A 70,346-nucleotide genomic window follows, 5' to 3' on the forward strand; every position below is an offset into this window, starting at 1 on the left:
ATATACGTGTTCTATTTTCTAGGCAAGTGTGAGTGTAGGTTTAGAGCTAATAATCATGGTCCGAATCTTCATTTAGGCTTTGTTTAGATACTCTAGTTTTAAACCTAATCTACATGTATTAAGGGCTAATCCACATGGATTAAGGGCTTGTTCGTTTATTTGTAATCCACATGGATTGTAGGGGATTGATATAGATTGGAAGAGATTTTTAATTACTATGGATTTAAACCTACCTAATCCCTTTTGATCCATAGAGTAGGATAAAAACGAACATGCCTTGAGATGGATTAGGGGGTGTAAATTAAATTAATTTATATTTAATAGATCTCAATACATGTAGATTTGAGTAAATAATAGAGTGCCTAAACAAGGCCTTATGTATTGTACTAGTCGGTTGACCATGTTTTGCTACGTTTATTATGTATCATACAATAGGTATTGAGATATTTATTCAAATATAATTATTGTTTATTTCTAAACACTAAGTTATGTGTGGTCTGATGATTAGCCTTAAATTTTTGGAGCAAGGATCATGGATTCGAGTGCTTGTTCTGCACTATTTTTTGCATGATGTGGTAGTTGCGCGGACGAGATCGAGTGTTGTGGGTCTATAGGGCAATAGCTGAGAGAGCATTGCGCGAGCGCTGGACGTGGGGCCTATAAGCTATAGAGCATGGCGTCGAGGCGGGACGTGTTGGGCGGACCTAGAGTGTCAGCTTGGCCCAAGCGTCACACATTAAGGTATTGTTTGGTTCACATATTTGTAATGTAATGAGTAACAAATAACGTTAAATCATGTTTGTTTAAGTCCAACCGTAATCGGATACCACACTAGAAATTGATATCAGCCTATTTAAATTTGTTACCGCTGATTATCGAATGCAAACCATTACCGTTACCATTTACGTTACATTTTAGGAACCAAACGGCACCTAAGTTCTTATAATAGTTTAGATTAGATATAGATAATTCTAACATTTAAAATGTAACATGTTGCATTCTAAATTATTATCGTGTGAACGTGAACGGCGAACCTGCAGTCAGACTTACCACCAAGTGGACGCAGCAGCTTTAACCCCCCAAAGCCTCGACGCCGCGAGCACAGCTCCGCCGCCACCGCCCCCTTCTCATCCGCGGTCTCCTCCGCCTGCTGCATCTCTATCGATCTAGCGGGACTGGCTCCTTCCCGTGCTGGTTAGTAACCTTTGCTCGGATGAGTTCTTTCGTTCAAAGTGAGGATTCGGTAGTGGTGTTCTCAATCAAACCCAAATCGATGTTTTCGCCATTCCGATCCAGTTAACCGTCCATTTTTGTGCTGCGTGGTATTACCCAGCTAACGCAATCCAATCTATCCGGCCTTGGTTTGATAGGGTCCTTCGTCAATCGTCAGCGCGCAAGATCGGCACTTGTGTACATCTGAGCAGTTTCCGGTGCCCTAATTCAGGCGCGGGCGTTGTTGGGTTTTCGATAATTTTGGGGGTTCACCTGAACCCTCATGACCCAGGTGAAGCCCGCCCCTGGGGGAAGGATGCTGACCGTGCTGCGGGTGCACCTCCCGTCGGAGATCCCGATCGTCGGCTGTGAGATCACGCCGTATGTGCTCCTGCGGCGCCCCGACGGAGGCGTCTTCACCGACGACGTGTCTGAGACCGCGCCCGTGGATGGGTACTTCATGCGCTACAAGTGGTGAGCAGTCCATTCCGAGCCTCTTTTATTTCGTCAGTCACAATCAGGACAATTTATAGTCAACCAAGCATGGTTTCATCCATTCGAGTTGCTATTTGGACGCAAGCTGCTTCATTTATTTGTTTCACCATTTCAATACTGTGTCCAGACTCCAGAATAACCGAGTTATTAGCAATTTTAAGCACACACCACATTCTGGTTTGTTGAAGTGTTTTTTTTTGTGACACTGAATATTTTTACATCGCTAGTTTGAATACTTAATTGGGCTCTTGTCAGACAATTATGATTTCTGCCAAATCACGAGTTGTTTTTTTTCATAGTTTTTGACTGGTGTAGCAAGTTTTCTGATCCAGCATAATCTATGGGAACAGTATAGTCATTCGGAGTGGTGCATACTGATTGGTAGATATATGAATAGTTGGATGCTTAAGGTTCACTTTCTAGTTGCTATGTTTTCATGGTGCATTAGGGACCAGCAAAGTGTCATATGATGCTTGAATATTGTCTAGAAATGAATATACATGCTGAACATGTTAAAAACAACTGGTATAGGGTGTCAGATTCGAACTTTTTTAAGGCAAGAATACCGATGAAATCCTGAATATTGATCTTCCTTTCTTGAAGGTACCGCATACAAAGTGATCGTAGAGCTGCTATCTGCAGTGTACACCCAACAGAACAAGCAACACTTCAGTGCATAGGGTGTCTGAAGTCAAAAATACCTGTTGCTAAGAGCTACCATTGTTCTTCTAAGTGCTTCTCCGATGCTTGGCAACACCACAAGGTTTTGCATGACCGTGCTATAAGTGCTTTAAATGAAAACGGAACCGAAGATGATGAGTTGTTTGGCAGATTTGGTAGCGGCAGTTCGAGCTCAGGGGTTATTAGTGCTGCGTTGTCTGGTTCAACATCAAACCTTTCACTGAGCTCAGGTGTTAATAATGGACCTACACCTGTGTATCCAACAGGCACTGAGAAGAGTTCTGGTGAAACTTGGTTTGAAGTGGGATGGTCACGAACATATACGGCAACTACTGATGATATTGGACATGTGCTAAGATTTGAATGTATAGTTGTGGATGTGGAAACACGGGGGACTGTGAGAGCTCCTACTTCAGTCATGACATCCCGTGTAATCCCAGCACCGACCCCGACACCACGCCGCTTGATCCCTGTTAATGCAGCTGATGCAATGGTCCACTTCGATTTAGATAGCCGGACTTCTTCTTTTGGGACATTTACTGTGCTGTCCTACAATATTCTTGCTGATACATATGCAACAAGTGATACATACAGCTATTGTCCAACTTGGGCACTTACATGGGCTTATAGAAGGCAAAATTTGTTGCGTGAAATTATTGGTTACCATGCTGATATTATCTGCCTTCAGGAGGTATGAATGCTATTGTTTTTCATGTTTGAAGTTTAAGGCTCTGATTTGCATCTTTAATTGTTAATAAATTGCACTTATTATGTTCAGCATGATGAGTTTAAGAAATTACTATTGATGTTGTTATGTTCCTGTCAATCTGTGATACATTGAGATTGCTCCATTGCTTCATGACACCATCCTTTGGTCTTCTGTTAATTCTGAGTAACTAAATTGTAGTTATAAAAATAATGTTAATGTGATTTCTTCATTAGCCCGACTGCCCGAGGCAGGATAGTTTCCCAGCACCTTTCTGTTGAATGAGAAGTACTATCATAACTTTTTTATCTGCCTTCTGGAGTCCTTAAATTGTTTGATTGTTGTTTCTTGATTGTGCTGCATCCCCCCTTAAACTCATGAAGCATAAAACATAAGTGACACCTGAAATTATTCCCTTTCTCATATGATCAATGTCTCAGAGAGGAAGGAGTCTTTATTTTGTAAGAATCAGTATAAAAGAAAAACCATGCCATTTCTATGCTTCTAAAGGTGATCTATATGTTACTATTTGCAGGTACAAAGTAATCACTTTGAAGATTTTTTTTCACCGGAGCTTGATAAACATGGGTACCAACCTCTATATAAGAAAAGGACGACAGAGGTTTGTTTGGTTCTTTACTGCTTGCTGTAAAACCTTGGTATGGTGTAGTGCGTAATTTGGAATATTGCTGTCACAGGTGTACAGCGGAAGTCCTCAAGCAATTGATGGTTGCGCTACTTTCTTTCGTCGGGACAGATTTTCGCATGTCAAAAAATATGAGGTCAGTGCCTTCTTTTTCCTGCAGTGTTTGAGAGTTGACTTGATACTATCAGCATCTAATGCTTTCTGGACTTTGTTATATGCAGGTCGAGTTCAATAAGGCTGCACAGTCTTTAACTGATGCAATTATTCCTGCCGCTCAAAAAAAGTTAGCTCTAAATCGTTTGGTTAAGGTGCAACCAATATGGGAACTACAAATATACCATAAGTGCTACATGGTCGATCATTACCTTACATCTATTACAATCTCTATCTGCCATGCAGGATAATATTGCGCTAATTGCAGTTTTAGAAGCTAAATTTAGTAACCATGGAACTGAAAACCCTAGTAAAAGGCAACTTCTCTGTGTGGTAAGTGCTTCCTTACTATCGCATATTAGCATCGGTAATATCATCTCTGTGCTGTTTTTAATATAATCAAAATCACTTCCATGAGTCTGGTGAGAACAGCTATGCTGAAAACATGTGGCTAGAATAAGGATGTCATTTAATGCAACCTTTTCAGGTCCGGTTAATGAACACTAGAGCACTAATATGAGTCTCTCATGGTTAGAAAAATAAAATAGAACACCGGATCAGTCATTTTTTTTTAACTTGTGGTGCTCTTGCTATGTCAGGGATCTATTTGCATGTTATCTATATTCATAATAACCCATGGAAATGCTGAGTATCATTAGGTACAACTAGTTATTTGATATCTTTTGGTTTTGAGTTCTTTAGGTTTTGTTGTTATTTTTTGTTGTTGTGAGTACTTGATGGTATCTTTACCCATGAGAATGCTTTCTTTTTTCTCATCAAGGATTCACTCTCATGCCACATAAATTTGGCACTTCTATTTTTTTATCACTTGTTCATTTGGAATTTAGTGATATTGATGAAGATGTTAGCCATAGGATCAAAGCAGGGTGGACGAAATGGTGTCAAGCATCGAGAGTCCTATGTGATAAGAGAGTGCTACAAAAGCTGAAAGGCAAGTTATACAGGACACGATTAGGCCTGCTATGTTATATGGGGTTGAGTGTTGGGCTACTAAGTACTAAGGATGTCATATTTAACAACTATGTGTCGCAGAGAGCCAGAGATGCATATGTTGCGTTGGATATGTGGGCACACAAGATTGGACCGAGTGAGAAATGATGACATTCGCGATCGGCTATGAGTAGCGCCAATTGAAGAAAAACTTATTGAACACCGATTGAGATGGTTTGGGCATGTCCACCAGAGACCCACAAAGTCACCGGTGCACAGAGGCATCATAAGACATGACACTAATATGAAGAGAGGTATAGGGTGGCCAAACTTGACATGGGGGGAGGCAATCGAAAGGGACTTGAAGAAATGGAATATCGCAAAGGAGTTGTGTTTGGATAGAAGGGCTTGGAAATAAGCTATCCACGTGCCTGAACCGTGATTAGGCCTTTTCCATTTTAGTTCTCTCAAAAGCTTTCCCCCTCCCTTTCTCTTTCTTTCTTTTTGGTGACTTCTTGCTGGGTTTCAACTTTAGCCTACCCCAACTTGCTTGGGACTAAAAGGCTATGTTGATGTTGATGTTGATGTTCATTTGGAATTTATTATGGTTAGGCCAGTGTTCATTGGCCATAATTTGCTTGCCATCTTTTTAATAAGCTACCCTAGATGCGGGATCCTTAGAATGAATATAAATGACACGATTTAGCTAGATCCATGCAATGATCAGGTCAGACTGAACTGCTTTGCTAGACATGGGGATAATGGTAATAGTTAGGGGAATAAAAAAGATATTGGAACTTGGAAGACAGGTAAACTGGTCCTCTATGCTTTTTATTCTGGAAGGTGGCCAACCATGTTTTTACATGGCAGAAGTGACAAGAAAACGATTTCACTGAACAGTAGAGCTCTTTTGACTAGATCATGCCAATTGTCCCTCTAATTCTTTTTGTTGGGTTTTTGAATATAGCAATTGATCTTGTTTTATTGTGTGGGTCTTATACCACCTATGTTTATATTTACTTGTTGTATCGGATATAAATATGATCTCTGGTCAAAGTATGTGCTAGCGAAATTCAATAATTTTATTACGATAAAGAAGTAACTTCGATGGTGGTCTATTTGTATCAATTTTACGCTTTACGGATAATGGTGGTCAAAGTTTCTAAAGTTTGGCTATGTCTGCTGTAGGAGGCATCTGTTTTAGACTGGAGATAGTAATATGTTATTCCTTGTGGATCTCATGTTTCTTGATTTTTTGTGCAGGCTAATACACATATAAATATCCACCATGACCTTAAAGATGTGAAGCTATGGCAGGTTCAAATACTTCCCCCTCCCTCTGTATAATTTCATAACATTTTATAATTTCTTTAACTGATGAATCTCATGGCTTGCAAACTCTTGCAGATTCATACCCTCCTAAAAGGGTTGGAAAAAATAGCTGTTAGTGCAGACATTCCAATGTTGGTCTGTGGAGATTTTAATTCAACTCCTGGAAGGTTTGTTAGATTTAGCAGCCCTTCTTTTTTGTTTGTGTTAGAGATTTAGAGTTATTGTCTTTCAGTTTGAATATTTCTACCAAATGGTAAACAATCATGTGGTTCATGTAGTACGTCACATGGGCTTCTTGCAAGGGGCAAAGTTGATCATTTGCATCCAGATCTAGCAATAGATCCTCTTGGAATTTTGCGCCCACTAAGCAAGCTGACACACCAGCTTCCTCTGGTACGTTCAATTTATCATGGATATTACCTATCGGTTTCCTTTTTTTATTCTTGTTGTGGCTCTTAATAAAGTTTTTGCTTGTTCGTAGGTCAGTGCATACTCATCATTCGTGAGTATGGCTGGTGTTGGCTATGATTTGGATCACCAGCGAAGGAGGATGGACCCTGGGACAAATGAGCCATTGTTCACAAATTGCACAAGGGATTTTACCGGTACCCTAGATTACATATTTTACACAGGTTAGTGCTTAAATTCTTGGACTGGTTCAAGCGCTTGCTCTATCTCTTCCCTTTACTTTGGTTCAAGCGCTTGGCCGCTTGCGCTATCTCTTTTCCTTTTAGTTTGGCTATCTCTGTTGATCTGGAATAAGTAGATATTGTGTTAACATTGTCTTTTACAATGTGCTCTTCTATTTCAGCGGATTCATTGACTGTAGAGTCATTATTGGAGCTGTTGGATGAGGATAGCTTGAGAAAAGACACGGCTCTTCCTTCTCCTGAATGGTCATCGGATCATATAGCGCTCCTAGCAGAATTCCGGTGCAAGCTTAGAGTTAGACGATGATACTTTAGGTATGGGGAGAATATTACTATTACTCATTCAATACTGCCTTCGACTTTACTTCCTGTCCCCCATGTTAATGGTCTTTGTAGGGGTAAGTCTTGCCTCGATTATTCCTTCCCCAGACCCCACTCATTGTAGATAATATTAAGGTCTGTCTCTTATATTTTTAAGTTGTATGCTTGATTGTGGAACCCACTGAATGCATGATCTGCTAGAAATTGTGCTAGTATATGTGCCCATGTATTGACCCTGATGATGTTACCATCTATATCTCATATCATACTCGTTTGTGTTTGCCAGGAGGAGCTGTAGGGGAGGGATTCTTGACAATCGCATGAGATGATGAGAATGTACCCTGGCGAAGGCAGGAACGAGAAGCCTAAGGGAAAGAGGCTTGTTATGTTCCTCACCCTTTTACATTTCCGCCTCGATGTTCTCTAGTGGCACTAGTTGGAATGCGACTTCCAATAGAAGATATATTATCAATGCAAAGAGAAATGATTTAATAGATTCGTGTGCCGTTTTAGTTTTCCATCCTCACATTCTCGCCCCCCTCCCCCCCCCCCCCCCCCCCCCCCCCTCTTCAATGTGAGTTCATTGTCCACATTTTTGTTTCCTACCATGAATGTGCTCTAGTTCTTACAAACTAAAAATGGCCCCTTCCATAGTGTATGTATGTCTCTTGAGCAGGGATCAGCTTTGGCGTAGTTTACTGTGTTGAAGATGCTTAGTTGAAAAGTGATGTCGGGTTATCTATGATGGATATTGAACGAATACCTGGTGACTAGAGAGAGCTTCACATTGGGGAAGCTATACTGAATGAAAACTGTGAATTTTGATGTCTCTCTTGCAGTGGTTTCTGAAGCACCCATCTCAATCTATTGTTATATATATATATTTTTATTCCTGAACTTGTTATACAAAGTAATTTGTTTCACATGGCAATAACATGTTGGAACTGGTTTGGAAGAGATGGAAGCTGCTGGTGGGATAATGTAGCCTGGCAATGTTGGGTAATTTGCCTGTGTAAAAAAGACCGATGGATCGGAAAGACTAGCAATGCAGGCGGCGGCAGTCTTTGATGTCATGTGATCATGCCACCCGCTGCGCTGGCAGCATCTTGACGCCACTCCCTGCCTACAGTAACAGCAGCCTGTGCACTATGCTGCCTACTACTAGCACGATTCATTGCGGCTGTGCTGCTGCTTTCCCTGGTACGTGAAAGTTAAAGCCCGCATTTAGATGGCTGGTCCTGTCCGCGTACGGATTCTGAAACTAATTAACAGCTATGAGAATCGTGTTCCCTTTTACTGCTTCCTTCATGTGAAGGATTAGTTGAGTTGGTTCTTCTTTTGCCATGTCAATCTATCTGTTCAAGAAGTCCCGTGACAGGTTCCGGTGCGTCGCCGATGCAAGGCAATTCCGTGCCCGAGACGAGTTTGTTTGTGTGTGTGTGTAGTACATGAACATGGAGGAGTTTCCGGTGCGTCACCGACGCAATACAGTTGCCCTCTCTCTTTCCTGCTGTCAAGCCAAGCCAGTGTGTCCTGTCCACCCATGGCAGCACATGGAGTTTCCACTGCCGCCTGCGACAGTCGGCACGGCGAGGCGCCATAGCCAGAGAATCCGTGAACACGAGGGCGAGTTCGATTTGGCGTCCAGTGGAACGTCGTGTGGCCGGCCGGCGCTTGCATCAACAACACTGGAGCAGTGACCACACTCCAGGACGGAGACCGGACAGACAGCTGGGCCCCCTCCAGTCCCGTCCTCGGCAGGTCATGAAACAGTGTGCCATGCCACTGCGAACCCGCCTGTCCATACCAGACCAGCAGCAGCGCTGGCGCGGCCGGGCACGCCACGCCGCGCTTCCTCTCAACTTCTCTTGTGTGACGTCGACCTCGTCCGGATGCTATAATAACTGCCCCTCACCAAACATCCCAGCCAGCTCTCACTCACTCACTCACAAGTCACACAGCCACACTTGAACCGCTGCCCGCAGCGGAGGGAGCTTGCACGGGCCAACGCACACATAACACAAGCTCGTCGTCGATGGCGCGGTGGGCTGCGGTGCTGGCGCTGGCCGCGGCCACGGCCATCGCCGTGGCGTCCGTGGCGGGCGGCGACATGAGCGCGGACAAGACGGAGTGCGCGGACCAGCTGGTGGGCCTGGCGCCGTGCCTGCAGTACGTGCAGGGGCAGGCCCGCGCGCCGCCGCCCGACTGCTGCGGCGGCCTGCGCCAGGTGCTGGGGAAGAGCCCCAAGTGCCTGTGCGTGCTCGTCAAGGACAAGGACGACCCCAACCTGGGCATCAAGATCAACGCCACCCTCGCGCTCGCGCTCCCCAACGCCTGCGGCGCCACCCGCGCCAACGTCTCCCACTGCGCTCGTACGTCCTCGCTTTCTTCTTCCTTCAGCCGGCCAGCCAGTGCTAGCGAAGCCACAAGGCCGCCGCCCGGGCCCGGCGTTGCTTTTCTTACTGCTTCATTCTTTTCTCCCCAAGCCAAATCATGTCTGTGTCATTTTATTTTATTTTATTTTATTTTTGCTGCAGAGCTCCTGCATATTCCCCCGGGCTCCAAAGACGCCGCCGTCTTCAGCCCCGGCGGCGACAAGGGCTCCACTGCCGCTCCAGGTCAGCCTGCCTCTCTACCTCCACTGCCTCCTCGTTGCTCTTCGTTCATTTGACGTTTCCTTTTCGATCTGAGACCACTCTCTTGTCTGTCCTTTTGCAGCCAAGGACAACTCGACGGCGACGACCGACTCCCGCGCGCTGCAGGCGACCACCGGACGCGGCGTCTCCTCCTCGGCGGCGACCGCCGGTGCTGCACTCGCGGTGCTGCTCGCCGGCTACCTCCTCCTGCTCGTGCCAGAGCTGTCGCCTAGCTCGTTCTAGACCCTCTGTCAAGTTGTGCCACCAGTAGGATTTGATGTGTTGTTGTTCTTTCTAGTACGTGACGTGACAGACAATTTGCTGCTGGTGTCCTTGTTGTTGTAGTAGTTGCACTGTGTGTTCCTGTTATGCTATGGGTACGAGATGTTAGGGCATGGGTTAAGCTAAGCTAAGGCGATGGGGTATCAGCAGTACCTTACCTCTCATCTGGCTGCTGATCCTTTTTGTTCTTGGCACTGCTGTTTTATCTGAACATTTGATCAGCCAAGAGAACTTCCACTCGTGACACGGTTAATGGGATAGATCTTAGTAATGTACGAATGTCGATGTAAAATACATCTGCGGTTCTTAAACTTGGTAAGCCGTATCACATCTCTAGATTCTTAAAGCTAGGAAACGGTTACCGAGACTTAGTCCGTCCATTTAGGCGAGACTTAGTCCGTCCATTTAGGCCTTGTTCGTTTGTGCCGGATTGGTGGGTCGGAACGATTTCTAACCGAATTGCTTCTCTAATTTATATAAACTTTGATTAGTTGTAACGATTCCGGGTGCAATCCGACACAAACGAACAAGGCCGTAGGGATGCGTTTGGTTACGGGACAGCTAAGGTTTGGTTGTGGGACAGCTAAGGACAAACAGAATATAAACGTCCCTTGTCGTCTTTTCTCGTCCCTCCAATTGTGAGAAACAACACTAAGATAGTCTTATTCTAACTTCTGACTCTGAACAAACAACATTATTTATAAGATCGTCTTATCTTATTTCATTCTGTCATCCCAATCAAACACACCTGAATTCATGTTTTTTCTGGTTTTGATTAATTTGGTGCCACGTGAACTTTATGTCGAATTGTCGATAGTTCAGGACACAACATGCGACAGGCACTGCCATTGCGCTTGCACGCGCGCAATGACGCGAGCAGTCTCCGTGGGCCGTAACGGGCCGGCCTTTGGAAACTGCCAATCATGATTCATGTCACGCCTGAAACTCGGTCCGGCCCACACTGAATCCAACGCACGAGTTGGCTTTCGATGAGGCCCACGCCCACCCAGACGGTCTAGCGCAATGGCAGCCAGCGCGTCCCGTTCCCGTCCAGGGCAGCCTGGGGCCCTGGGCTCAGCTACAAAGTGCAAACCCCACTACTTTTGTTATATATAGGCCTAGGGTTTCCTTCCTCCTCCAGTGCTGTCATCGCCGCCGCCGCCCCGGTTTCCTTCGTAAGCCCGTCGTCCTCCGTCCGCGACTCTGCGCGAGAAGCGAGAGGTGATCATCTTATATCTCCAGTGTATCCATCCCTGTTATATGCCGTAGCTGCAGGCTTTATGCTGTGTCGCGTGTTTATTCATTTGTTACTGTAGTACCACTTTCATGTCTGCCAGACTTTTTTTATCAATTCGGGGGAGCAAAGCTTCACATTAGTTATTTTCATTGAGCGAAAAGGCTGACAGCGTACAGCGAATAAAATCTTTGACAGTTGGGGAGACTTGGTTGTTGTTGTATGAGCGCCCTGAATCTTCTGGTGTTAAGCTGTTTTTTTCTCTCTCGTGCCATGGCTACTACGTGATGGATGAGTAGGTAGCTCTGATTTTGTTCCTTCTGAATGTTGGATGCTGCGCTGTGTGACCAGGAATCTGTTCTTGCTTATTCATGTGATCTGTAGAGACTTTGTGGTAGAACTTTGAGGGGTCTCCAGGTTTAAATGTAGTCCGTGAATAAAGCTGATCAGTAGGTTTGTCTAATTAAGCATCGAACATCGTGAAGGACAGTTATTTCTTAGCGCATTGCCCACAACAGGCAAGCATTCTTGGAGAACCTACCGACTGCAAGGTGATGGTAATAGTTTGGACTGTGCCATAGCAAGAACCTGTGAACTTCACTTCTCTTTCATACTGCAAAGGCAATCTGCTGGACACCAGATGGAGCGTGTTCTTTTTCCTAGTTTGTTTTTTGTTTGTGTAATGTTGTTAATTTGTTTGCCAGTTTCTACTTCAAAGCTGTGATTTGAGGAACTTTGTGAACAAAGGGCCTGATTCACCTTGACAACTGACAAATGCTTTCTACAAGTGCAGTATGGACACCCAAGTGAAGCTTGCTGTTGTGGTGAAGGTGATGGGAAGGACCGGCTCCAGGGGTCAGGTTACCCAGGTCAGAGTGAAGTTCTTGGATGACCAGAACCGTCTCATCATGAGGAACGTCAAGGGACCGGTTCGCGAGGGAGACATCCTCACACTGCTCGAGTCTGAGAGGGAGGCTAGGAGGCTGCGTTGAGGCGGAATAGTGTATTGGTAGTTTTCGTATGGAGTTGGATGTCATCTAATTGTGCTATGTTTGTCAAACTTTGGTATGACCTTCAAAACACCTGCCTTGTATGATTATTTGTGAGCCTGGTGATAAGATTGCAGTTTGGTTTTTTATGATCCGGTTGAGGGTATGTTTGGCAACAGTATTTATCAAAATCATAGTTTTACAATACTATAATATGTAATTGTCGGCAACGACTGCTATGCAAGCAGTCCTTCTATGCAAGCGTGCAAGCAAACAATCTGATCCATTAGATCGTGATCCAACCGTAGGTCACATTTAACACTTAAACCCTTCCACCACCAGCTCAATAATCTTTATAAAAAAACCTCTGACAAACTATGGTTGTATCTGTGGTTGGATCGTAATCTAATGGATCAGATGGTTTGCTTGCACGCTTGCACAGAACGACTGCTTGCATAGCAGTCGTTGCCGTAATTGTCATGGCTCTAAAAATACCTTGGTTTTGAGAAATATTGTCTGGTATTGTATAAAAGCTAGCAATGCAATGAATCAGGTCTGATTGGTTGGGCTGTGGCTGTAGAAAAGTTGATGGGGGAATGTGATATAAAATAAAGTTGCTATGGGCTATGAGTTTTCAAAAAACTAAAAACTGTTTCGCAAACTTCTAAAGGCTGTTAAAAGTTATATATACATAGTTTCATAGTTTCATCCAAAAGATGTTAAAAGTAGGTGTAGAGGTGCTTTCAGTTTTATACTACAAAAATGTCGTCTTTTAGAAAAAACTCCTTTCCGATCTAACCCTATGGTTTGTCTTTTGGTTTTTAGGGGGCAAAACTAAAGTCAAACCAAAAACACTCGAAAGCTTCGGATTAGAGTGAAGTTTTTAATATTTCAAAAATACCTTGGTATCTAGAAACATGGTTTTGAAAACATTTAGGAATGCAACCAAACATATTATGGTCTGAAATACTATGATATTATTAAAAACCATGATATCGTCTAGAAAATGTAAAAATACTTTGATTTCAAGTAGGCCCTCATGAAATGCAGTTGTGTTGAGACATGGATATGCTTCGCCATATTAGCTCAATTGATGCATGGATTGAAAACTAGTTGAATCTCAGGTTTGATTCTGCTTTGTAGCATGGATTGAAAACTAGCTGAATCTCAGGGCTTGATTCTGCTCTGTAGTATGGTCGTCTATGTGTTTTTTAGTCATGGTGGTAGCTATCTTAGGGGGTGTTTGGTTTCTAGGGACTAATTTTTAGTCCCTACATTTTATTCCACTTTAGTTACAAAATTATCAAATATAGAAACTAAAACTTTATTTTAGTTTCTATATTTGTCAATTTATATACTAAAATGGAACAAAATGAAGGGACTAAACATTAGTCCCTAGAAACCAAACACCCCCTTAATCTCGACATCTGCTTGGTGAGGGTCCTAGTGCTTCACCAAAGCGTCTTGTTCACGTAGATGTTGGTTGGATCATATTGTCTTTATGTTTTCTCAGAACCATTTTTACGAGATTGAGGATGACTCTAGAGGGCGTCAATGAGACAATTGTATTTTTAGGACTACAAACAGTGTGCTTTGCAATAATACCATTCCAAACAATTAGCTCGCAGAAATGGGATTATAAAGATCTTATCTCTACTCTCTATTAAGACAATAATGTAGACCATGCCCCCGCTCGTCCCCTCTGTGCACGCGCCGCTCTCCCGACCGCGTTCTGCGCTCGTTCGCCCGCAACAACTGCCGCCCGACCCTCCCACTCGCGAAGGCCCGAGATCGCCCGCTCGCAACAACCGCCGCACCTCATTCTGATCCTCCTCGCTGTCGCACGTCCCACTCTTGGCTGCTCCCGCGGCGGCAGTGGCGGTGTTTCCAAAAGAAGCCCTCCCTACCAAATCTGGGTACCTCCCCATCCTGCCCGCCAACGCCTCCCTCTTCTTTGCCTTCTACCAGGCCACTGACCCTGTCACGTTGCCGGCCACCATGCCACTCCTCTGGCTGCAGGGCGGCCGGGGTGCTCCCGCCTCCTAGGCAACTTCTTCGAGCAACCCCTACTTTGTCAACCCTGGTGGCGAGACCCTCTCGCGCAACCCCTTCGCATGGAACCGCCACTTTGGTCTCCTCTTCGTCGACAGCCCGCTCAGCACCGGCTTCAGCACGGCATCGTCCCTGGCCGACATCCCCACCAACCAGCCCATCATCGCCGAGCACATCCTCACCGTGCTACAGTCTTTCTACGCCCTGAACCTGGCCCTCCGCACGGAGCCCTTCTTCCTAACGGGCGGGATCTACATGGGCAAGTACATCCCCACGGCGGGGGCGCACATCCTGGACACGAACCGGGAGCTGCCAGAGGTGCTGCGCGTGAACCTCCGTGGTGTGGCCATCGGCAATGGCTCACGCACCCGGTGGCGCAGGTGGCCACGCACGCGGACTCGGCCTACTTCCTGGGCCTCTTGAACGCGTGGCAGAAGCGGGACCTGGAGGAGCTGCGGTTGGAGGCGGTGGCGCTGACACGGGCCCAGCGGTGGGTCGCGGTGACGGACGCGCGGGGGCGGGTGTTGTCGTGGTTGCAGAACATGACGAGGCTGGCCGCGCTGTACAACTATGCAAAGCAGTGGGACTACGGACACCCCCGTTGAATCGCGTCGGGGGCAAGGCGGCTATGGGCGCGTGTGGGGACGTGGCATGGGAGGAGTGCAGCCACGAGGTGGGCACGGCGATGCAAGCGGACGTGATGTGCAGCGTGGTGCCACAGGTGGAGTCGCTGTTGTTGGAGCACGACATGCATGTTGCTATACCAGGGCGTCCGCGACCTTTGGGACGACGTCGTGCCACGGAGGCGTGGCCGGACGGGGTGCGCTGGGACGGCCTGTGAGCGTTCCTGGACGCCGAGCGCGCCGTGTCGCAGACAACGGGGAGCTCGCGAGCTACATGCAGCGGTCGGGCGCGTTGGCGCACGTGGTGGTGTACAACGCGAGGCACCTGGTGCCGGCGAACAACGGGCGTGCACGCGCAGGAGATGATTGAGAGATGGGTGCTGGGGATGGGGATGTTCGGTCGCAGTGGTGGTGGCGGCGTCAGGAGCGACGCCGCATGATGGCTGCCCGAGCACACCGGCAGGCACAACGAAATGCCGAATGTGTTCAAGCTACCTTACTGCGCGATATGGATACTTGTTGCATGGATTTGAATGGGCTCGATTCGATTCTGTATTTATCGAGTGATGAAACAGATCGGAATGGAAATAAAATAGAGATACTATTTGTTAATCTCTACTACCTATTAAGCCAAGTATAGCTACAAGATTCACAGAAGTATATTTTGTTGGGATCTTGTCCTCGTCGCGGTCTCCTGCTGCTCCATAAGAGGAGAAATGCAGAAAGGAAGAGGGAGTGCCGGTTGAGGTTGGCGGGGAGCCTGGATATGCATTCTGTAACTATCGTTTTGAACAACCAGTTGAGACTCAATGGGTTGGTGGGAAGCTATTTCAAGGGAAATTGAAGTAGCACCTGGTGCTCGAGATGATTTGAGAAGCAGCATCTGGGTGAGTATGTGTGGAAGTGTTATGCAGAGTGCAACAAAATCATTTGCAACATTTCATCTGGACTAATTGCCAGAAGGATGAATGTGTTGCTTTTTTTGCTGAGACACGGGCTAAGTGGCAGATTGGGTTGCAGGTATTCTTGTTCCCCGTATCATTTTACATATAGATTTACAGACCAATTTGTGGGCTTTGTTTCTCTTCACATGCGACTGCCACCTATTTCTTCAGTAAATTGAAGGCACTAGGCCACCAGCCACTTCATATCTGCAATGTATCTAATGCAGAAATGCATTGACTATGCAAATTCTAAGTTCCCTAGGTTACTAGGTTACATGCATCGCTAAGACTTGTCTTAAAATATCTATAGGCTGAATTGTTATTCAACTTATAGATGATTTCTTACACCGTACTCCTCTGCATGCAGAGATATGTTGTATTTTATTATGATATTTGAACCGCGCGTCGTACGGTATGCTTTAATCGATTTATTACTGTCCTGGACAAGCTTTATTAAGGATGTTGAAGCTTGATTGAGGCCCGTTGCAACACATGGACATTATACTATCATATATAGAAGTCTGCATGGTACTGATTATTGCAATGTAGTGGTGAAATAGCTATATTAAAATAACAAAATTTATGTATGGCTAGGATCACCAATGGATTGCGAAAATATTTGCTCATAACAGTATAACACATATTTGTACATAAGTTATTGTGTATTATATAATCATGTTGCAACGCATGGACACTTACTTAACTATACTACTATGAAGAAGGTAAGGGATAGGCTGACCCTCTCTGGTTCTACCTCTCCTATCTCCGACAGATGGATTCGACACTTGGTAGAACCACCCACACCCGACCTCCTCCACCTCTCCCCCGCCTCTCGCTTCAACCGCGCCGCGCTCTGCAAGTCACGGCCTCCAGCCACCTACAGCCACGAGCCTGCCTCCGGACACGATTTACGGTCACACACACCCGACGCCCCGCCCCCAAGCCCGCCTCCCGACTCCACCTCCCTCACATGTCGATCCGACGCGCGGAGTTCGGTTGATAACATCACTAAACAATGACCTATGCGTACACAATTGTCACCCGTCGGTTGATAACATCACTAAACAATAACCTATGCATGCACAAGTGTCACCCGTTGCAACGCACGGGCATATACCTAGTAATTGATTAAGATGCCATTTAGTGTATTATCTTCCTTATCTGATACAATCTCTTGTATTTTATGTCGTACGAGACACTTTTGCCCCTCAAGCCGTTCTGCAGGTTTCATCTCTTGTTTACGTGGCCTGAGCGTTTCATCTCGTGCGCCGCCATGAAGCTAAATCATCGCTGTCAGATCGGAGACGTCGGACAGCGACCACCACGCTGGGCACATCCGCCCCCGTTCCATCGAGCAGGCTGGAGGCACAGGGCATAACTGCACATTGCTACAGTACTATCTAATTGTTTACTGTACTTTTAAAAATGGTTTGTATTTTTTTTCCAAAATTTCATCACAGCTGGGGCATGCCGGAGCTCGTCCGTAGAGCAGTGCTGGCTACGGATGGATGGGCCTCGACATGACTCTAGCAGGAGCTCGAGAGTGCCTCCATGGTAGCACAATTCAAGTTTCTAGTACTGCTTGTCCGTTGCGTGACGGGTAAAAACGTCTCCTATACCACAAATACATGGAGATGAATTGGAAAACGGAAGCAAATACGTTAAATGGTAGTAGAATCAATTAAAAATATTTGTAGTCCCTTTTTTACGAAATAATTGTTTGGAATGGCATTATTGCGAAGCAGATTGTTTGTAGTCCCAATAATACAATTGTCTCGCGTACAAGGTATGAAAATATTATTGAAGGTTACAAAGATATAGAAACTGATTTTTACTTAAATAACTTCAAATAATGAAAGTGAGTAAATTTTAGAAGCTCTTGGAGATGCTTTTAGCCAGCCAGCCTAGTATTTCGTAAAAAAACATGTACATGACTTGTATAAGGGCAAGGGCACTGTGAGGGAGTAATATATGTTGCAAAACTATAAGAATCTTTAAAATAAATTGTCAAAGATACTAATATTTGATTTAGAACAAAGCTAACATGAGATGTAAAAAACAGGAATGTTATTTAACTATTTTAACATCACAATTTTTACTAATCTAATGCATCACTTTCGTGCAATTGCAAGTTTCATGCAAATTTCAATCTCATCAAATAACATTTAAGTGATCCAATTGCATGTCTATGTACATGTTAGAGCAAGATCAATAATAAGTTTTTGGATATAAGTCAAAACATTATAGAAGGCAACTTAAGAAACTCAACATCGTGAAAGTATTGGATACTTTTGTCTCCTCGTGGAAGTATTCCGTACGGTGGGGTGGGTGGGGATCGAGCCCCTCCTACCGCTCCTGAGTCCATGAAACCTCACTGAAGCCATTCCTCAATTTTAAAATATACAAAATATAATATAGAAGAGACTCATATAGTGTAGGTGACAACTAATGTGCAATCAAGTCTTATTGCATGTGTGCAAGCGAACATCCTGATCCGTTAGATCATGATCCAACCGTAGACATACTGTGGTTTGTTAGGGTTTTCTTATAAATCTACACGAAACAGTGGTGAAATGATTTAAGTGTTAAATGTGACATATGGTTGGATCTTGATCTAATGGATCAGAAGTCTTGTTTGCATGCTTTGCACATAACACCTGATTGCATATTAGTCGTTGCCTATAGTGTAGCGGTTTAGTTCAGTTCCTCCTAAGATTTTTTCTAGCTCCGTCCTTGAAAGTACTAAATACTTTTGGCTAATCTAAGAAACTCTAAAATGAAACTATGTATCGAGAAAGATTGTTTCATCTATCAACATAAACTTCCAAAGATAATGTGATACTCTTAGTCTCTTAGAAACCATGTAACAGAACTCTCTCTCTCTCTCAATGGCCCTAAATACATTGCCGAGCCAAAAACCATGATGTACACAACTAAAATAGGGCGTGTTCGGCTGGCTACAAGCCGACACTGTTGCAGCTGTTTGGATTGCTGCAGCTGCAATCCATAGAGAGAAAAATACTGTAGAAGCCGCAGCCGCAGCCGGATTGCAGCCGCAGCAAGCCGCAGCGAACAAGCTCATAGACTCAACTCCTTATATTGTCTTTTTTTCATTAGAACACTCCTGTTGGTCTTCTTATTTGAAATGTTGTCGATTTTCAAAATTAAAATGTTTCCAGTGTCATAATTACTTTTCCAAAAGAAAATCATTGAATCAATTAAAATACTTTTAAAATCATAGTTAAAATGTTGTTGATTTTATTGAAATTTAATATTAAATTAAATTTATTATCATCAATTTTGGAATATTTTAAAATCAAAGTTAAAGTATTGATTTTTAAAAATTTATGATCAGATTTGTGTTACAATTATATTCCAAACATTTATATCAAAGCAGAGACGAAATTGCAAACATTTGATGTAAGGAGGGGCAATTGTGTAAGGTATAAACATCTTTTTTATAAGCTATTTTAACGCCATTAAGTGCTGACATTCATTAAAAAAAAGACATACGTATAAATACAAAAAATCAGGGTAAAAACAGAGATAAATCCAACCATAGAATTCCCTATAAATTGACAACAGATGATCCAATACCTTACTTTAAACTCTTGAACAGTTCAAATTGATAGTTTTGTTTCACAAATGTGCTATATAAGCGTATGTAGTATAGTAAAATAATGAGCCGCCTTTTTATTTGTTTAATCATTCGTCCGTTTGTTTTATATTGAAACATTTGTTCTTGCTTCTCATCATCAGGAGAAAAAACTTCGCCCTACTTGTCCATCTGGCCGGCTGGCTGGTTCCGCCTCGTCACGGCTTCAAGCCTCATGGGTCATGGGTCATGACTCATGGTGAAGTGGCGTGCCACTAGATACGTTACCGTGCCTCTAGGCAGCACCGTGTTGCAGCCGCGGCGAAGGTGTCCCCGCCCCACCGTGACCGTACAGCGGCGACACGGGGCCTCCGGGCGTTGATGGCACCAGCGGTGCGCACGGGCTCTGGCGGGGAGGCGTGCCGCCGAACCTAGGGTGCTCGGCGCCACCGCGCGGCGACAGGCTGACCTGCTCCATCGACCGGAACTGCAGCTCCGGCGGGTAGTCCCGGACGCACCCGATCCTGGGCCCGGCGCCGGTGGTCCAGCGGAACGAGAGCTGGTTCCCGAGCTGGTAAGAGTGCAGGCTCATCTTGGAGTTGATGCGGTGCAGGATCTTCTCCTGCGGCACCACCACCATCTCCTCGCCCTCGCAGCCGCCCTCGCCGTCGCCCTCGCCGCCCCGGAACAGGTTCTCCTTGCAGAAGTTTAGGCAGTCCCCGAACGCGCCCGCGCCCTGCTCCCCGCTGCCCTTGCCCAGCCGGCTCTTGCTCACTGCCAGCCGTGGAGGCCTCTTGCGCTGCAGCTTGCTGCCCGACGAGGACCTCTTCATGGCCGGCGTGCCTGATGTCGCTGCGCTGGTCGTTGTTTTATCATGGCTCGTGGATGGTGGCGTGCCTGGTGTAGTGTCATTGCCTTTGTCAGCAGCGCCAGCGGGGTGGGAGTGGGACTTGGAGTCTTCTGCACTCGTGGGGTGGCTGCTCTCCGTGTTGTTAAGCTGGGAGAGGCTACTGGCCCTGTGCCTGAACCACTCGTCCTCCTCACCTTCTGACAGGCTCAGCTGTAGAAAAAACAGCAAACCAAAAGATGTTCTTGTTTCAGAGAGGAAGAAAAAAAAGGAGCAACGCAGTAGGTTTTTCTTCCTGGGATAGGATGCATGGGTATGTGTGTAGAAGTGTAGCAATCTGATCGATTTGCTTCTTCACCTTGACATTTGTAAGATCCACGTTCCTGTTCTTCAGATAGTTCATGAACTCACGAAAGTTTGCCTCCGTGGGGCGGTAGTGCCCACTATGTGGCCAGACAGCCTGAAAGATGATGAACGAATCAGACAGGTGACTTGGGCGCTGCACAAGTAAAACACTACGAGGCTGGAAGACAAGTGTTGATCTATATATGCACCTTTAGAATTCCATCCTCTACAATCAGTCTGCCAGCAGCAGATGTGGCTCCACCGGCGAGGAAGCTGGAGTGCTGAAATGTGCCCTTGCTCTTCTGCAACAACAATGAGATTATTACATTTCATCTGTTAGAGGCTATCTTCATGGTTCAGGTTCTTCTCTACTGCCTGCTTAAGGTTTCAAGGTGATGTGGTGGTTGCCTGGTTGGACGTACCGTACCGATGTATAGAGCTCTCGTTGTGCTCAGCACGAAGATCCATTTTGCATCCCTGGGGCCTTCAGATGTGTCGACGATTTTCTGGCTCAGTTTGTACATAAACTTTCCATCCTCAACCACGACCTCATAGGACTCCCTTTCTTTCTGCACAAATTAGCAAATCATCTACGGTTCAGATATGAAGCCTTTTCTGCTAGCTCTGAGATTTCGTATTCAGCTGCTGAGGGTTGAAGCACTAACCGGGCCAAGGTACCTGATGCATTGCTGCAGCAGCTTCCATCTTGGACAGTGCTCATCAATATTAACCTCCTTTCCTTCACCTATATCCAACCTATTGAGACGTGATTTCAGACAACTTTGAACTTCTCTTCTTCAGCTGGTTGGGAGATAGCTTTAAAAGTTTCACGTGAACAATACCAGTAAAAGAAAGGCTGTTTGCTCTCACAGTGTAGCCAGTATTGGTAGTAGTAGTGGAGGTTGTGACCATACCGATGTCGAGGATCAATCTGCCCATGAAACATGAATGTTCTGTGATGTTCTTTCACCAGTTAGTGTTTTAAAGAAATTGTTTTTATGCGTACTGCTTCAAGCCAGTGTTGCAGTGCGAGCTTCTGAGCCATTTCATCCTTGGAAAGACCTTTTCCTACCTGAGGCAAGAAAGAAAGAAAGAAAAGAACAGCAGATACCAACTCAATATTCAATCGTACTAGAACAAAGATATGGCAATAGCCCTTGTGGAAATCAGACTACACCGTTTCAGCACTTGAGCATAATTATCAGCTTCATAGCAGCAATGGGCTGTTGGCACGCTAATGACATGGTTCCGCAATAAAAAAGAACTACCAGACCAAATTTAACAGTAACAGCAGAATAAAATTAGTTTGACTTGTCCAGTTTATCAAATTCACAATATTATCAAAACAATTAATGACCCCAAAAGGATCACAATAATGCCAAGAACCAGTATAGTAGGACCATAATACTATAGCAGACAACTGCGCTAAGTTCTAAGCTCCATGCTCAAAATAATGGTTAAGTAGCATATAATGTGTAGACACATGAATTTACCTTGGCAGCTCTCATTCTGGCACGAGACCACCTCGAGAGGGCCGACTCAGGCTTTTGTACATCGAAAAATGACACTGAATTGCGCTTGAGCAATGCAAAATCAAGTAGTTTCCACCTGGATTTAGCATACAATTCACGAAATTCAGTAACTTTGCCCTAATATCAGAATCAGACTAGCACAATGAATTTTACAAACCAGCGTTGTTCAACAAGAACAGCACAATCACCAAGCTGCCGCCTTGTTCTGAAGCTCTTGTACACCTTCTGCACTCTTATTGCTGCAGCCTGGTGCACTGGGCTGACCATCCCAATTACCGGAGAATCTGGTGGTAGGTTCTCTGTGGACTTATATCTTGGCAGGACTATAGGCTTGTAGTTGTAACTCTTCTTTGCAGGTTTAGGACTCACCATTGATAACGTTGTTTCAACTTGAAATGGATCACCCTCCCTTCTTTCGAATCTTAAAGAGCCTCTCACCATGAGCCTCTTGGAGGTCAGTGCATCGAGCAATGCTGTTGGTGATTCAAGGGTATCATGTGTGTTGAGATTATCAAAGCTTAGAGACCGCACAAACAGCCTGTCAATACCATCATCATCATCATCATCATCATCCTCAGGCAAATAGTCATCTGGTGGATATGAGATTGACAAACCCATTTTCCTGATTAAACTGTAATATGTGACGGTTTTCTTTGTTCGCCCTTTGCCTAGCGTTTTCTCTGATACGCCTTGCTGCTTTTGTTGCTCATACGAATCTCTTCAGGAGTTGTGTGTTCTTTATGAGTGCGTTGACACCTTTTGCAAAGAAGGAAAATCGAAGGAAATAAAATGTAGGGCCTTTGAATTGGAAAACACATTAGAAACAGATTCATGAATTTCCTTAGCTATTCACAATTTTACCAAGGCATGGTAATTAGAATTGAAAGCCCCATGTAATATCTCTTGTGATAAAATGTATTCAGAGAGAAGCCAAGAACAGGGTAAGGAAAGTTCATTACAAAAAAAAGGGAAAAGAAAAGGCCAAGAAGTGAAAATCAAACAACAGTGAGCTTTATCTCTACCTTCAAATTTCTTGCGCTATCCATCCAATAGGACCTCTTCAGAAGAGGTCTGCGAGGCAGAAAGATGAAAAAAATAGCAAATTTTGCAGGGCAAATGGGAGCAGATTTAGGAACCAAGCATCGGCGGTGAATGGCTAATGGCCATGCAACAGGGGCAAGTAAAACACGGGCGATGGTGTCTTCGCCCCCAACACCGTCGCCCTAAAAATAACAAATCAAGGTTTGAGGTGCCTGGATGTTCTCAGCCAGTCAAGGAAAAAAAAGGGAAGATGGTATACTCTCTACATCCTAAATTCTAAGTCATTCTAACCTTTTTGGAGAACCAAAACATAAGCTTAACTAAATTTATATAATAAAACAATAACATTTATAATACCAAATAAGCATAATTAAATTCTACATTAATTATATTTTTACACTATATATATTTAATGTAAAAAATCTTTATAATCCTTTTTTTATAATTTAAGTCAAACTTGAGATGATTTGACTCTCAAAAAAAGTTGGAATAACTGATGATTTAGAGTGAGGGGGTACTACTTAGTGTAGTTAAAATTAGTCATCACTTAAGAAACACGGCATGTGTATAAATAGAAGCGTAGAACTGACATTGCCTAGTAATTATCACCACAGGAAGAACAATAATAGTAGTATTTGTTGCTAACTTGCTATCGCTAAGCATGGCTAGCACTAGAACAGTCCCAACACCGTGACCCCGATGATTGGCACTCACATCGTGAAACGAGCTACCGCAAAGTTATATTAGCAAGCTGTTTAGCTCATGGGCATTCCACCAAACACCCCACATGCGGTAGCAGCATTACCTGGTATCCATGCTTCCGAGTTTCCGACGGCTTACAGGTAACTGCTCTGCGTACGGAGATCGGGTCGCATTTTGAACTTTAGATTTAGACGAGATTCCACGCCTTCTTCTTGAGTCATCTTCTCCGCCTCCTGCACTTTGCAAAGCATTACCATGATCCTGATGCATGATGGTCCCTCCTTTTCCCCCTCGCAGCTGCGCTGAGGATTATAGCATACAAGCTGCATCCGCCACGTGTACGCAATGACGGCACCTAGCATCTAGCTATTTCGCACATCACGCATAGCGCTGCCGGTGCAATATTGCACAGTTTCCGGGTCCGGTGGGCGGTGGCCTGTCCGGGGAGGACTTGTTTCACTGCACTACAATCCACCCGGCCGTGAGTTATTTTTCACCTCAATCCTTGGCAATTCATTTTCCATGGTCAGTTGTACCGTCGAAATACCAACATGATTTGCTTCTTCGTCCTCGAACATAAAAAACCAGGCATCCTACTTTCTGAATTATAAAAAAATGTTCAAATTAGCTCTTAGCGCTGATTGGAAGTGGTCTTGAAGGCATCCTACTTTCTTAGCGCTGATTGGAAGTGGTCTTGAAGGCACGGGCACTTTTGTCCTTTTTAGATAATATGAAAATCTGGTAAATACTTTGATAAGGTTTTTAAATCATGGAAAACATTTTTTAAAGTTTCTAAATTTTTTGAGAAAAATCCTAAAGCTAGACTGGTTCACGAGAAACCTAACCCCAATATTCAGAGCTTGTAAAAAAATCTAAAATCTTAAAGGTAGATTGAGATAGGGAAAATAGAGAAAATGAAAAAAAAACTCTTGAAAGCTCTCAAAATAAATCAATGTGTGAACATATTTTAGAAACTTTGCACTGCGTAAATTCGAGGTGCAACTAGTAATAAACACATTCATGTTATGCATTCGTGTTGGTTGTGTCTTATGTATTCATTATGATAAAAGCATCTAGGCTCTTTGTGGTTTTAGTGGTTAATGACAACATAAGATTATGGTGACTCATGCATTTTACATATATAGTTTAAGTTAGGTCACACTATAGGAGATTGTTTTAAACAAACTATCATTTTCATGCTCCTAATTATTGATTTTGTTTCAATATTCAAATAATGAAGGATAAGATTATGGAAGGACTAGTTCTAAGTGTTGTTTGGAGTTGATAGACACTTATAATGGATTATGAATTTATTTTTTCTTTAACCATAGCATGACATAGTAAATTGACCTAGATAAACACTTTAGCTCTGTAACACCCGGCTTTAAGGAACAAAGCCAGGTGCATCTCATACATGCGCCAAGAAGACAACATATATAATAACAGAGTGTATAGAGATAAATGTCATAAAACATCAGAGTATTTATTACATAGCGGAAGACTTATTACAAAATAGAATAATAAAGATAAAGCGAACTAAGGATCGTCGGCGCCAATGTCGACTGGGAACGCCACCTAGATTAGATCGAACTCCTCAGTGTTAGGCGGCTCCTCCTGAACCACCTGATCTTCTCCTGTGGGGGGGTGTGAGACAGCAAGGGTGAGCTCACACATGATCATAGCTCAACAAGTTGTGGGGAACCAGTGGACATAAACTCACAAAGGTGTAAGATCATGTGATGTGTAAGGTTAATCAATGATAGGGGTTAAAGCTGAGCATTGCTTTTAAGTAGTTGGTCAAACTTTTATTAGCAGTTACTAAGTGTAAGTAAATACCAAACCATAAGTAAAGTAATAGAACAAAATTAATAACAAACCCATGCAATACAAATGACAAAATTGAATTTAAGTTCCATAATTTAAACATCAGAGAGTCCTGAGCTGCTCATGACCGCGAGCACGGCTAGTATACCAGTTTTACACTCTGCAGAGGTTGTACCCTTTACCCACAAGTCATGTTACCCATCTGCCAAGGGATCGCGACTTCCCATACACCTCTACCTAGGAAGCGCGGCAGGGCAACACTACGAGGCCTTTACAAAGTTCCACTAGCTTCCGAAAACCCGCTACAGTTTATAGGAAGTTCCAATGCAGGGTTCCTGGCTGACTGCCATCGCAGCAAAATCAACCAGGGACCTCCCTACACTGACCACTCCCCTACTGCCCTTGCCCCTTTCGGGTAAGGTAGTCTTCCACTAGCTTTCCTAATTAGTCAGCCAAGGGCGTCCCATTAAACCCTTGTGGTGGCACGTGGTTCTCAAGTTAAGCTCTATGTTCCAATTAACATTAATGATCTCAACATGAACATAAATAGAATAACAAAAAGAATTGGAACATAGAGGTAATAAATGATTATCCCAAAACCATGTAAAGCAATAGCAAACTACCCAAGTGATTCAGGGGTAAACAAGGTAATGAGATAAACAATCTAGGGTGACCTATTGGGTCCCATCAAAATTAACCTATGCATGGATAAATGATATTAAAGAACATTATTGGGTAAGATGTGGTCAAGGGCACAACTTGCCTTCAATGAGCTCCTGCTCAGCTACTTCAACCTGCTGCTCACCAGGATCCTCAGCAACGGGCTCTTCTACTCGCCACAATACAAACAAGCACAGGATACAGGGAAAATTAACATTACACCAAGCATGTAAACAAAATACACAGAGATATTCTACATAATAAAATAAAATTCTAGGAACAGGAATCATAATTTTTGGAGTTATAGAATTTAAGTTATGCATTTTCAAAGGTTTTATGTGTTTAAAATAGGATTAAGTGTGAAATAAATTTTCTTACTGTTTTCATGACATAACAGAGGTTCTAGGTGATAGAGAATAAAAATACAAAATTTTAGGAAGTGGAATGAAGTAATTTGGAGCTCATATGCATTTTCTATGATTTATTGAAGTTCTAGCAATTATTTTCCTATTAAAAATCTATTTAATAATCATTTTCTCTGGTTTTATTATGTTCTGGACTGGGCCTCATTTACCAGAAAGTGCAGGGGCTTCGGAGTAAATATTTCTAGACACAGAGAACAGTCCAGTGGACCGCGGGTTGATATGTTAAGAGCTCAGGGTTTCTTTTGTAACATGCACGGCGAAGGGGTACGGGCAGTCGCTGGCCGTCCGATCGGCATCAAGGGCTCGGATTACTCCCACAGGTGCACCAAACCGGTACACAACGTGGACCTACGGATTAAGATCTAACGGTAGATATTTTAAAGGGACGCGACGACCTCCGATCCGTCCGATGTCATCCAACGTCCCACGACTAACTTCAAAAGAGGTCTCACTCACATTTGACCAGGAACGTTCGCCCTTAATCTAACAGCTCAAATTTGGTGCGCCTCCGCTAGATCCTGACCGTCGGATGGAAATCCGACCACCGACACTCGCCAAGCACATCTAGCGGTCACCAGAGGTAGCGCCACCGCCCACAGTGGCGAGCTCGCCGGAGTCTCCCCCGGGACCATGCCAGGGCGCATGAATACTACGGATTTCTAGGGTATGACCTACTCTAAGCCTCTGCGAATCTAATGAGGGTAGTACCAGCGTGGGTGACACACTGGTATGCCCGGCCCCCGCACAACCGCGGCACCGCGGCGGAGCATAGCTCCGGTGAACGATTGCGGGGACACCAGTCTACTAATTTCACCATGTATCGATGTAACATGATGAGGATAAAGGCCTAGACGAGGGGTGGGATGATTACCACGGTTTCGCTGCGTCGTCTTCAACCACGGTGAAGTGCGGCCACGACAGTCACCCACCTCGTTGAAGAAATCTGCTTGATCCGCGCCTCGATTGGTTCTGCAGCGGCGTCAATCTCACTCCCTAGGGCGCGGCGAAGGTCATTGGCCAACCACGCGCCCCAATTTGCTTCACCGGTGAAGAACGGGTGCAGTAGCAGCCGCCTCCCTCCACGGTTCGCAGCGATGTTCCAACTGGTGTTTCACGGGGATGGTAGAACAGGTGAGGGCGCACACGTGGTCAGGGAAGGGAATGCGAGGATTTATCCTCAGGTAGCGCCATCGGGTGCAACAACCTCCACACCCGTGCCGCGAACTCCACGGCAATACCGCCATACGCGGTGTTCGTTGGAGAGGGAAGAGCTGCGACCCCCGGCCCACCAGTCAGCCAAACAAACACGGCCAGCGGAGGAATGAGCGATGGCCCACATGCCAGTGATAGTGATGTCCATGCCGTGGAGGATGGCGTAGGTGTTGAGTGGCCGACACGGTGGATCCCAAAGACCAGTGGTCGGACCCAGAATGGTACACGCGGATGGAAGATGGGCCGCGCGGGAGGAAAATGGAAGTGGGCCAAATTCGGTTGCTCAGGCCCAATTAGCTAGTTTTCTTTTTTTTTCTTTTTATTTTCTGTTTCATTTCGTTTTTAAATCTCCATTTTGAATTCAAACTTGTTTGTGAGCTTCATAACTGAGTTAAGTACCTAAATTAAAATATTAGTAGGAACAAAATGTATTCTTTCATATATTTATTTTCCTCTATTTTGTATAATCTCTCCCTTCTCTCTTTTCTTAATTCTAGGATTATTTTAGGATTTAAATCCCCATTTGGATATTTAACATATTTCTTTTTGCATTATTATAATATTGTCACAAAAATGCACACACAAATAAAATATTCAGCATGATGCAATGATTTAGTAGCATATCTCTTTATTAATTGTTTTTGGACATGGTGTTCACATATGATGATGCATAAAGATCAAACTCACATAAAGAGAAATTGTTTCTCTATTGGTATTATTCTTAGCAAACTACAAAGTGGGTGTTACAAATCCTACCCCCTTAAAAATAATCTCGTCCCCGAGATTAAGAAGATCTAGGGAAAATGTGGGGAAAATCTATACGAAGCTCTTCTTCTCTTTCCCAAGTTGCTTCATCTTCACCGTGGTGACTCCATTGGACTTTGCACATCTTTATCACCTTATTCCTCGTGACTCGAGTCAAAGTGTCCAAAATCTTGATCGGGTACTCCGTGTAAGTCAAATCACCCTGAACACTGAGCTCTTCCATCGGTAACTGTTCCTCGGGAACACGGAGACACTTCTTAAGTTGAGACACGTGGAACACATTATGCACATCTGATAGACTAGCAGGTAACTCAAGTTGGTATGCCATCTCTCCAACTCTCCTAAAGATCAAGAATGGTCCAATATAGCGAGGGGACAATTTGCCCTTAACTTTAAATCTCCTCATTCCACGCAGTGGTGACACCTTGAGGTACACATAATCTCCTTCTTCAAATTCCAGTGGTCTCCTTCTATTATCAGCATAGCTCTTTTGCCTGGTTTGAGCCACTCTCAAATTCTCTCGAATTATACGGACTTGTTCTTCTGCTTCTTGAATCAATTCAGGCCCAAAGAATTGTCTTTCTCCAGTCTGATCCCAATACAAAGGAGTTCTGCACTTCCTCCCATATAAAGCTTCAAAAGGTGACATCTTCAGACTGGCCTGATAGCTATTGTTATATGAGAATTCAGCATAAGGCAGACTTTTATCCCAACTTCCTCCATGCTGAAGGGCACATGCTCTCAACATATCCTCCAATACTTGATTAGTCCTTTCAGTCTGTCCGTCAGTCTGAGGGTGATAAGCTGTACTAAAATTCAACTTTGTACTCATATTCTCATGAAAGCTTCTCCAAAATCTTGAGGTAAACTGTGAACCTCGATCAGACACGATCTTCTTTGGTACTCCATGCAAACACACAATCCGAGCCATATACAATTCTGCTAGCTGAGAACCTTTATAAGTAGTCTTCACAGGAATAAAGAGAGCCACTTTAGTCAATCTATCCACAATCACCCATATAGCATCATATCCTTTCTAGGTGCGAGGCAATCCAGTAATAAAATCCATACCAATCTCTTCCCACTTCCACTCGGGTATCTTCAGTGGGTGCAATAGTCCAGCTGGCCTATGGTGTTCAGCCTTAACTCTTTGACATACATCGCACATAGCCACATGTGCAGCTACATCTCTTTTCAATCCATACCACCAATACTTCCACTTCAAATCCTGATACATCTTAGTACTACCAGGATGAATAGAATAATTCGTATCATGGGCCTCCTTTAAGATAGTCTCTCGAAGGCTTTTAATATCAGGAACACACATTCTGTCCTTGAACCATACAGTGCCTTGCTCATCTTCCGTAAATTTCGGAACTCGACCTTCAGTAATCAGATCCTTAATCTCTTTTATTTTAGCATCACAAATTTGTCCTTTGCGGATCTCTTGCTCCAAAGTAGGTTCCACATCAATAGTAACTCCTTCAGTATGAGTAACTATCCCCAGGTTAAGTCTCCTGAAATCCTCAACAATCTCATCAGGTAGCTGGGCAACAATAGCTGAATGAACATGCTCCTTGCGACTCAAGGCATCTGCAACCAAATTTGCCTTGCCCGGGTGATAGTGAATCTCCAAATCATAATCCTTAATAAGCTCCAACCAACGGCGTTGCCTAAGGTTGAGATCCTTCTGAGTGAATATATACTTCAAACTCTTATGATCCGTATATACTTGGCACTTGGTCCCCATGATATAATGTCTCCAAATCTTAAGCGCATGCACAACGGCTGCCAATTCCAAGTCATGCGTGGGGTAGTTCAGTTCATGTTTGCGTAACTGACGAGAAGCGTAGGCAATCACATGTCCTTCCTGCATGAGCACACATCCTAAGCCTTGGCCACATGCATCGCAATAGATATCAAATCCTTTCTGTAGGTCTGGCATAACCAATACCGGTGGCGACATCAACCTCTTCTTCAATAGATCAAAGCTGTCTTGACACTTCTCGTCCCACTTAAATTCTTTTCCTTTCTCCAAAAGCGAGGTCATAGGTTTGGCAATCTTAGAGAACCCTTCAATAAATCTCCGATAATATCCTGCTAATCCCAAGAAACTCTGAATCTCGGTAACTGTAGTGGGTGCTCTCCACTCCATTATCTCCTTAACCTTAGCGGGATCCACTGAAATTCCTCCATTAGAAATAATATGACCAAGAAATGGCACCTCGCCAATCCAAAACTCGCACTTGCTGAACTTGGCATATAGCTGGTTATCTCGTAGCTTCTGTAGCACCATCCTTAGATGTTCCTCGTGATCACTATCACTCTTAGAATAGATAAGAATATCGTCGATGAATACCACGACGAATCTGTCTAAATACTCCATAAACACCTTGTTCATTAAGTTCATAAAATAAGCTGGTGCATTGGTTAATCCAAACGACATAACAGTAAACTCATATAATCCATATCTAGTCGAAAAAGCCGTCTTGGGAATATCCGATGGTCTAATCCTCATCTGATGGTAACCGGATCGGAGATCAATCTTCGAGAATACTCTAGCACCTCGCATCTGATCAAATAAATCCTCAATACGGGGCAACGGATACTTGTTCTTCACTGTAACATCATTAAGAGACCTATAATCCACACACATCCGCTGCGATCCATCCTTCTTCTGTACAAACAAGATCGGTGCTCCCCAAGGTGAGGAACTCGGACGAATGTACCCAGCCTCTTGTAACTCAGTTAACTGCTTCTTAAGTTCCTTCAACTCCTCCACGGACATTCTATATGGCCATTTAGAAATAGGGGCGGTTCCAGGTAAGAGATCAATAACAAACTCAACTTCTCTATCAGGTGGCATCCCTGGTAACTCCTCTGGAAAGACATCCGGAAAATCTCTAACCACCCGGATGTTGTCACCAACAAACTCCTCCGGTATAAAGAACATTGCACACATGGGTGAGGAGGTTACTGCAATATTAACTTGAAACCTTTCTCCCTTAGTAGTAGTGAGTTCTACGGTACCTCTACCACATGCTATAACGACCTTTGCCTTTCTTAGCCATGACATCCCAAGGATCAAATCTATACTGCTTGACTCTAATATTATAGCAGTAGCTCCAAATTCTCTACCCATAATGGTCAATGTCAATCTACGTGTCATTTGATTCGCCTCAACAGGCCCTTTAGGTGTGATTACTATCATTGGTTTTCTCATATTTAGCAGTGGTATTTCATTAGTGTTGGCATATCGAGCAGACATGAATGAATGTGTAGCACCAGAATCAAATAATATGGTTGCAGGAATTGCATTAACATAAAACATACCAATTACGAGGTCCCCTCCATCCGGAGTAGCATCAACGCTGACTTGATTAACCTTGGCAATAGAATATCCCTTGCCAGAACTTGGAGTTTGCTGCCTATTCTGAACTGGAGTAGTTGCCATCCTCTGTGGGCAGACATTTGCATAATGACCAGTCTTCCCACACTTGAAACATGTGGTGCCTGGACTCTGTCCTGAAAACTTCGTCGGGGTGCTAGTAGGGGTAGCCCGTCGAGGAGGTGGAGTCCTCAGTGGTGATTGCTGAACTGGGCGTGGTCCTCCTGGTCGAGTCGGTGTACCCTGTGGTGAACTGTAGCGAGGACGAACTCTGCTGCTTCCTTGTCCTTGAGATATTGCCTTTCTCTTCAAATCTCCCAGCTGAACACGCTTGTGTTCAATAGCAAGAGCCTTATCCAGCAGTCTCTGAAATGATGGAAAAGTGTGTGCAACCAGTGCATACTGCAAGGGTCCATTAAGTCCTTCAATAAAGTGCTCCTGCTTCCTCTCGTCTTCAGCAACTTCTTCAGGGGCATATCTGGATAACTGAATAAACTTGTCGCGGTACTCGCTGACTGACATACTTCCTTGCTTCAGCGACAGAAATTCCTTCTTCTTGATCTTTATCATACCAGCTGGAATATGGTAGTTCCTGAATTGTGTACTGAACTCCCAAGTAATAGTATCAGCAGCATCGTGGGCAGCAGTATAAGAATCCCACCAGTCAGCAGCAGGACCTGTCAGACGTCCAGAAGCATATAAAACCTTCTCCCGGTCAGTGCATTGTGCAATATTCAGCATCTTCTCAACGGACTTCAGCCAATCATCCGCGTCCAGTGGATCAGGTGAGCTAGCGAATGTAGGTGGCTTATGACTCATGAACTCTCTATGCTTGTCTCGGGGTGGAACTGGTGGTGGTGGTGGAGGCAGTGGCACTTGTTGCTGTGCCCTCCTTTCCTGGCGTATCTCATCTCGCTCCTGGCGCAACTCTTGGCGTATATCTTCTCTTTCCTGACGCATCTCCTGGCGTTCTTGCTGCATCTGGGCACGCATATCAGCCATAGTGTCTGCCATTTGCTGCATCACCGCCATCTGAGCAGCAACCAGTGGGTCAACTCCGTCTGGTGGAGGATTAGGAGGATTCATCTCTGCAGGCTGTGGCTGGGGTTGTCTGTATATTCTCCGACTGTGTCGATTAGGAGGCAAATCAATTCCACCACCCCGCCTGGTATTGACCATCTGAGTTAGATACATGTAGTAAGAGAACAGTAGACAAGGCAGGTATTTACAAAGCAGGTTACTTTGGGGAATTTTTATTAGCTAAGCAGATTAATATTTTACCTACCAAAGCTAATTCAACACCTTATGGTGGTACATACTAAGATGTCCATCTATATTTCAATCAGTCAAAGAAGCAAATCAGACATTTAGCACCAGCACAATCAAGCAACATTTTTAAAGAAAATAGTTTTAAATTTTTGTCTTGGGTTCCCTATCTCTTAAAAAGATCACAGTGGTAGGATTCCAAGGTGTGAAATCCATCTTGTCTTAGAGTAGAAAAGATAAGATTAACCAGAGTAGAATAGCAAAAGGTGAGACAAGATCAAGATGTGATAAGTATAGAATGAGTCAGAGTAAGGTAAGTAGGAAAGGGTTTGTCCATTTCTATCTAGGTCTCATCCTACGGTCAACATTTCCTCTTATACCACTTCTGTAACACCCGGCTTTAAGGAACAAAGCCAGGTGCATCTCATACATGCGCCAAGAAGACAACATATATAATAACAGAGTGTATAGAGATAAATGTCATAAAACATCAGAGTATTTATTACATAGCGGAAGACTTATTACAAAATAGAATAATAAAGATAAAGCGAACTAAGGATCGTCGGCGCCAATGTCGACTGGGAACGCCACCTAGATTAGATCGAACTTCTCAGTGTTAGGCGGCTCCTCCTGAACCACCTGATCTTCTCCTGTGGGGGGGTGTGAGACAGCAAGGGTGAGCTCACACATGATCATAGCTCAACAAGTTGTGGGGAACCAGTGGACATAAACTCACAAAGGTGTGAGATCATGTGATGTGTAAGGTTAATCAATGATAGGGGTTAAAGTTGAGCATTGCTTTTAAGTAGTTGGTCAAACTTTTATTAGCAGTTACTAAGTGTAAGTAAATACCAAACCATAAGTAAAGTAATAGAACAAAATTAATAACAAACCCATGCAATACAAATGACAAAATTGAATTTAAGTTCCATAATTTAAACATCAGAGAGTCCTGAGCTGCTCATGACCGCGAGCACGGCTAGTATACCAGTTTTACACTCTGCAGAGGTTGTACCCTTTACCCACAAGTCATGTTACCCATCTGCCAAGGGATCGCGACTTCCCATACACCTCTACCTAGGAAGCGCGGCAGGGCAACACTACGAGGCCTTTACAAAGTTCCACTAGCTTCCGAAAACCCGCTACAGTTTATAGGAAGTTCCAATGCAGGGTTCCTGGCTGACTGCCATCGCAACAAAATCAACCAGGGACCTCCCTACACTGACCACTCCCCTACTGCCCTTGCCCCTTTCGGGTAAGGTAGTCTTCCACTAGCTTTCCTAATTAGTCAGCCAAGGGCGTCCCATTAAACCCTTGTGGTGGCACGTGGTTCTCAAGTTAAGCTCTATGTTCCAATTAACATTAATGATCTCAACATGAACATAAATAGAATAACAAAAAGAATTGGAACATAGAGGTAATAAATGATTATCCCAAAACCATGTAAAGCAATAGCAAACTACCCAAGTGATTCAGGGGTAAACAAGGTAATGAGATAAACAATCTAGGGTGACCTATTGGGTCCCATCAAAATTAACCTATGCATGGATAAATGATATTAAAGAACATTATTGGGTAAGATGTGGTCAAGGGCACAACTTGCCTTCAATGAGCTCCTGCTCAGCTACTTCAACCTGCTGCTCACCAGGATCCTCAGCAACGGGCTCTTCTACTCGCCACAATACAAACAAGCACAGGATACAGGGAAAATTAACATTACACCAAGCATGTAAACAAAATACACAGAGATATTCTACATAATAAAATAAAATTCTAGGAACAGGAATCATAATTTTTGGAGTTATAGAATTTAAGTTATGCATTTTCAAAGGTTTTATGTGTTTAAAATAGGATTAAGTGTGAAATAATATTTATTACTGTTTTCATGACATAACAGAGGTTCTAGGTGATAGAGAATTGATAGTCGCCTAGAGGGGGGGTGAATAGGGCGAAACTGAAATTTACAAATAAACACAACTACAAGCCGGGGTTAGCGTTAGTAATAAGAGATGAGTCCGCGAGAGAGGGCGCAAAACAAATCCCAAGCGAATAAGCAAGTGAGACACGGAGATTTGTTTTACCGAGGTTCGGTTCTTGCAAACCTACTCCCTGTTGAGGAGGCCACAAAGGCCGGGTCTCTCTCAACCCTTCCCTCTCTCAAACGATCCACGGATCGAGTGAGCTTTCTCTTCTCAATCACTTGGAACACAAAGTTCCTACAAGGACCACCACAAGTTTGGTGTCTCTTGCCTCAATTACAAGTGAGTTTGATTGCAAAGAAAAGATCAAGAAAGTAGAAAGCAATCCAAGCGCAAGAGCTCGAAAGAACACAAGCAAATCACTCTCTCTAGTCACTATGGCGTTGTGTGGAATTTGGAGAGGATTTGATCTCTTTGGTGTGTCTAGAATTGAATGCTAGAGCTCTTGTAGTAGTTGGGAAGTGGAAAACTTGGATCCAATGAATGGTGGGGTGGTTGGGGTATTTATAGCCCCAACCACTAAAAGTGGCCGTTGGGAGGCTGTCTGCTCGATGGCGCACCGGACAGTCCGGTGCACACCGGACAGTCCGGTGCCCCCTGCCACGTCATCACTGCCGTTGGATTCTGACCGTTGGAGCTTCTGACTTGTGGGCCCGCCTGGGTGTCCGGTGCACACCGGACAGGTACTGTTTGCTGTCCGGTGTGCCAGCATGGGCGCGCCTGACTTCTGCGCGCGCAGAGCGCGCATTTATTGCGCAGCAGGTATCCGTTGGCGCGGAGACGACCGTTGCTCCGGAGTCGCACCGGACAGTCCGGTGCACACCGGACAGTCCGGTGAATTATAGTGGACGAGCCGTTGGCTTTTCCCGAAGCTGGCGAGTTTCGGAGGCCGACCTCCCTTGGCGCACCGGACAGTCCGGTGAATTATAGCCGAGTCGCCTCCGGAAATTCCCGAAGGTGGAGAGTTTGAGTCTGAGTCCCCTGGTGCACCGGACATGTCCGGTGACACACCGGACAGTCCGGTGCGCCAGACCAGTGGTGCCTTCGGTTGCCCCTTTGCTCCTTTGTTGAATCCAAAACTTGGTCTTTTTATTGGCTGAGTGTGAACCTTTTACACCTGTATCATCTATACACTTGGGTAAACAAGTTAGTCCAAAGATTTGTGTTGGGCACTTCAACCACCAAAATTATACAGGAACTAGGTGTAAGCCTAATTCCCTTTCAATCTCCCCCTTTTTGGTGATTGATGCCAACACAAACCAAAGCAAATATAGAAGTGCATAATTGAACTAGTTTACATAATGTAAGTGTAAAGGTTGCTTGGAATTGAGCCAATATAACTACTTACAAGATATGCATGGATTGTTTCTTTCTTATTTAACATTTTGGACCACGCTTGCACCACGAGTTTTGTTTTTGCAAATTCTTTTGTAAATCCATTTCAAAGATCTTTTGCAAATAGTCAAAGGTAAATGGATAAGAGTTTGCAAAGCATTTTCAAGATTTGAAATTTTCTCCCCCTGTTTCAAATGCCTTTTCTTTGACTTAAACAAAACTCCCCCTAAAGGAAATCATCCTCTTAGTGTTCAAGAGGGTTTTGATGATTCAATTTGAAAAACTATTTTCTCCCTCTTTTGAACTTGATAAGATACCAATTGAAAAAATACTCTTGGAAAACACTGAGTTTTTTGAAATTGGTGGTGATGCGGTCCTTTTGCTTTGGGCTCATAATTTCTCCCCCTTTGGCATGAATCGCCAAAAACGGAATCATTAGAGCCCTTTCAGTACTATCTTCCCCTTTGGTCTTAATTAAGTGAGTTAAGATTATACCAAAGACGAAGTCCGGTCCTTTTCTTGGAGCGATGGCGAAGGATGAGTTACGGAGTGGAAGCCTTTTGTCTTCGCCGAAGACTCCAATTCCCTTTCAATACACCTATGACTTGGTTTGAAATAAACTTGGAAACACATTAGTCATAGCATATGAAAGAGACATGATCAAAGGTATATTTATGAGCTATGTGTGCAAGTTTAGCAAAAGAAATTTCTAGAATCAAGAATATTGAGCTCATGCCTAAGTTTGGTAAAAGATTGTTCATCAAGTGGCTTGGTAAAGATATCGGCTAATTGATCTTTAGTGTTAATATAAGAAATCTCGATATCTCCCTTTTGTTGGTGATCCCTAAGAAAATGATACCGAATGGCTATGTGCTTAGTGCGGCTATGCTCGACGGGATTGTCGGCCATTTTGATTGCACTCTCATTATCACATAGCAAAGGGACTTTGGTTAATTTGTAACCGTAGTCCCGCAGGGTTTGCCTCATCCAAAGTAGTTGCGCGCAACAATGACCTGCGGCAATGTACTCGGCTTCGGCGGTAGAAAGAGCGACCGAATTTTGCTTCTTTGAAGCCCATGACACCAAGGATCTTCCCAAGAACTGGCAAGTCCCCGATGTGCTCTTCCTATTAATCTTACACCCCGCCCAATCGGCATCCGAATAACCAATCAAATCAAATGTGGATCCCCGAGGGTACCAAAGTCCAAACTTAGGAGTATAAGCCAAATATCTCAAGATTCGTTTTACGGCCGTAAGGTGTGATTCCTTAGGGTCGGCTTGGAATCTTGCACACATGCAGACGGAAAGCATAATGTCCGGTCGAGATGCACATAGATAAAGCAATGAACCAATCATCGACCGGTATACCTTTTGATCCACGGACTTACCTCCCGTGTCGAGGTCGAGATGCCCATTGGTTCCCATGGGTGTCTTGATGGGCTTGGCATCCTTCATTCCAAACTTGGTTAGAATGTCTTGAGTGTACTTCGTTTGGCTAATGAAGGTGCCTTCTTGGAGTTGCTTGACTTGAAATCCTAGAAAATACTTCAACTCCCCCATCATAGACATCTCGAATTTTTGTGTCATGATCCTACTAAATTCCTCACAAGTAGATTCGTTAGTAGACCCAAATATGATATCATCAACATAAATTTGGCATACAAACAAATCATTGTCAAGAGTTTTAGTGAATAGAGTAGGATCGGCCTTGCCGACTTTGAAGCCATTAGCAATAAGGAAATCTCTTAGGCATTCATACCATGCTCTTGGGGCTTGCTTGAGCCCATAAAGCGCCTTAGAGAGCCTATAGACATGGTTAGGGTACTCACTTTCTTCAAAGCCGGGAGGTTGCTCAACATAGACCTCTTCCTTGATTGGTCCGTTGAGGAAGGCACTTTTCACGTCCATTTGATAAAGCTTAAAGCCATGGTAAGTAGCATAGGCTAATAATATGCGAATTGACTCAAGCCTAGCTACGGGTGCATAGGTTTCACCGAAATCCAAACCTTCGACTTGGGAGTATCCCTTGGCCACAAGTCGAGCTTTGTTCCTTGTCACCACACCATGCTCATCTTGCTTGTTGCGGAAGACCCATTTGGTTCCTACAACATTTTGGTTAGGACGTGGAACTAAATGCCATACCTCATTTCTAGTGAAGTTGTTGAGCTCCTCTTGCATCGCCACCACCCAATCTGAATCTTGTAGTGCTTCCTCTACCCTGTGTGGCTCAATAGAGGAAACAAACGAGTAATGTTCACAAAAATGTGCAACACGAGATCTAGTTGTTACCCCCTTATGAATGTCGCCGAGGATGGTGTCGACGGGGTGATCTCGTTGTATTGCTTGGTGGACTCTTGGGTGTGGCGGCCTTGGTTGTTCATCCTCCTTGTTTTCATCATTTGCATCTCCCCCTTGATCGTTGCCATCATTTTGAGGTGGCTCATCTTCTTGATCTTCTTGTTCAACATCTTGAGCCTCATCCTCAATTTGAGTTGGTGGAGATGCTTGCATGGAGGAGGATGGTTGATCTTGTGCATGTGGAGGCTCTTCGGATTCCTTAGGACACACATCCCCAATGGACATGTTCCTTAGCGCTATGCATGGAGCCTGTTCTTCACCTATCTCATCAAGATCAACTTGCTCCACTTGAGAGCCGTTAGTTTCGTCAAACACAACGTCACAAGAAACTTCAACAAGTCCTGAGGACTTGTTAAAGACTCTATATGCCTTTGTGTTTGAGTCATAACCTAGTAAAAAGCCTTCTACAGTTTTAGGTGCAAATTTAGATTTTCTACCTCTCTTAACAAGAATAAAGCATTTGCTACCAAAAACTCTAAAATATGAAATATTGGGCTTTTTACCGGTTAGGAGTTCATAGGATGTCTTCTTGAGGATTCGGTGAAGATATAACCGGTTGATGGCGTAGCAGGCGGTGTTGACCGCCTCGGCCCAAAACCGATCCGGTGTCTTGTACTCATCAAGCATGGTTCTTGCCATGTCCAATAGAGTTCGATTCTTCCTCTCCACTACTCCATTTTGTTGTGGCGTATAGGGAGAGGAGAACTCGTGCTTGATGCCCTCCTCCTCAAGGAAACCTTCGATTTGAGAGTTCTTGAACTCCGTCCCGTTGTCGCTTCTAATTTTCTTGATCCTTAAGCCGAACTCATTTTGAGCCCGTCTCAAGAATCCCTTTAAGGTCTCTTGGGTTTGAGATTTTTCCTGTAAAAAGAATACCCAAGTGAAGCGAGAATAATCATCCACTATTACAAGACAATACTTACTCCCGCCGATGCTTATGTAGGCAATCGGGCCGAATAGATCCATGTGGAGTAGCTCAAGCGGCCTGTCGGTCGTCATGATGTTCTTGTGTGGATGATGGGCTCCAACTTGCTTTCCCGCCTGGCATGCGCTACAAACCCTGTCTTTCTCAAAATGAACATTTGTTAATCCTAAAATGTGTTCTCCCTTTAGAAGCTTGTGAAGATTCTTCATCCCAACATGGGCTAGTCGGTGGTGCCAGAGCCAACCCATGTTAGTCTTAGCAATTAAGCAAGTGTCGAGTTCAGCTCTATCAAAATCTACCAAGTATAGCTGACCCTCTAACACTCCCTTAAATGCTATTGAATCATCACTTCTTCTAAAGACAGTGACACCTACATCAGTGAATAGACAGTTGTAGCCCATTTGACATAATTGGGATACGGAAAGCAAATTATAATCTAAAGAATCTACAAGAAAAACATTGGAAATAGTATGGTCAGGTGATATAGCAATTTTACCCAGTCCTTTGACCAAACCTTGATTTCCATCCCCGAATGTGATAGCTCGTTGGGGATCTTGGTTTTTCTCATATGAGGAGAACATCTTTTTCTCCCCTGTCATGTGGTTTGTGCACCCGCTGTCGAGTATCCAACTTGAGCCCCCGGATGCATAAACCTACAAAACAAGTTTAGTTCTTGACTTTAGGTACCCAAATGGTTTTGGGTCCTTTGGCATTAGACACAAGAACTTTGGGTACCCAAACACAAGTCTTGGAGCCCTTGTGCTTGCCCCCAACATATTTGGCAACTATCTTACCGGATTTGTTAGTCAACACATAAGATGCATCAAAAGTCTTAAATGAAATGTTATGCTCATTTGATGCAATAGGAGTTTTCTTAGGCAACTTAGCACGGGTTGGTTGCCTAGAGCTAGATGTCTCACCCTTATACATAAAAGCATGATTAGGGCCAGAGTGAGACTTCCTAGAATGAATTTTCTTAATTTTGTCCTCGGGATAACCGACAGGGTATAAAATGTAACCCTCGTTATCCTGAGGCATGGGAGCCTTGCCCTTAACAAAATTTGACAATCTTTTAGGAGTGGTACTAAGTTTGACATTGTCTCCCCTTTGGTAGCCAATGCCATCCTTAATGCCAGGGCGTCTCCCATTATAAAGCATGCTACGAGCAAATTTAAATTTCTCATTCTCTAGGTTGTGCTCGGCAATTTTAGCATCTAATTTAGCTATATGATCATTTTGTTGTTTAATTAAAGACATGTGATCATGAATAGCATTAATATCAACATCTCTACATCTAACACAAATAGAAGTGTGCTCAACGGTAGATGTAGAGGGTTTGCAAGATTTTAGTTCTACAACCTTAGCATGCAATATTTCATTCTTACTTCTAAGGTCGGAAATAGTAACATCAAAATCATTAGTCTTAGCAATCAAATTTTCATTTTCTAATCTAAGACTAGCAAGAGAAATGTTCAATTCTTCAATCCTAGCAAGCAAATCATCATTATCATTTCTAGGGTTGGGAATTGAAACATTGCAAACATGAGAATCAACCCTAGCTAACAAATTAGCATTTTCATTTCTAAGGTTGTCTATTGTTTCATGGCAAGTACTTAGCTCACTAGATAATTTTTCACATTTTTCAACTTGTAGAGCGTAAGTATTTTTAACCTTAACATGTTTTTTATTTTCCTTGATTAGGAAGTCCTCTTGGGAGTCCAAGAGATCATCCTTCTCATGGATGGCACTAATTAGTTCATTTAATTTCTCTTTTTGTTCCATGTTAAGGTTGGCAAAAAGAGTACGCAAATTATCTTCCTCACCACTAGCATTATCATCACTGGAAGACTCATATTTAGTGGAGGAGTTGGATTTAACCTTCTTCTTTTTGCCGTCCTTTGCCATGAGGCACTTGTGGCCGACGTTGGGGAAGAGAAGTCCCTTGGTGACGGCGATGTTGGCGGCGTCCTCGTCGTCGGAGGAGTCGCTTGAGCTTTCGTCGGAGTCCCACTCCCGACAAACATGGGCATCGCCGCCCTTCTTCTTGTAGTATCTCTTCTTCTCCTTTCGCCTCCCCTTCTTGTCGTCACCTCGGTCACTGTCACTAGATATAGGACATTTAGCAATGAAATGACCGGGCTTACCACACTTGTAGCAAACCTTCTTGGAGCGGGACTTGTAATCCTTCCCCCTCCTTTGCTTGAGGATTTGGCGGAAGCTCTTGATGACGAGCGCCATTTCCTCATTATCGAGCTTGGAGGCGTCTATTGGTTGTCGACTTGGTGTAGATTCCTCCTTCTTCTCTTCCGTTGCCTTGAATGCAACGGGTTGAGCTTCGGATGTGGTGGCATCATCAAGCTCGTTGATCTTCCTCGAGCCTTCGATCATGCACTCAAAACTCACAAAATTCCCGATAACTTCCTCGGGGGTCATTTTAGTATATCTAGGATTACCACGGATTAATTGAACTTGAGTAGGGTTAAGGAAAATAAGAGATCTTAGAATAGCCTTAACCATCTCGTGGTCATCCCACTTTACGCTCCCGAGGTTGCGTACTTGATTCACCAAGGTCTTGAGCCGGTTGTACATGTGTTGTGGCTCTTCCCCTTTGCGAAGCCGGAACCGACCGAGCTCCCCCTCGATCGTTTCCCGCTTGGTGATCTTGGTGAGCTCGTCTCCCTCGTGCGCGGTTTTGAGCACATCCCAAATCTCCTTGGCGCTCTTCAACCCTTGTACTTTGTTATACTCCTCTCTACTTAGAGAGGCGAGGAGTATTGTTGTTGCTTGAGAGTTGAAGTGCTCGATTTGGGCCACCTCATCCTCATCATAGTCCTCATCCCCTACTGACGGTACCTGTGCACCAAACTCAACAACATCCCATATGCTTTTGTGGAGCGAGGTTAGATGAAATCGCATTAAATCGCTCCACCTAGCGTAATCTTCACCATCAAAAGTTGGTGGTTTGCCTAATGGGACAGAAAGTAAAGGTGTATGTTTGGAAATGCGAGGGTAGCGTAGGGGGATCTTACTGTACTTCTTGCGCTCTTGGCGCTTAGAAGTGACGGAGGGCGCATCGGAGTCGGAGGTCGATGTTGATGAAGTGTCGGTCTCGTAGTAGACCACCTTCCTCATCCTTTTGTGCTTGTCGCCTTTCCGATGCGGCTTGTGGGAAGAAGACTTTTCCTTCTTCTCTTTGTGGTGAGAAGAGGAAGACTTTTTCTCCTTCCGTTTGGAGGAGTCCTTTTTCTTCTCCTTTCTCTTGGTGCGGGACTCTTCCGATGAAGTGCTCCCGTGGCTTGTAGTGGGCTTTTCGCCGGTCTCCATCTCCTTCTTGGCGTGATCTCCCGACATCACTTCGAGCGGTTAGGCTCTAATGAAGCACCGGGCTCTGATACCAATTGATAGTCGCCTAGAGGGGGGGTGAATAGGGCGAAACTGAAATTTACAAATAAACACAACTACAAGCCGGGGTTAGCGTTAGTAATAAGAGATGAGTCCGCGAGAGAGGGCGCAAAACAAATCCCAAGCGAATAAGCAAGTGAGACACGGAGATTTGTTTTACCGAGGTTCGGTTCTTGCAAACCTACTCCCCGTTGAGGAGGCCACAAAGGCCGGGTCTCTCTCAACCCTTCCCTCTCTCAAACGATCCACGGATCGAGTGAGCTTTCTCTTCTCAATCACTTGGAACACAAAGTTCCTACAAGGACCACCACAAGTTTGGTGTCTCTTGCCTCAATTACAAGTGAGTTTGATTGCAAAGAAAAGATCAAGAAAGTAGAAAGCAATCCAAGCGCAAGAGCTCGAAAGAACACAAGCAAATCACTCTCTCTAGTCACTATGGCGTTGTGTGGAATTTGGAGAGGATTTGATCTCTTTGGTGTGTCTAGAATTGAATGCTAGAGCTCTTGTAGTAGTTGGGAAGTGGAAAACTTGGATCCAATGAATGGTGGGGTGGTTGGGGTATTTATAGCCCCAACCACTAAAAGTGGCCGTTGGGAGGCTGTCTGCTCGATGGCGCACCGGACAGTCCGGTGCACACCGGACAGTCCGGTGCCCCCTGCCACGTCATCACTGCCGTTGGATTCTGACCGTTGGAGCTTCTGACTTGTGGGCCCGCCTGGGTGTCCGGTGCACACCGGACAGGTACTGTTTGCTGTCCGGTGTGCCAGCATGGGCGCGCCTGACTTCTGCGCGCGCAGAGCGCGCATTTATTGCGCAGCAGGTATCCGTTGGCGCGGAGACGACCGTTGCTCCGGAGTCGCACCGGACAGTCCGGTGCACACCGGACAGTCCGGTGAATTATAGTGGACGAGCCGTTGGCTTTTCCCGAAGCTGGCGAGTTTCGGAGGCCGACCTCCCTTGGCGCACCGGACACTGTCCGGTGTACACCGGACAGTCCGGTGAATTATAGCCGAGTCGCCTCCGGAAATTCCCGAAGGTGGAGAGTTTGAGTCTGAGTCCCCTGGTGCACCGGACATGTCCGGTGACACACCGGACAGTCCGGTGCGCCAGACCAGTGGTGCCTTCGGTTGCCCCTTTGCTCCTTTGTTGAATCCAAAACTTGGTCTTTTTATTGGCTGAGTGTGAACCTTTTACACCTGTATCATCTATACACTTGGGTAAACAAGTTAGTCCAAAGATTTGTGTTGGGCACTTCAACCACCAAAATTATACAGGAACTAGGTGTAAGCCTAATTCCCTTTCAAGAATAAAAATACAAAATTTTAGGAAGTGGAATGAAGTAATTTGGAGCTCATATGCATTTTCTATGATTTATTGAAGTTCTAGCAATTATTTTCCTATTAAAAATCTATTTAATAATCATTTTCTCTGGTTTTATTATGTTCTGGACTGGGCCTCATTTACCAGAAAGTGCAGGGGCTTCGGAGTAAATATTTCTAGACACAGAGAACAGTCCAGTGGACCGCGGGTTGATATGTTAAGAGCTCAGGGTTTCTTTTGTAACATGCACGGCGAAGGGGTACGGGCAGTCGCTGGCCGTCCGATCGGCATCAAGGGCTCGGATTACTCCCACAGGTGCACCAAACCGGTACACAACGTGGACCTACGGATTAAGATCTAACGGTAGATATTTTAAAGGGACGCGACGACCTCCGATCCGTCCGATGTCATCCAACGTCCCACGACTAACTTCAAAAGAGGTCTCACTCGCATTTGACCAGGAACGTTCGCCCTTAATCTAACAGCTCAAATTTGGTGCGCCTCCGCTAGATCCTGACCGTCGGATGGAAATCCGACCACCGACACTCGCCAAGCACATCTAGCGGTCACCAGAGGTAGCGCCGCCGCCCACAGTGGCGAGCTCGCCGGAGTCTCCCCCGGGACCATGCCAGGGCGCATGAATACTACGGATTTCTAGGGTATGACCTACTCTAAGCCTCTGCGAATCTAATGAGGGTAGTACCAGCGTGGGTGACACACTGGTATGCCCGGCCCCCGCACAACCGCGGCACCTCGGCGGAGCATAGCTCCGGTGAACGATTGCGGGGACACCAGTCTACTAATTTCACCATGTATCGATGTAACATGATGAGGATAAAGCCTAGACGAGGGGTGGGATGATTACCACGGTTTCGCTGCGTCGTCTTCAACCACGGTGAAGTGCGGCCACGACAGTCACCCACCTCGTTGAAGAAATCTGCTTGATCCGCGCCTCGATTGGTTCTGCAGCGGCGTCAATCTCACTCCCTAGGGCGCGGCGAAGGTCATTGGCCAACCACGCGCCCCAATTTGCTTCACCGGTGAAGAACGGGTGCAGTAGCAGCCGCCTCCCTCCACGGTTCGCAGCGATGTTCCAACTGGTGTTTCACGGGGATGGTAGAACAGGGTGAGGGCGCACACGTGGTCAGGGAAGGGAATGCGAGGATTTATCCTCAGGTAGCGCCATCGGGTGCAACAACCTCCACACCCGTGCCGCGAACTCCGCGGCAATACCGCCATACGCGGTGTTCGTTGGAGAGGGAAGAGCTGCGACCCCCGGCCCACCAGTCAGCCAAACAAACACGGCCAGCGGAGGAATGAGCGATGGCCCACATGCCAGTGATAGTGATGTCCATGCCGTGGAGGATGGCGTAGGTGTTGAGTGGCCGACACGGTGGATCCCAAAGACCAGTGGTCGGACCCAGAATGGTACACGCGGATGGAAGATGGGCTGCGCGGGAGCAAAATGGAAGTGGGCCAAATTCGGTTGCTCAGGCCCAATTAGCTAGTTTTCTTTTTTTTTTCTTTTTATTTTCTGTTTCATTTCGTTTTTAAATCTCCATTTTGAATTCAAACTTGTTTGTGAGCTTCATAACTGAGTTAAGTACCTAAATTAAAATATTAGTAGGAACAAAATGTATTCTTTCATATATTTATTTTCCTCTATTTTGTATAATCTCTCCCTTCTCTCTTTTCTTAATTCTAGGATTATTTTAGGATTTAAATCCCCATTTGGATATTTAACATATTTCTTTTTGCATTATTATAATATTGTCACAAAAATGCACACACAAATAAAATATTCAGCATGATGCAATGATTTAGTAGCATATCTCTTTATTAATTGTTTTTGGACTTCACATATGATGATGCATAAAGATCAAACTCACATAAAGAGAAATTGTTTCTCTATTGGTATTATTCTTAGCAAACTACAAAGTGGGTGTTACAAGCTCTAGGTGGCTTAGGTGAGGCCAACAAGAAGTATAGATCGAAACTCATTTTCAAACTTTCAATTTTTTTGACAAGTTTGGAGAGTTTTCGAGGTGTCGAACCTTGTGTTTCAGGTTCATCGTATCATAGAGGATTGGTCTGATGCCTTTACATAGACAATCAAAGAGTGCATATTGTTGGACCCTATGAACCGTCGAGTGTCGGACAAATGTGTTGGATCTGATGGTTTGTGAAATTAGACTCGAGAGTTATAATACACGTCGGTCTGGTCCGCCGGTATTGTGTCACACCATACACCACAACTATGGGAGTTAAGGTTTCATCGTAGGATTGTCAGACCTTGTGAACAGTGGCTACATTGGACTAATGTGGATGAGTTCGATAGCCCCTATTCAGTTACTAGAGATGTTTTCTTGGCGTTGTACTTGCCCGATGATGAGCATCGAACCATACAATATATGCAGTAATTCAAACGAATAATTCTGACATAGTAGTGCAAGATTTTCTTTATTTACAAGATATCAATTTTATTGCCTAATCTCATGGGATCTTTACCATCTTGATGTCCTGGGAACTTCCTTTCATATGGGAATCTCTATCGTGAGCCGAGCCCTCAGGCACCTTGGCCAAGCTCTCGGACCAACCTATCGTTATCCTCCTAGTTAATTGGCTGCAGGATGCCTCTGGTATATCCTTAACAAGCATAGGGTTGATAATTAGGGTGCAAAACTTTCGATTTCATAGGTTTGCAATTAGAACTTAATTATCATAAGAACTCTTAGAGAAGCCCAATTCATCCTTCTCTTAGGCATCATGATCATTTAATGTAAACAGTTTCAAAATGTATTATAAAATCTAAGAACTATTTAGATTTTTTTGAATATTTTTTATATTACTGTAGGCAAATGTATTTTTAAGTCTATAGAGATATTTTCACGATATTTAAATATTTAATTTACTTTTACAATGTAATAATATTTTTATCTGGATTCTTAGAAGCTTCGACACATTTTTTATGGTTTAAAAAACTTATTTGATACTTACCAGAACTGAAAAAAAGGATGAAACAGCCCTCGGAACCACCTTAACCTTAAGCCAATTAGAATGATTTTGAGAGTATACGGGATATGATGTCTGGTTTGGAAACTCAAGTAGAAAAAAATAGACCACATTGATATTCCATAGAGCTGGGGTTTTTTCTTCTTCTTCTGAGTTTTACTGGGCTTGGCCCTATCTAAACTGGGACAGATATGAATGTTCTCCGTCTGACCACATAGATCACACAGAACGGCCCGGATACTGGCTATCCCTTTCTTGTTTCCAAAAAATGTCTTTCCTGCGCACCACATGTATCACTACAATTTTAATATATCATATATGGTTTCTGTGTATAACACAAACCAATATAAGTTATAGTGGTTGGAGAAGAGTTTTTATTCTTAGAGACTATGGTTCGAATCCCAATGGACGCACCTTGAGCGTGCGGGAAACTCTGGCGACACTCGCTACGCATGGAGAGTTTGACGACACACGATGAAACTCTCAGTTTTAAAGGTGTAGTGAAATGGGACATGATTTGTCCAATTCCATCCCCCTATCTCTATCAGCTTTGTGACGGCAAATGTGACGGTGGGTTTTCCCCCATCCGAACCAGATAGCTTAATTAGTTGCTTAAAACGGTGACGACAAGGAAAGTGTGCCACCACAACGGTACAACTTAACCAACATGTATATATTTTTTTTTTAAAAAAGAAGAAGCTGCCATCACACACTAGAAATTACTAAAGACCATCCTGGTCTCAAACTATAGCAAAGATCACCAGAATATATCAAATATCTCTTCTTCTTCTTCTTCTTTTTTCTCAAGGGCATGTTTTGACATCCGTATATCCACGTTAATCCATTCGTGTTGGTATGGAACTTGCTCTAAAATCATACGTATTCAACAGCATCAAGTTGCAATAATGCACGAAAGGAAACAGGCTCTACATCCTTAAACATCGAAACAAATGCGCGGTCTTCTCTTCTCCGGCTTGTGCCAAGCCAAGCGGCGCTCAAGTTGCAATAATGCAGGAAAGGGACACGTCCTCCTCCCGTGTCACGGTGTCAGTTTTGCGACGGACTCGTGTTGAGCTCGCACGAATGGTGGCCCGGCCGATCGACGTCGCCGGCCGCCTCCTAGGAGCAGGCACGCCGTGCCCATTGGCTATTGCGATGTCCTCATGTCACTTCAGTGGTTGATCGCGGCAGCAGCAGCAGCTACCGGCGTCATCATTCTGACAGTAACGCGGAAGCTGATATTCTGCGTCCACTACCGACTTGCTTGGTGCACAATGCAAGTAGCTGAATACAACGTCCATTCCCTTGTAGTAGCAGCTGCCGTATAGCAGCCAGCAGGAGTGAGTCTGAAGCAGGTCTATCACGGGACCCCTACATTAGGATCTTAATCAAATATACTTACGAGTCCATCATTTTGGGTAATAGCTGAATCTGGTCGCCAACAGACACGGGAAAGTATAGTTTTCTTTTTCTCTACGAATATTGACCTGCTATCAGCCCACATTCAAATGGTCAGTGCCAAGAACAACGATGCTGCAAGTAATTGAATAAATTCTGCTGCCTGGCCTGGGCAATGGGCGGCACCTGATCGGCCAGCAATAAAACGCGCGACCATCATCTCAGGCCTGGAGCAATGGCCCCCCCGCTCCTGTAAAACAGCGGAGTACGTCGGCCTGAATTCGTACACTTGTCATTGCTGGCTGGAATTCAGGGAAATCATCGGGGGGCTCAGGCGGAGGAGGCAGCGGGATTTAAAGCGAGAGATATGACTCGTCAGCGAGGTAGGGAGAGGAGAGACCCCCCACACGCCGCACAGGATCATTCAATGCCCCGCTGAACATGACAGACATGTTTTCATCAGTTCTTGTCTCTGATTCTGACAGTGACAGGAACGGATTGGTATACATAAACACAAGTTAAAATTATTTTTTATTCAGAGATGCGGACCATTCATACGGAGTACTGCTACCAAAAAAGGCACAAGGAACTGGGAAAAAAAATCACACAGAGATCAATCACCCTAGAGGCTTGGATCGCAGCCTAGCTAGCATTGATGAAGAAGGCAAGGCAAAGCCCAGAGGAAGCCGTCTCGTCTGCCGGTTTGTTGCCGCGTCGCCGTCGCTGCGTCGTTGCAGCGGCCGCCCCATCAAATGCGTCTCAGCACTTCAGCAGAGTGCCAAGGATCCGAGTCCGACCGATCAGTTCCCCCCCGCGTGCGTTTGCGTTTGCTTGCACGGGTTGCCGAGTCGCCGTCGCGTCCCGCCGCCGCCGCCGGTGCAGCCGAAAGCGCCTCGCCCCACCACCGATGCTTGCGGCCGCCGGCTAACGGCAACTGCACGTACCCATCGACTGGCGCGAGGCGCCATGCAAGAACATGGCCATGGGCCATGGCCCGTTCCCATCGAGGCCCAGGGGCCGAGCGAGACGAGACGGCCACGTCAACGGAACCGAATTCCCCCCTGTCCCCAGAACGGAAAGCTCCCCCCGCTAACCTCGGCCTCAGATCAAACGTGCGCGCTACTCCACCACCGCAAATGTTATGTAAGCGCTCACAGTCTGACGGAACGTTCTGCTTGGAACGGAGCGGAGCGGAACAACTTCCACAGCACAGCGAACGCGCGGTTCAGTTCTGCTGGTAAGAATTTCGTCAGGCGGCACAGGCTCAGGCGTCCTCAGCTGCAGCAGTGATTCGTCGATGGAACGTAACGATGCAGGGTTAGCTGGGCGCCCGGCGGTCGCTGAGCTCAGCTCAGCTGCCACGCACGCCGCCACCAACAACGCCACCACCACCGGTCCACCGGCGTGCGTGAGCGCGCGAGATTTTGACCGCTCCCCCAACCTCTCCACGCCCGTTTCGTTTCCTTCCTCCCTTCCCTTGGACGCTTACACGCTGCCCCTGCCTTTCGCGGCACTCCACACGCGCGCCACGGCCGAGCGCTCCCAGCCTCCCACTGAGACGCGGACCCTACCGGCGTGGGGGCCCCGCGTGTCAGTCAAGCCTACCGTTAGGCGACTCGTACGTCCTCCATCGAGGCGGGCTGCCGAGCTGCGTCTACGTCTCCGTCTGCGTGCGCGTCCGTGTCCTCCTCCGCCCCTCCGCTTAGTTATAACGAGAAGAAGCAACAGCTGAGCTGCCTCGAGCAGCAGCAACAAACACGCGCGGCACGGCACGGCAGCCTGACTCGGAAGCTACACGCAGGCCGGCCGTAGCGAGATGAAGTCGAGGGTGGCGCTGGAGCCGCTGGCGGAGGAGCCCGGCTGCGGGGAGGAGGACGCGGCGCGCCGGCGCTCGGGCCTCCACGCGGCGCTGCACCGGTGGGCGCGCCTCCTCTCCGGTGGCGTGGCAGGGGACGACGCCCGACCGGCCGCCGACCTGCGCGTGCTCCTCTCCGTGCTCGCCTGCCCGCTCTCCCCCGTGCCCCTCCTCCCGCGCCTTCCACGCCACGTACGTACGTGCGCGCGCCGCAGCCGCAGCCGCAGCCGCCGCGCCAACACTCTAAAACCTTCCTCCTCCGGGTCCCTCCCGCACCCCACCATATATGCGGGCGTTTGCTTCGCTTAGAATGACGGCACGCCGTACGTGCAGGTCGCGTCGTCGGCGCAGTACATCATCGAGCAGTTCAGGGCCACGACGGGGTGCGGGAAGCTGGAGGACGGCGCCGTCAAGAGCATGTACGCGTCCGGCCGGGTGCGCCTCTCCATGCTGCAGGAGCCCGGCGGTGGGGGAGGCGGCGGGCGCGGCCACGAGGGGAGCTTCGTGCTGTGGCAGCTCGCGCCCAGCATGTGGCTCGTCGAGATGTCCGTGGCCGGGCAGAGCGTCGCCGCGGGCAGCGACGGCCGCGTCGCCTGGCGCCGCACGCCCTGGCTCGGCGCCCACGCCGCGCGCGGCGGCTCCCGCCCGCTCCGACGCGCGCTCCAGGTTGGCACGCCCGCTCCCCCCCACTCTCACTGCCACTTGTTTGTTTTTGCATCGTGATGCCATGTTCCTTTGTTTTCCCCCCATCCGTGCGCCTTTTTCACCCCCGCCGCCTCGTCGCTTTGCCGATCGCCATGGCATGCCTCGCATGCACAGCGTTACTGCTGCTGCTGCTGTGCCTATGACAGGCGGGCTCCACTTGCGCCATTGCTAGCTTTCCCTCTGCTTTCGCATGCCAATCCATCGAATAGCCTCCTGCTTTTGCGCACGCCCTTTCGCTTTGCAGTCCATGAGAGAGAGAGGGAGAGAGAAAAGAAGAGTAGAAGATCCCTTAAAACAACTCGATGCGAATGCGAACGCGATGAAGAATCTTTGTTAAGCAAAAAAGCGCTTGGATGTGCATGGCCTCTGCACTGCACAGTTGTTATCTTGGGATCTGCAGCGCATGCCACACTGTTGATGTCATGATTGCCTGACGGCTCATTGCTCTGCTCTCATTTGAGCTCTGCAGGAGAGTCCCAGGTCCTAACTGGCTTTGTTTGACCTACATTAGCGGCAGTAGGTGGCGTGAGATTAGGCTGCCTTTATTTTTTGCATCCATCACATGGTGCTAGAATAAGAATATCTCTGTCTGTGGGCTGCTCTTTTTATAAAGAGCTTCATCAGATCAGTGTGAGATGTCTGAATGTTTGTTGGTTGGTTTCATCACTCAGGCCTCCGGGCCTCAGTTCATCATTATCTCAGATTGGATGCTTTTGTTTACGCTTATCCCGATCAACTTGGCAAGTGGAGCCCTTGTTGTTGTATATAGGTTCATCCTGCGCCTACACCATCAGTACACATATGTTAGTGTGATTCTGAGAGTTGACGAAAATACTTTTATGTTTTGGCTGATGAAAAGCTTGGCATGGGGAATATACAAGTCCCCTGCCTACGAAATTGCATTACTATGTTTAATCTTGGGAATGTCATGAACAGTGCTCCTAATCCTATGAAAGGAAATAAATTATAGGCTTGTTTGCTTGGGTCGTTAATCCGGCTGTGGCTGCGGCTGCGGTTTATATAGTATATTGTCTTTATAGATTGCAGCTGCAGCAGTCCGAACTAGCGGCTGCTGCCGGAGAGCAGCCTGAACAAGCTGTAAGACTCTGTAATGCTGCTGTCAGTAGGTGTCTTTCGGCAAAGCTATAGCAGTAGGAAAATTGGGGGCCGATGTCATGCTCTGATCCTCAAGATCTTCATGCTCACTGGATCAGACGTTTTTAATTCTTCGGAGCAGGTTATATCTGACTGGCCTACACTCTAGTTTATTGTCCGAGTCGGGGGTTTTTTTAGGACACACTATTTGGCCAATTTAATAATGAGTACAGCTCAAGTGAGCATATGACTTTTGGTGGGCTACTCTGATGAAGCACAGGCACATAATACAGTTTTGGTCATTTACTTCTTGATGAGTAGTACCATTAAGTTTCGCTAGGTCCCTTCAGAAATGGATAACAAATGTAAGAAGTGTCCTAGCTACTTGAAAAAAATGCAGTACTCATGCTGGAGGAGTGTACGGATGCAGCACATATGTTCGAGGCGCTTAGCTGTTTGTACCATCGCAAAGAATTCTAAACAAGGGTGCTTTGTTTAGCACAGTACCGCATCATTATATCAGCAGTGTCCTCTGTCCCATGGCAATAAATTATGGTGTACTGACATGTTCTTACCGAAACACTGACGCTGGGAACGCACTAGACTGCCGGTTCCCACTTGCTAGCTGTTGCATGTTCCACTGTCCTCTATGAGAGTAGCTGAATGTTCTGAAATTTTTTCTCGAGGTGGAACTAATTATATCTGATACGTATAAAATTTCAGAGCGAGAGCGTATGCACTTGGGCTGACTTAGATTACCATTTTTGTTGGAGAATCTGATCCGCCCATCTGATTTTTTTTTTTTTTTTGCTCGCATTGGTGGTCCTAAAGGCACCGAACACATGCGTGCCAACAAGTCAAGGAGGTTTTCATCTGCTCAGCTTTGCTGACATATGCATCTTTTTTTTTATTTCATTTGTGGTTTCGTTGCATCCCATGATCATGTTACTACTGCAATGTAATGTAACAAGTTGTCAGCGTGTTCGCTGAGCGGATTGGTGATTAATTCGTGCACGCAGGGCCTGGACCCTGTGACGATCGCGTCCATCTTCTCGACGGCCGAGCACGCCGGCGAGAAGGAGGTGGACGGCGAGGACTGCTTCGTGCTGCGCCTGGACGTGGGGCCGTCGGTGCTGTCGAGCTGGAGCGACGGAACCGCGGAGGTGATCCGGCACGGGCTGACGGGCTTCTTCAGCCAGCGCAGCGGGCTCCTGGCGCGGCTGGAGGACTCGCAGCTGACCCGGATCCAGTCCCCCGGCGCGGCCGCCATGTACTGGGAGACCACCATCGCGTCGGCGGTGTCGGACTACCGCGCCGTGGACGGCGGCGTGGCCGTCGCGCACGCGGGCACGTCCACGGCGCACCTCGCCCGGTTCGGCGTGGGCGTCCGCGCCGCGCGCGTCGTCACGCGGATGGAGGAGTCGTGGACCATCGACGACGTGGCGTTCAACGTGCCGGGGCTCGGCCCGGACGCCTTCATACCGCCGGAGGAGGTCAGGAGGAGCCGGTCCTACGGCGCCGCCATCGCAGGCGGCAAGTGAGCTCTCTCTCCGCCGTGTCAGTCAGGGCTCAAGCGTCTGTGTAACATAGTCTGCAACTGCATAGAGAGAGCTTTGCTGTTTGGTAGCTTCGTCGTCTTTGTCTGTCTTCCCTTTATTTTGTAACCTGTGAGTGAGTGAGTGAGTGAGTGAGAGTGGCATCGGTGATCGTGCATGTACATATATGGATCTGATTTACCCAAAAATAATAATGACAAAAATTCTAAAGCCTCTGAATCTAGACATCTTTTTTTTTGGGGTACTACTAAGGAAAAGAAGACTGTTTGAATCTGTGATTGATTGATTCAGTCTACTTTCATGGATACAGGATACACACTGACACACATCTTGAAAATGGACAGACATTATTTGCGCCTTGAACACCAGTTCTAGTGTTCTGGAATGGAAATCTATTTTGTCTTGAGGTCGCAGAAAGATTCAGATTAGCGCACATCTCAAGCAGCTGGCTACAGTGCTGCTTGCCTTTTGCGCCTGGCATCAGCACTTGCGTATGTTCGCAGCGCGATCACGTCACCAAAAGGCTACGCAGGTCGCGCTCCGGAGGCCTGTTGTGGGATGCTGCTTGTCTTCTTCGCGGCACCGGCACGGCAACCAACCGGGCCGGCCTGTTGCTGGGTCTGCATGCCCTTCCATTTTCGTCGCGGTAATTGGCTTGGCAATGGCAGCTGATATGAGGAGCTAGTACAGTCACTCTGAATCTCTCTCTGGTCGAGTCCCATCCCATCCCATGGCGCGAAAGACGTCCTGAGGGGACAGTCAGCACACGCGCGCGTACGACGTTGCTCATACGGGCAGACAGCCGGCACATGGCGGCCCTTCCATCCATCTTCTAGTACTCGTAGTAGTACATCAGCTCTGGGCTAGTGGGCTCTCGCTCAGTCAAGTGCGACCTACTAGGAGTCTAGGAGAGGAGACGACGGATGAACCATGCCATGCCATGCCATTCCACTTGTGCCCTCCTCTGGTCCTGCTCTGCTCACCCAATCCACATGTCAAAAATGTCCACGGGGCATGCATGCTGTTGCAACAGCCGTCACCTACTGGGCAACGTACCTCTGTCTCCTCACGCCAACAGAGCAGAGCGTCGGCAAGAGACGTTGGAGGTGAAGCCGTATCAGTATCATCTCCACTTGGAATGGTCCCCGGTCGAAAAATCTCAGCCAGGTGCACGCACGCATGCAACGGCAACGCATCGTCGTCGTCTGATCGGATCGGATCGGAGCAGCAGCGGTCGAGCGGGGCCGGCGGGGCGCGCCATGTGCGACCTTTTGCTCGTTCTGGTTCTGGTCGAGGACAGTGCTGGGAATTTGGGTCGGGCTTTTCGGGCCAGCACGAGCACGGCCCAAAAATAAGAGCCCAAAGCATGGCCCGGCACGAAATAATATGGGCCGGGCTAGCCCGGCACGAAGGCGGGCCTGGGCCGGGCCTCAAATTCCGACCCGTCGGGCCCCCAGCACGGCACGCATAGATGGGCCGGGCTTGGGCCGGCACGGCCCAATTAAGCCCAATCTGTTTAATCTCTTTAATTTAGTAAGATATTGACTTTATATTGTTGTTATATTTAAAGTTTATGTGGTTAAATGATGCTATAATTGTTTAATATCTTTAATTTAGTAAGATATGAACTTTATATGGTTATAATATTTTGATTTTATGTGGTCAAATATACGGGCCGGGCTTGGGCCGGCACGGCCCAACGAAGGCACGGCGTGGTTTAGGGCCGGGCTGGGCCACTGTTTTTACACTTCGGGCTGGCACGGCACAGCCCAAAAATTGTTTGAGCTTTCTTGGCCCGAACCCGTTTGGCACGAAGCACGATGGGCTTGGGCCGGGCCGGCCCGGCACGGCCCAATTCCCAGCACTAGTCGAGGAGAGCGCTGGGTCAGTCAGTAGCGATCTAGTCACTACTGACACTATCAAATCAGAGGTGATGTCACCCCCCAATGATTCGGATTAACTAAACTTGCTAGTTGTAGTAGACAGTATAGCGACTACTATATCTAATATTCGTTTATTGCAACTGCAATGGATTCTCGCTGTTTCTTTGTCTGGATACATATATTAGACAAGTTCAGGAAAAGACTAGCTCGCCACCGTGCTCATGTGCAAATGCAAGTATTATGCTCTCTCTCTCTCTCTCTCTCTCTCTCTCTCTCTCTCTCTCTCTCTCTCTCTCTCTCTCTCTCTCTCTCTCTCTCTCTCTCTCTCTCTCTCTCTCTCTCTCTCTCTCTCTCTCTCTCTCTTGAGAAGTTCTTTTTTTTTCTCCTAACCCAATACCCACATACCACAAATACTGTCGTTCTAGTTTCTTTTCCCAAAACTCAAATAAGTTTGGCTGCGTTCGCACAAATAGTTTTTTTAAAAGAAAAAGGATATATAATCCACTCTGAACTCTGAAGGACAAGCTCCAGTCCAGGGGCGTTCAACTGTAGTTTTCTTTCAGTTTCAGAACCGGTAATGTCCTCTCTGCTAGTCTGTATTTTCTGCCGCCAAACTGTCCCATATAGTAGATAAGTAGACGTCATCGTACTAATACAGAATCAAAATGGTTTGGTTAGACATGCATGATCGCACATATCGTAATTCGAAATTTAAAGTAAACCACCTTTAGGACCAAAACTGAACCTAACCTTTCGTCGTCATTTAACTAGTTGGACACAGAGCAGGAGTAATGGAGATTCAGAGAACTGGACGAGGGTTCAGACTGTTGGAATATAATATAATTGAATTGTCCACCTCTTCCTATCAGCTTAAGTTTTTGGGTTGAATTGGTTGGTGCATGCAACTTAATATGGTATCAGAGCCAGAGGTCACGAGTTCGAATCCTGTTTAGCACAATTAAAAATAAAATAATTGTTGCTCGCTCCTAGTTGGTGCATGCAACTTAATATAAACTTCTGTCCTGTGAACAAGGATGAGTATGAACCTAGAGCAATCCACGCGATGGGCGCATGTACGGCGTCTCAAGAAGGCCCAGACCACCGTGCTTTGTACCAATGTTTTTTAGCCAACACGACACGACATAACTTTAGGCTAGACAAATACTAAAACCTAATCATAACAAGGCCCAAAGGCACGGTGAGCCGGTGCTCAGTGCCGGCTCAAGCACGACACAGAGCTATTTATAAAAAATAAATAAATGTTTTCTATGACGTCTGTGAAAAGATAAAAATTGTTGGAGCATGAAAAAACCATTTAAACATTACCTTTTCTAATTTGTGCCGCACTCGGTGTCATACATCCCGAGTAGGGCTGGAAAAAAAGCTTGAGGCTCGCGAGCCGGCTCGGGCTCAATCAGGCTCGGCTCGGCTCGGTGAGACTCGCGAGCCTAAACGAGCCCGAGCCGAGCCTAATTCCATGGCTCGCTACACTAACGAGCCGAGCCGAGCCGGCTCGGTGAGGCTCGCGAGCCGGCTCGAGGCTCGGTCCAAACTACTGCAGCTATCACTTGTCGGTTGTCAGTTTGTTTACTAGTGTTCAGTCATCTAGATCTAGTGACCAGTGTGTTGTTTTGGTCACAACTCACAAGGAACTAGAGTGCGAGGACATAATTTTTTATTATATGGAACATATTGTGCTTTAAATTTGAGCTAATGACTGTAATTACTGTTGTTGAGTATTTGAGTGTACAGGCTCGCGAGCCTATATCGAGCCGAGCCGAGCCTCATTACCGAGCTCGCGAAGTGACCGAGCCGAGCCTGGCTCGGCTCGCTATTCCACCGAGCCAAACCGAGCCTGGCTCGACTCGGCTTGTTTCCAGCCCTAATCCCGAGTACAACCTATCTAGTCGTGATGTATCGTCCATCATGCCTAAGTTTGAGATACGATACAATAGGACCATTCGGGCTGTGCCATTTGGGATGTGCCTTGAGCTCTTATTCTCGGGCCGTGTCTAGACGGTCAAAAATGACCCGGCCCAAAATTTTTAGGTCTAGTCGTGAGTTTCCAAAGCATCAGGTCGAGACGTTTGAACCAGTAATTACAATATACATTTTATATATTTAGGACTTGTTTGATGTCTATGCATCTAACTCAATTATTTGGATGTTATCGATTTCATCTAAATCCACATGTGTAAAAATAGATTAAGGTAAACTTTAGATCAAATTTTACTCTAATTTATCCTACCACACATGGACTAACGTGAATCCGACTACATCTAAACCCTAAACGACCCTAGTGATTAGGTCTTTCCAAGGGAGAGGTGTGAAGACACAGTGGGGTGGGACACGTGATGTGGACACCTGCTGTGTGGTCGCAGTTGTTAGAAAATTAGGTATTATTAATTTTAATTTAATCTAGAAAACTAATGTGATGTATGTGGCGACATATATGTGCATGCGTGTACCACTAGTCGCATAAGCACTAAACATAAATAAATCATGCACAAGTATTGAAAACAGGAAACCCTGTGGAGGGACCGATGCTCAAGGCATCACTGGCTTCATTCATAAGAGACATCTCCTGTGTATGTTCGATGTAGTCGTACGTACTCGATGCAGGTAGATGTACGTAGTGCAGTCCCTCAAACAACGTCGACGATGAAGAACCAGAGCGGATAAAGCGAGCAGTCGCGAGTATGCTCCCCAAAAACCTGATCGCCCGCACACACGTGCAAGTGTACCTCTGCGAACGGCGATTTCGGAGGCCTGCTCTCCCACTCTCTCTGTGCTTGCAGAAGGTAGGACGGGAATGGGCTGAGTGCAACGCGTCTGAGAGACTATTCGCGTAACCGGAAGAGCGTCCACCTCCTCCGTATTTATACACGCGTAGAGGGAGGGGAGAAGGGCAACAGACAGTAACAGTTGATCCATTAGAGCCAGAAACTGATGAGCAATTACAGCCAGAAACCGACATTTGTTACTAGCCATAAGACAGGAAACAAATGATCATCATGACGGTCATCACTCCAGGCAAAATGCGCAATCGTTAGGAAGGAATATTCGGACCAAGGTCCGATCTACCACGAACCATGGCCACGCGCACGTGTGGTAGTCATTCATCCTTTTCTCAACTTCTCAATAGATGCACCAATGGTCCACCTATTTAAGTTGATTGATTTGTCCCGTGAACTTTCAATATGATACTAAATTATTGCATTGGTACACCTTAGCATTAAAGTGGGCCATTAGCATTGACTATTAAGCCCAAATTAATTCAACAATCCCCACTAAATGCTAAGTCACACTAAAATGCTCTTATCATCTCAAACGTTTGATATACTGGTGTTTCGATGGAGAATGTTAAGTTGAACATCCACCTAGAACCTAAACTACATTTAACCACAACTACACAATGGACTAGGCCTTGAATTGGCAGTTTTGCGTGGGATAAGTTTCATCTAAACTCTTTACCAGTACTAGATTGTCGAACGCATCCCCTCTGGTTGGAGCATATAAGTCAAACTCCATAGCCTTTCATGGGTATCTAGAGACCACCAAGATCTCATAAACTGTGGCTAGCAATTAACCATATATATATGTTTCTCTAAAGATGTTCTGTAGGACAACATCTTTGCTTCACAAAGCCACTTGGAACATATTAAGGTGTAAACACCAACCTAACTTACAGTAAGAAAAGATATGCATCTGAAACTGAAAGTGCATTCATCCCTTTTGTGAGTTTTGGTGATTTGGATAACAACACATTTAAAGGTCTAACGAGTTTGCTAAGTGTTGAACAGGAAATTCAGTATGATGAACATACTTGAATAGTGTATAATGATCAGTGAACAAAGGTTCAACACGAGGTTAAATAACCAATGAGACAATGCAAATGGATATAATATGATCTCTATATTGGTTTGAATATATGGACAAGACCTGAGAAATCACTACATACATATGATCAGAATAGAGGACAAAGTGATTTAGAGGATTGGTCAAGCCAAAGAGAATAAGATATGAGGAATCGTGAATTGGCTTGACCATATTACTATCAGTCCATATATGCTTCTATGAGAATCAAACTAGAGCTTGATTAATCTTAACAGTTATATCTAGAAGACATTCAAGCAAGGTTCACAATATTGAAGAAATGATTCTCTCAATGGATGCTCAATATGATGTGACTCAAGAATGGCTTGATAGGGTGAAGATAGCAAGGAAAGGGCTTCGAGGAACTAGGCGAAGGTGAAGGCCAAGCGACGGCTTGTAGACCGAGGTACCATGGCTAAGGTGAAGAAGAGAGTACTTGCACTAAGTCGATGAACTAATCAACTATGAAGAGTTATAACATGTTGATGCATCAGTAAGGTGACTTGAAGCCATGATTTGAACTCATATAAGGTGATATGGTACAAGTCACAGGGTTTGGTTTGAGTTTGCTTCAAAAGGTGAGACAAAGATGTTTGTGATCCTTATGAAGCAATTCCATGGAGAAATCACACATGAGACACCAATGACTCAAGGAGTTTACTTCATTATATTTTATTTAACTTGAGTATAGGAATCGTCGTACTATAAAGGGGGATCCAAAAAGAAGGTTGGTGTTTGCCAAAGCTCAAACCTCTCTATTCAAAAGCTATTTTTGAAAAGCAAAAATCTCTTTAACGTTCTATGGTTGACCGTGGTTAGGGTTGAGAAACCTAGAGTGTTCTTGCTGAAAAGCAGCTGAACTTCTTCAACTGTAGCTGAGCTTTCCAGCTGAACTTGACTTCAGCTGAGTTGAGCTTCTTCAGCTGCAGCTGAGCTTTTCAGCTGAGCTGAACTTCAGCTGAGTTGAGCTTTCTCAACTTCAGCTGAACTCAACTTCAGCTGTGAACCTCTTTGACCATACACCAGCTGAACTTGCCTCCGGGCAGTTGAGCTGGGATTTTCTCTCCTAAACTCACTGGTCAAGACCGGTTGAACTGGTCCTGAGGGGCAGTTCAGCTGGTCTCTGACCCCTCTGACCTCTGATCTGCAGTCTGCCAGTCAGACTGGCAAACAGGTCGCCAGGAGCTGTCAGGGGCGGTTCAACCGCCCCCCCTGGCGGTTCAACCGGTTTTGGTCAACTTTGACCAGTCTGCGGTCAGTCTGCGCGTCAGTCTGCCAGTCAGACTGGCAGACAGGCTGCCAGGCCTGCCAAGGGCGGTTCAACCGCCCTAGGGGGCGGTTCAACCGGTCTCAGGCAGAAAAATCTGCCCAACGGCTAGTTTTGAGCTCCACCTATATATACTCCCTCCTATCTCTCTCCCCACAACGAAGAGCACGATTTGAACTCCATTTCTAACCCAAGAAACACCTCCCTCTCTCTCTCACACATCTCTTGCCTCTCCCATTTCAAATCTTTGGAGAGAAATCTTTGAGTGAGCTTGAGAGCTGCAGTTTTGTGCTTCATCTCTAAATCTCTCTTGCTCTTCTTCTTCATTCGAGCTTTGGTACTACATCGAGTTCTTTGTGGATTCATTACTCTTGGAGCTTCTAGCTCCTAGACGACTAGGTGTCTCTTGTGAGTCTCCAAATCTTGTGGAAGACCACAAGAAAGTTTGTATTACCCGCTCGTTTGAGCAAAGATTATTGTGTGGGCTTGACCTTTGTGGTCGGCAAAGGGAGGATTAGGGTTGAAAGAGACCCGGCTCTTTGTGGGCGCCTCAACGAGGAAGTAGGGCACCTTTTGTGGTGTGACCGAACCTCGGGATAAATCTTGTGTCTCTTGTGTTCTTGCTCATTGTGTTTGTTTGTGTTCTTCGTTCTCTCACCATTCCGTGGAAGATTGTTTATATCTTTTTGGTGTGTGGATTTTGAGAAGTGCCCTTCTCAGATCTACTACTTTGAACCCTGTGGATCATTTAGAACATCTCATTTCCAAAGTTAACTAGGTGAATTTCGAGATCAATTCAGTTTTACCCAGTTTGCTTCTAGTTTTTGTTGAAAAAGTTTTAACTTGCCTATTCACCCCCCTCTAGGCAACTTTCAATTGGTATCAGAGCCTAATCCTCGTTCTAACGCTTAACCACGTGAGGAAAGATCATGTCGGGGGGACTAAGAAACGAAAGTGCTTCTAAGCTTGAAAAAGTTGAGGTTGCCTCGACTTTATCTTTTGGTGCAGATGTTGATCCTAGGGAAATAGATCTTGCCATGAAAATCGCCGAAAGGATGTTCCTCAAAATGAAGGAAGATGAGGCGAAGAACAAGATTGAAGAAGAAGAAAATGATCGATGGAGACCAAACGACGAATCCACCTCTTCACAAGGTTCGTCTTTCAAATCCACTTCTCATATGTGCTTTATTGCTAATGGGAGTGACAGTGAAAGCGAAAGTGAGGATGAGGAGGAGCAAGAAAGTGATAGTGAAGATGAGGATGATCTTCAACAATTCTTCGCTCAGCTAAGCAAGAAACATCGGATGAGCTTGCTTAAACTCATGAAAAGAGCGGAAGAACAAAAAGAAATGCTTCATAAGCAAGAAGACTTCCTCATCAGAAAAATTGAAGACTTAGAGAAGTTGACCAAAGAGCATGAGAAGCTAAAGTGCTCTCATGATGATTTGGTCCAAAGGTATGAAGACATTTCAATTGAGCAAATTAAAGCTGTCAATCATTCATCATATATTGCTCAATTAGAAAATAAAAATGCTATGTTTAAGAACACGATAGAAAGGCTAAATATTGAAAATCTAGCTTTGCAAGAAAAACATGATATGCTTGTATGCTCTCATAATAAATTTATGGATTCACATATCATGTTAGAAATGGCTCATGAGGTTGTGTTAACTAATTTGAAATCATACCAACCTCACATGTGCACATGTGTTGAAATTGAAACTATATCACCATGTGCTAACAATTGTTGTTATCAAGCAAGCCAATCTTCCATTGAGCTAGAAATTTCAGGAATTAGTGATATTTCTATCACACAAGAAAATAAAGAGCTCAAGGAAGAAGTTGGAAGGCTAAGAAGGAGCTTAACACTTTTGAAGGGAAAGTGTCATGCTCAACCTTCTCACGATAACCATGATAATATGGTGAAAAAGCTTGAGAAGGGGACAACCGTAGCATGCACAAAACCCCTTCAAAAGAATACCAAGCTTTTCAAGAAGGGCATGAGCAAAATCCATGGTAAGAAAATTAATGATCATACTATTTGCTCTAACAATGTGCCTATGTGCTTCAACAAAGAAAGATCAAAGAGAAGCGATAGAAGGTGCTATGGATGCAAGGAGAAGGGTCATGAAATTGGTTCATGCCCCCACATGAAGAACCAAGACCTTGCACAATCAAGAAAGATGATCATCAAGAAAGATGAAAGCAAAAGGCAAATGCATTGCAAGGACAAGCACCACATTTGCTACAATTGCCGTAAAAAAGGTCATCTATTCAAGGTTTGTCCAAATGGTAAAACTCCTAAGCCTAACTTGTCAATACATTCAAATATGCTTAGGAGACCCAAATTTGACTCTTGTGCTAGAAAGGTGATGAGTTCACCACATTCTAGGACCAAGGCTATTTGGGTGCCTAAGTCCTTATTGGCTAACCTTGATGGACCCATCATGAGATGGGTACCAAAATGTACTTAATAAGTTTTGCAGGTACCCAGAGATGATATGAAGCTTTGGGGTGCCTGAGCGGTTTAACTCAATTCTTACCTCAAGCTAACAATCTTACATTGTCTATCCTTTAAGATTGACCCAAAGATGAATTGAGTTGTTATATCACTAACTTCATATTCATCTCTAGCAAGAACTTGTGTTGTAGGGAATAAGGATTAATCTTTGTGGGAATCAAGCAAAAGGCCTACAACCAAGTGATATCCAAAGGATGGTAACAATTAATTCTTAAGTGCACATTGCTTTTAATTGGTATATTCCTTTGTGTCTTTTGTATCCACATAGGAAAAATGAAGCACTTGAGAATGAACTTAAAAGATTTTACCTTGCTTTGGAAAGGATCTAATTATATGGTAGATTGCAAGTTCATATTTTTATATTGTGACAATCTACATGCTTTAAATTGATTGTATGTATCTTGTGGCATATTTCAAGTTAATCATCATATTATTGCCATGACCTAGAAATAAAGAGGATTATCCCATGTTCTTAAATGAATAGAGTGCTAAGTAAGAAATTCAAATTTTTAAAGCACTTACCAAAAGGGAATTCTCTATATGACTAGAGTTGTGAGACTAATGTTTCTATCTAAGTGTTTATGTAGTATCACAACTTGAGAATGTGTTTCTCAAATGGAGTGTGTCATTCAATCTATGCGTACATTTTAAAATTTGAAATGAGGTTTATTGTGGAAAATTATTTTAAAATTTTCATTCCAAGCTCAACTGGTCTGACCAGCTGAACTTTCTAGCTCAGCTAGGGAGACCAGCTGAACTTCTGAGTTGAACTTCAATTCGGCTGGTATTCACCAGGAAACCCCCTGGCTGAAACCGGTTGAACCGGTGTCCAGGACCGGTTGAACCGGTCTGGCACAGTTTGACCGGCCAGTCTGACCATTTTTTCAGACTGCGTCAGCCCTTTTTTCAGATGCCTTTTTCAGTCTGCGACAGCACCTTTTTCAGGCGTCAGATCAACTTTTGTAGCACCTTTTCAGTAACTTTTGCAGCACTTTTTCGGTCACTTTTGCAGTACTTTTCAGCTTTATTTTTGCAGACTTTTACTGTTTCATTTGGTATGTGACCAATAATAGTTCCTTTCAAGTGGCATTCTTTCAATTGGTAATAATCTATTTTATGAAGAAAAAAATGTCAATATGAAAGTTAAATTCTTTTTGGATTAAATTTGTAAATTGGTGCATATTATTAATTCACTCATCCATGTGCATTAATTTAAAAGGAATTTAATTTATGCCTTTATGTCTCATAAATGATGATTTGTTTGCCATTCATATATAGATATCATCATTCATTAAATACTTCCTTGTACTACTAATACCTCTTTTCAAAGTGTTTTATCGACTAGTTTTAAAAGGAAAAGAGAAAACAAAGAAGGAAGTCTCCACAAATGATGAAAAGAAGAATACTAAGGTGACACCACCACCGATAGTAAGATCTGTCAAATTGGTATAACAAAAGGTACATTCTATGTGGTGGTAAGTATTCTTAGGCATAAGTTAATTCATTGCAAATTTGTCATGCTTTGACCATGATATGTAATTTACTCCTAATAAGACTCTTAACTGAATTAAAAGTGCATGTGGCAAGTCATTCAAATACTTGATGCTCATATCTAGTGAGAGAACATTATATATCTTGTGTCATAGAGAATAAGTTTCACTTGAGTAAGCTATACTAAGACAATCCAAAATGGTAAATCTGTATCTCATTCATATGGATTGTAATCTTTGTTTTCTAAATAGCTACTCTTGATGCAGTTTAAAATTCCCTTATCGTTAATTCTAAAAGTGCATAAGAATCTTTTTGTTGATATTCATCACACACATATGCACTAACATGGATATGTTCTTAAACTGTAAAAGGTACAATTAGTGATCCATACTCTCTAAATTTTGGAAACCCATATTTTGATATCTTAGAAATCTACTTCAATCGGTATCCATATGCTTCACATTGAATTGGATCACTAAGTTGTAAATTATATGCATAACTTGTCTTTATGATATGAATGCTTGTGCGACTAACCTTGATAAGCTAGGTGCACCCAATGTCAAGGTAGGTTCATCATCAAGAAGGCAACACAACGATGTATTAATAAAAGGAGAAAAGGCTCCTATTCTTAACTCTAGTTTTTATCTATGTGATTAAATATTGACTTGAAACCATGTAAGATGGTTGTCAAGTATATGTGGGTGCCTACACAAAGAGAAAGGCCACAATAAGGATTGTGTGGGTACTCAAGGCTCTTACTACTAATCTCAAAGGACCCAATTCAAATTGGGTACCACGATATGAGGCTTAAACTTGTTTTGCAGGATCACTCCTTCAATGGATCAAGTTGGGTGCTCGATAATGAATGTATAAATCATCTTTGGAGATAGTAGCAAGGGTGGTAACAACTGAATCTCAAGTGCAAATTATTTTCAAATCTTATCTCTTTTGTGACTTGTGTAGCCACTAAGGGAAAAGAAGCACTTGAGGATATACATCCGTTGTTGATTATGAAATAAAGGTCTAATTGGAAGTTGAATGAATATTATCATATGGTGAACAATCCAAAAATATGTGACGTATTCTCTATCTAGTTAATTTGGATTTGATTCTTCTTTATTAGACACTCACCATAACATGGATTAAGTCAACCCTTTAGACTTCATTGAATAACCATGCATATTATCCATGTCATTCAAAATATATTGTGCATGAGGGTTCAAGGAAATTTAGTCCATATTATGAGGTTTCTCTATTTTAGCAACTCGCTTGCCTCCCACATATAAAGGGTTGCTAAATAAGAAACTAGTGCTTGTGCTACTAATGCCATCTCTTATGTTGAGTTTATCCATAGAAAATCTATGTTAAGAGATGGTGCTTGTTTTACATTGGATAAATCACAAGCTTAAAGGATACTATTCAACTAAAGTAAGATGAAGTTGATAAGAGGCCAAGGTATGAAAACTTCCTCTCCTTCAGTTGTTTTAGTATTCTATCCTTAGTGGGATGTACCATAGTATAGGTTAATTTCCTTGCAATATAAAATGTTCAATAGTGCATATATGTAGCATCCCAAAATTCAAATCTTGGAATTTTCTCAAACTCGCTCTAAATTCAAAATGAATTTCAAATTTCATTTCAAAATGTTTGTTTGCGAGTTGATATCAACAAATAAAGTATAGTGGTCTATATTCTCTCTAAAATCCTCCTCAAAATATCCTACAAATATTTCCCCAGTGATCCCCCTCAAATTGTTTACAGAAATACTGCCCAGATATTTCCCTAGTGATCCTCTTCAAGTTCTTTCCAGAAATACTGCCCAAATATTCTACAGATATATCTCCAGATATTTTCCTCTTGAGAAATACCTTCAGAATCATTTTTCAAGTCCCTACAAATATTTTCTTCATAACTTTTCTCATGCTCATACGTATACGTATGCCTGCAGTGTCATACGGTGAGCTCTACAAGCTAATCTCACTTATACAAGACAAATACATGCTAATCTCCCACTAATCCTCTCATCCCTCCCCCTAATCCCCCCACCATGGCTATAAATAGAGGGGCAAGGGCCTCCTCTCTTCCCACCCCAAGCCATTTCATGGCAACTCTCTCCCCCCCACACACACCCACTCCATGTTCCACACAAGCACACACTAGCACAAGGATCGTTCGATCGTTCGTCCCCTGTTCTTAGTTTGTTCGTTCGTTCGTCCGATCGTTCGATCGTTCGTCCGATCGTTCATGGTTCGTTCGTCCGTTCGTCCGATCGTTCGTCCGTTTGTTCGTCCAAATAATCTTTTTCCTACCGTTATGCTGCCGAAATTCCGATCGTTCGTTCATTCGATCATTCGATCGTTCATCGTTCGTTCATAGTCCCTATTCATCGTTCGTTCATAGTCCCTATTCATCGTTCTTCCAGATAATCTTTGTCCTGCCGTTATGCTGCCGAAATTCCGATCGTTCGTTCGTATGATCATTCGATCGATCGTTCGTCCGTTCGTTCGTCCAAATAATCTTTTCCTGCCGTTATGCTGCCGAAATTCCGATCGTTCGTTTGTCCGATCATTCGATCGTTCGTCCGTTCGTTCATAGTTCCTATTCATCGGTCATCGTTCGTTCATACGAACTATTCAACATCACTATTCACCATTACTATTCACCATTACTATTCACATACACTATTCATCATCGTTACTATTTATCATTACTATTCATCATCGTTACTATTCATCGATGATATCTATAATTACTTTTCCATCGCCACTATTCATCGTTACTAATCATCGTTACTATTCATCGGTCATCTAGTCATCCCAAATTTCAACTACTCATCCATCATGCTGTCCAGTCCACCTAAGACCAGCCAGACCCATATTCCAGTCATACGAACTCCGGTGACTGTGATTTTCCTTCCAGTAGGGAACTTCCCATCTGGTCACCCATCCCAGGTTTCTCCGAGTTGAGCACGCTTAACTTTGAGATTCCTTTGAACCAGGCTCCCAAACTCAGATTCCAATAATTCTCGTTTCTAAATTTTTATCAAACTATTCCCTATCCAGCCATGTCACCCCTTAAGCATGGTTCATGTTCCAGAAAACTCCCAAAATACTCTTGTCCCATATTCTGCCTATAACTCTCATGTTCATACCAAGTCAGACGATTCATTCGTCACTATTCTCACCAACAGTGAACTTCACTGTGTTACACCACATACACCCAGCTATAAATACACCTAGCTACCCTCTCCCTCTCCACACACACTCAACACCCTCAGCCAAGGCAAACACCCCACCCACTCAGTTACTCCGCTCTGCCGGCTACACGCATAGTGTCGCTTCGCCTCCAGTCCACCCTCCTGGTAAGCACCTCCGCTCCACCACCAGTAATATCACAACACCACATGACACAGATTCTACTCAAGACTCTACCCATCCATATATCGCTATTCTGACCACTATACTAAATATTTGTTGGTATACTTGCTGGTTTGTATGTTTGCTTGTTCATGTTGCATAGTTATCGGAGCATTCGTGCCATCTCGTGGAGGCCAGATCCGCAAGTCTACGCTAGGCGGTGGAGCCAGAAGCCAGTTCCGCGAGCTCCCCTTCCCCCTTCGCCGAATAAGCACGGCAAGCTCACTGGATCCCTTTGATGCATAAATTACCTATGTTTTACAACCACAACCCTCAGCCTGTTATTTTATGCATGATATGATTTTGAGACAAGTTATTATGGCCACCCAGCCGCTTGCCGCAATCAATCCCTGATATATATGTTCCAAATGATTTGAGAAAAGGTGTGAGTTTTCAAAAGAAAATGCTTTTCAAAATGTGTATGATGAAGGGTTTTCACCCTTATCACCTTGTGAGTGGGATAATCAGGGACTCCCTGGTTTAGGGGAGGGTCTAAGGTGATGGCTCAGCTGGTTTAGGCGTGAGCAGAAGGATTGTCCCCTCATATAAGGACCGGTTTGTCATCTTCACTACCTATACTCTTTAATAGTACAACCACTCAAGACTGTGTGGGCAGTCACTCAATCTGAACTCGTACGGTCCAACCCCAGGGTTATGAAGGCTGGGGAGCACCGGGAGGATAAGGAGGGGGAAAGTTTTGTCCGGTTTGGACATGGTGGTGGCCTGACTCCTTCCAGATAACCGTTAAGGTTAGGATGTGCGGGGAAAGAAAGAGAGTCGGATTCGGGTCTCATTGATCATGGGATCGCAGAGCCGGACTAGTGGGTAAAGTGTACACCTCTGCGCAGAGTTTGAAAACCTATTCGAATAGTCTGTGTCCACAGGAATGGACGAGTCTGGTATGGTATGGCAATTAACGTTTTGTTTTCAAAAAAAAGGATGCGTTTGAGAAAAGTGGTTTTTTTAAAAGGTTCGGCGGTTGAGCCGTGAGCTATGGTGGACGGGAAGTCCAGTAGCTGTTTTTGAAAAGGAAAACCAGTGGGAAACTGCTGAGATACCTGGATGGTTTAGTCCAGGGGATTTTGTTCTAATATTGAAAAACTTCCTACTCCTTTTGGAGAGGATGCACTTTGCAAAATACAAAATGTTTTTCAAAACAACCCTGCATAAAATATTGCTGTTTCTGCAAATATCCTGAGCTCTACATATTCCATGCATTATATCTGATTTCCCCATTCCGCGGGTGAAGGTGGGCTGCTGAGTACGTTTGTACTCACCCTTGCTTATTTGTTGTTTTTTTCAGAAAAAGGAGATCGGGTAAGAGTTACGACTGTTCCCAACCTTGCCTGTGGCTGTTGGACCGCTGAATTGCTTCGCTGCGTATATCGGGCTGCTTCAGCCCCACTCTGATGATATGTCCCGAGTTGTGGACCAACTCTTAAA

At 44.8% G+C, this 70,346-nt stretch overlaps 5 protein-coding genes and 1 pseudogene across 8 annotated transcripts; 5 read left to right on the plus strand and 1 right to left on the minus strand.

Annotated features, from left to right (window-relative positions):
• Positions 1-1,084: 1,084 nt before the first annotated feature.
• On the plus strand, positions 1,085-7,972 carry LOC100280629 (CCR4-NOT transcription complex subunit 6). Its single transcript, NM_001153547.3, has 13 exons — positions 1,085-1,194; positions 1,371-1,686; positions 2,311-3,079; positions 3,630-3,716; positions 3,793-3,876; positions 3,962-4,048; positions 4,140-4,226; positions 6,108-6,161; positions 6,252-6,343; positions 6,455-6,569; positions 6,658-6,808; positions 6,988-7,141; positions 7,434-7,972. The coding sequence occupies exons 2-12, from the start codon at positions 1,496-1,498 to the stop codon at positions 7,131-7,133; spliced, it is 1,863 nt and encodes a 620-aa protein (NP_001147019.1). The 5' UTR covers positions 1,085-1,194; positions 1,371-1,495; the 3' UTR covers positions 7,134-7,141; positions 7,434-7,972.
• A 1,012-nt stretch (positions 7,973-8,984) lies between these two features.
• Positions 8,985-10,321, plus strand: LOC100194231 (putative bifunctional inhibitor/LTP/seed storage protein family). Of its 2 annotated transcripts, NM_001352340.1 has the most exons (3): positions 9,083-9,519; positions 9,685-9,765; positions 9,866-10,316. In NM_001352340.1, the coding sequence occupies exons 1-3, from the start codon at positions 9,183-9,185 to the stop codon at positions 10,024-10,026; spliced, it is 579 nt and encodes a 192-aa protein (NP_001339269.1). In that variant the 5' UTR covers positions 9,083-9,182; the 3' UTR covers positions 10,027-10,316. The 2 variants fall into 2 exon arrangements, with proteins under 2 accessions (XP_023157064.1, NP_001339269.1); XM_023301296.2 differs by having other exon boundaries at positions 8,985-9,765; positions 9,866-10,321.
• An 854-nt stretch (positions 10,322-11,175) lies between these two features.
• Positions 11,176-12,437, plus strand: LOC100280715 (40S ribosomal protein S28). Its single transcript, NM_001153634.2, has 2 exons — positions 11,176-11,286; positions 12,093-12,437. Exon 2 carries the CDS (start codon positions 12,094-12,096, stop codon positions 12,289-12,291), a length of 198 nt encoding a protein of 65 aa, NP_001147106.1. The 5' UTR covers positions 11,176-11,286; position 12,093; the 3' UTR covers positions 12,292-12,437.
• A 1,750-nt stretch (positions 12,438-14,187) lies between these two features.
• LOC103644447 (serine carboxypeptidase-like 50) lies at positions 14,188-15,403 on the plus strand (annotated as a pseudogene).
• Positions 15,404-19,480: 4,077 nt separating this feature from the next.
• Positions 19,481-24,550, minus strand: LOC103631766 (IQ domain-containing protein IQM5). Of its 3 annotated transcripts, XM_020545186.3 has the most exons (11): positions 23,249-24,063; positions 22,841-22,982; positions 22,384-22,764; positions 22,188-22,302; positions 21,701-21,766; positions 21,537-21,625; positions 21,360-21,450; positions 21,117-21,263; positions 20,904-20,996; positions 20,708-20,809; positions 19,481-20,562 (listed from the first exon to the last, which is right to left on the minus strand). In XM_020545186.3, the coding sequence occupies exons 3-11, from the start codon at positions 22,665-22,667 to the stop codon at positions 19,798-19,800; spliced, it is 1,752 nt and encodes a 583-aa protein (XP_020400775.1). In that variant the 5' UTR covers positions 22,668-22,764; positions 22,841-22,982; positions 23,249-24,063; the 3' UTR covers positions 19,481-19,797. The 3 variants fall into 3 exon arrangements, with proteins under 3 accessions (XP_020400775.1, XP_008669691.1, XP_008669690.1); XM_008671469.4 differs by lacking the exon at positions 23,249-24,063 and adding an exon at positions 24,073-24,550 and having other exon boundaries at positions 22,384-22,982; XM_008671468.4 differs by having other exon boundaries at positions 22,384-22,982.
• A 26,400-nt stretch (positions 24,551-50,950) lies between these two features.
• Positions 50,951-54,659, plus strand: LOC107548105 (uncharacterized). The gene is made up of 3 exons (NM_001323023.1): positions 50,951-51,285; positions 51,427-51,759; positions 53,913-54,659. Exons 1-3 carry the CDS (start codon positions 51,055-51,057, stop codon positions 54,432-54,434), a joined length of 1,086 nt encoding a protein of 361 aa, NP_001309952.1. The 5' UTR covers positions 50,951-51,054; the 3' UTR covers positions 54,435-54,659.
• The last annotated feature ends 15,687 nt before the right edge of the window (positions 54,660-70,346 follow it).

The sequence above is a fragment of the Zea mays genome, chromosome 1 (assembly GCF_902167145.1).
Source record: "Zea mays cultivar B73 chromosome 1, Zm-B73-REFERENCE-NAM-5.0, whole genome shotgun sequence".
NCBI lineage: Eukaryota > Viridiplantae > Streptophyta > Magnoliopsida > Poales > Poaceae > Zea > Zea mays.

Excerpts from the sequence above, each read along its gene's own strand:
- LOC100280629 (NM_001153547.3), top strand. The coding sequence starts at position 1,496 with ATGACCCAGGTGAAGCCCGCCCCTGGGGGAAGGATGCTGACCGTGCTG. Across the intron at positions 3,080-3,629 it reads ATATTATCTGCCTTCAGGAG|GTACAAAGTAATCACTTTGA; the intron begins GTATGAATGCTA and ends TACTATTTGCAG. Across the intron at positions 3,877-3,961 it reads CGCATGTCAAAAAATATGAG|GTCGAGTTCAATAAGGCTGC; the intron begins GTCAGTGCCTTC and ends TGTTATATGCAG.
- LOC100194231 (XM_023301296.2), top strand. The coding sequence starts at position 9,183 with ATGGCGCGGTGGGCTGCGGTGCTGGCGCTGGCCGCGGCCACGGCCATC. Across the intron at positions 9,766-9,865 it reads GGGCTCCACTGCCGCTCCAG|CCAAGGACAACTCGACGGCG; the intron begins GTCAGCCTGCCT and ends GTCCTTTTGCAG.
- LOC100280715 (NM_001153634.2), top strand. The coding sequence starts at position 12,094 with ATGGACACCCAAGTGAAGCTTGCTGTTGTGGTGAAGGTGATGGGAAGG.
- LOC103631766 (XM_008671469.4), bottom strand. The coding sequence starts at position 22,844 with ATGGGTTTGTCAATCTCATATCCACCAGATGACTATTTGCCTGAGGAT. Across the intron at positions 21,767-22,187 it reads CCAGAATGAGAGCTGCCAAG|GTAGGAAAAGGTCTTTCCAA; the intron begins GTAAATTCATGT and ends TTCTTGCCTCAG. Across the intron at positions 21,264-21,359 it reads GCATCAGGTACCTTGGCCCG|AAAGAAAGGGAGTCCTATGA; the intron begins GTTAGTGCTTCA and ends TAATTTGTGCAG.
- LOC107548105 (NM_001323023.1), top strand. The coding sequence starts at position 51,055 with ATGAAGTCGAGGGTGGCGCTGGAGCCGCTGGCGGAGGAGCCCGGCTGC. Across the intron at positions 51,286-51,426 it reads TCCCGCGCCTTCCACGCCAC|GTCGCGTCGTCGGCGCAGTA; the intron begins GTACGTACGTGC and ends CCGTACGTGCAG. Across the intron at positions 51,760-53,912 it reads CGCTCCGACGCGCGCTCCAG|GGCCTGGACCCTGTGACGAT; the intron begins GTTGGCACGCCC and ends TCGTGCACGCAG.